Below are 70,391 nucleotides of genomic sequence, written 5' to 3'. Positions count from 1 at the left end.
AGGACGGCTCACCCCCTCCTCGCCAGCGGTCTGGCAAGGAGAAAGCCTCCGACAGCGAGACCGCTGTCGGGGAGAAGGAGCTGGGGTACCAATCCCCCGCTCGGGAGCTGAAGGGCGTTTACAGCCACGACAACTCCGACTCTGACAACGAGGACCGCCGCAAGAAGCTGTACGTAATGTACGGCGGAAGCTGGGAGCTTGTCTCCCGGCAGGACGTGAAGACCCTTCACTGAGAGGTCCTTTCGGCAAAGCCGGGGGTCCCGAAGGCGGTGCCGCACCACAGGTGGAGGAACACCACCATCTCTTTCGGGCCATCTGACTGCCCGGAGAACATGGTCGGGGCTGGTGTACTACCTCTTGTCACCGCCCCTGTCATAGCCAACATCACGCTCTATCACGTGCTGATTGACGGTGGGGCTGGCCTCAACGTCATCAGCTATGCAGCGTTCAAGTAGCTGCAGATCCCAGAGTCCAAGCTGACTCCCTCTCGCCCATTCTCCAGAGTAGGCCCACATCCGGTGTTCCCTCTGGGGAGCATCACTCTACCGGTCCAGTTCGATGTTGCGGAGGTGAACCTCCCGTTCAATGCCATCATTGGCAGGCCGGCTCTCTACCGCTTCATGGCCATTGCCCATTACGGGTATTTGGTCCTGAAGATGCCTTCCCCTGCCGGTGTCCTCACCGTGCGGGGTGACCGCACCGCTGTCGTCGCAGCAGTTGAGAAGCTGCATGCTCTGGCGGCAGAGGCTGCACGTTCCAAGGAGGTCCCATCCACCTCGCGAGCCAAGGTGCCTACTAGGGCACATAAGGTTCAACCGTCCGACCCGGACAATGTTCCCGTGAAGACCGTGCAGATCGGAGCGGACTCCTCCAGGACCACCCGCATCGCGGGAAACCTGGAGGAGAAATAGGAATACGTGCTCATCAGTTTCCTCCGGGCAAATGTGGACGTGTTCGCCTGGGAACCGACACAGATGCCCGGGATCCCCAGGGAAGTGATCGAGCACCATCTGAGGATCTACCCCGACGCCACGCCGGTACGCCAGAAACCTCGGAAGCAGTCCGTGGAGCGGCAAAACTTCATCCGTGAAGAAGTCCGCAAGCTGCTACACGCTGGCTTCATCGAGGAGATCCACCACCCCGAGTGGTTGGCCAACCCAGTCGTCGTCCCAAAGGCCAACAGGAAGCTTCGGATGTGCATCGACTACACCAGCCTCAACAAGGCATGTCCTAGAGACCCCTATCCTCTTTCACGTATCGATCAGATTGTGGACTCCACCTCCGGGTGTGACCTTTTGTCTTTCCTAGATGCATACTCTGGTTTCCACCAGATTCAGATGTCTAGAGAGGATAGGAAACATACTGCTTTTGTAACTGTGGATGAACTTTATTGCTATATTGTCATGCCATATGGTCTGCGGAATGCCTTACCCACGTTTGTGCGAGCTATGAACAAAACTTTCTGTAATCTAATTAGAGATATAGTTGAGGTGTACGTCAATGACATTGTAGTCAAGATTAAGGTAGGGTCAACACTAGTAGATGACCTATCCCTCGTCTTTGACCGACTGTGCGCCACGCGCACGAAGCTGAATCCCGAGAAGTGTGTTTTCGGCGTCTCGGCAGGGAAGCTGCTGGGTTTCCTGGTCTCACATCGAGGCATCGAGGCAAACCCAGCCAAGATCAAGGCGATCGAGACGATGAGGTCTCCGGGCCGCATCAAGGACGTCCAGAAGCTTACTGGATCTCTGGCCGCTCTTAGCCGCTTCATTTCGAGGCTAGCTGAGAGGGTCCTCCCCTTCTTCAAGCTATTGAGGAGGTTCGGTCCATTCCCTTGGACTGAAGAGGCTGAACAAGCCTTCCAGGAATTGAAGCAGCACCTCACCTCACTGCCAGTATTGGTGGCTCCAGAGCCAGGTGAGACGTTGTTTTTGTATCTTGTTGTGTCTGCAGAGGCGGTCAGCATGGTGCTGGTCATCGAGAGGAAGGAGCAAGCTCGCCAGGGGGACACCAGGGTCTCCCCGGCTAAGGATGGTGAGCCGGGCCACGGACATGGGGGTTCGGCAGCCACTCCTCTGTCTGAAGGTCCGGACCCCGCACAAGGGGGTCCGGAGGAGCCTCGACCCAGTGGGAACCCAGAACCGCTGGGGGCCCAAGGACCTGACATTGTGGACAAGGGCAAGCCGGACCCGGAGGCCAGGGTCCGGACCATCCAGAAGCCAGTCTACTACGTCGGCGAAGTCCTCCACGAGGCAAAGGCCAGGTATCTTGAGACGGATAAGTTTATCTATGCCATACTTATTGCATCCAAGAAACTGCGCTACTATTTTCAGGCACACAGAGTTGTCGTAGTGACCTTTTATCCGTTGAGAGCGATCCTACACAACTCCAACGCCACGGGCAACATCGCCAAGTGGGCAGCGGAGTTGGCTGAGTTCCAGCTGGACTTCCAGACCCGCCATGCAGTCAAAAGCCAAATCCTGGCTGATTTCATAGCAGAATGGACTCCTTCCCCAAGCAATTCTGGGGGTTCGGACCTCAACGCCGGACCCCCGGAGCCGGAAGTCAGGACACCAGTCTTCACCGAGCCCCACTAGACACTCTTCTTCGACGGGTATGTCCGCAAGCATTGGGCTGGAGCTGGTGTGGTCCTCATCGACCCAAACTGAGATCAGCTGAAGTACATGGTGCACCTTGAGTTCAAGGCTACCAACAACATGGCAGAGTATGAAGCTTTGATCTTTGGCCTGACACAAGCCCTGTCTCTGGGGGGTCCGGCAGCTCCTGGTGAAGGGAGATTCTCAGCTAATCATCAAGCAGGTCCGGGGGAATTGCAGCTGCAACAATCCCCAGCTCGCGGCATACCTCATTCACGTGAGGAAGATCGAGAAGGACTTCGATGCCTTGGAACTGCAACATGTTCTCTGCGAATTCAACTCAGCAGCAGATGATCTCTCCGCGAGAGCATCTACCTGGGCACCCGTGCCCGAGGGCGTTTTTGAAAGACGGTTGCTGAAACCTACCGCCCAGCCTGCCGAACTGGGTGAAGGGGATCAAGCTAGCACCTCGAAGCTAGTGGTCCCGGCGGCATTCCATCCGTGGTGTCCGCCCAGGGTTGTGTGCGCTGTTGAGGATCCTGGAGACCTCATAGAGCCACTCCCACCAGCTCAGGTAGGTCCCGATGCATGGATCTCCGAGATCCGGGACTACCTGAAAGACAATATCCTTCCTGATGATGATGTGTCTGCTAAGCGCATAGTACGATTGGCTAAACGCTATGCGGTGGTAGAAGGGGATCTCTACCGCCGTGGCGCCAATGGTATCCTCATGCGGTGCATTTCCCAGGAACAGGGCCGCGAGTTGCTCGCGGAGATCCATGGAGGCGAGTGTGGAAGTCATTCCTCATCTCGCACGCTTGTTGGTAAGGCCTTTCGGCATGGCTTCTACTGGCCGACAGCACTCCAGGATGCAGCTGAGCTGGTAAGGTCATGCAAAGTATGGTAGTTCCATGCAAATCAAATACACACACCGGCTCAAGCTCTGCAAATGATCCCGCCCTCATGGCCATTCGCCGTATTGGGCGTGGATATCCTGGGGCCGTTCCCCCGGGCCGTCGGCGGGTACCGGTTCCTCTACGTCGCCATTGACAAATTCACAAAATAGCCGGAGGTTACCCCTGTGGTGAACCTCACCAAAAAATTAGCAGTCGCATTCCTCAAGTCCATTGTGTGCAGATTTGGCATCCCTAGCCGCATCATCGCGGATAACGGGACCCAATTCAAAAGCAGACTCTTCCAAGAGTACTGCGAGGACATCGGCATCCAGCTATGCTTTGCGTCCGTGGCACATCCCCGCAGCAATGGACAGGTCGAGAGAGAGAATGCAGAGGTCCTTAGGGGACTCAAGACCCGCACCTATAACTGCTTGAAGAAGCATGGTGCAAAATGGGTTGATGAGCTCCCGTGCGTACTATGGGGCAACCGGACCACACCCAGCCGAGCCACCGGGGAGACCCCATTCTTCCTGGTCTACGGGGCTGAAGCATGCCTTCCCCCAGAAATTCACCTGAGCTCACCACGGGTCCAGGCTTTTGACGAATCCATGCAGGAACAACTGCGGCGTGATAATGTGGACTTCGTTGACGAACGAAGGTGGCGAGCACCAATCCGAAATGCATGCTACAACCAGACGCTTAGGCGTTATCATCAACGGTTCGTGCACAGTAGGGAGCTCCGGGCTGGGGACCTCGTCCTAAGGCGGATCCTAAACCGAGCAGGGCTCCACAAACTCTCCCCCGGCTGGGAGGGTCCCTTCAAGGTTACATAAGTATGCCGGCCCGGATGCGTTCGCCTTGCCACAGAAGAAGGGGTGCCGCTACCCAACCCATGGAACATAGAGCATCTGCGTAAGTTTTACACTTAGACAGAGCAGGAAATGAATTTTTCCTCTGTAATAAGATAGAATTAGCGTGCGGTCTAGAGCGGTGGGGGTCCATCCTCGTAAACCCGACCTCTGGCATCCATCGCACCATCGGCTCACATTAACGCGCGGCCCAGAGCGGTAGAGGTCCGCCCTCATAAACCCGGCATATGGCATCCATCACGCAAGAAATGTACATCAAGTTGCAAAGGAAAGATTTGCCCCCAGTTCTATCTTTGTGTCAAAATCTTATTTCGCATTTCGATTGTCCACTCTTGTTGCTAACCCCCGCGCGGACGTCCACTCTTGTTGCTACATCTAAGATCTGTATTGAGTTGCCGGACTGCCGTACAGGTCTGGAGCCCCTTTGCTGCTGGGAGAGGGGTCTGGACCCCTAGGGACCTGCTCTGGAGAGGGGGTGCTTGTTTCCTGGGGTGGTCTGGAGTCCTGTGTAGCCGCTTAGCTGGTTCCATACCCAAAGCCTACACGCTCCACCACCCTGTAACGAGTGCTCTAGTACCCGGAGCTGGGTAATTAGGAGCCCGGACCTCGTTCTAGCTCAAGGGTTGGCTTCCTAAGTCCTACACGGCAGGTCCAGCTCCATATCTCAAAGGATCGAGTACGACAGAATGGTCTCACCCACTGCTAGGGAGGGGTCCGGAATGTCGGAGCCAGGTCCGGTAAAGTCGGGTTTGTTTCCTGGAGTGGTCCGGAGCCCTGTGTAGCGCCTTAGCCTGGTTCCGTACCCTAAGCCTACACACTCCACCACTCTGTAACAAGCATCGTGCTGCCTGGACCTGCGCATCCGGAGCTCCGGACCTCATACTAGCTTGGGGCCGGTTCAGAATAGGTCCCGCGGGCCTGCTACTAAGCTTTGACTTTGAGTGGTATGCACGTTAAGCCTTGACTGGTGGTAGCTAGTATCAAACCATTGAGCCTACCTACCAGGGGACCCAGGCATCCGCTTTAAGGTTTCATGCAGATCGAGGTCCAGTCTCGGTGGTAGACAGACTCAAACAACTGAGCCTGTCTCCCAGGGGGCCCGGAGCGTTCGCTTTGAGCCAGAGCCAGACACCAAGGATCGATTCTGCATGCGTCAAACAGCTAAGTTGCAGTATCATTACTACCATCCCAGCGAGTTTGATTTTCCTCTCTGTAGTTTTTTCTGCTATACAGGGAATAAGTCGCTCGTTCTACTTGCAATTTATGCTACATATATTCCCAAGGACACTTGCTCAACCTCATACGGGGGTCCGGAGCGTCTTCTCGGCTCGAATGGCAGATAGGTTCTAACAACTGAACCTATCTACCAGGGGTCAGGGCGCCGGGGTGCTGCATACTGCAAACCAGAGCAACTGACAAACAGCTAAGTTGAAATTTTCTTCTATTAAAATTTCAACAAGTAAAATGTTTTCTACATAACGAAAAAAACAAAAGTTCGCCTGCTGTGATGGTCCAGCTCAGGAATCTGCAGGCTCCCGCTTGAAATAAGCAGCTACGAAGTCGACGACCTCCCGCACGCTTTCCCGAGCGGAGGCCTCCGTCTCCGCCACTGGACCATCAACGACGGGGGCTAGCGAGATGGCAGGGTCGTGGCTCCGGAGGCAGGTCAAAATGTACTCCGGCACAGCCCGCGGCCCTCAGCTTCAAGGTGGCCAGCAAGTATCGGCTCCAGGCGCTGGAGTCTATCTGAAGCAGAGTTCAGCACTGGGAGGGCATCAGCAATCGAAGCTGGCGGCTCCGCCACTTGGATTGGACTCATTCCAAGTGGCACCAGAGCTGAGCTTGCTTCGCTCGCCCAGTCGATGATTCGCTGGGCCCCCATGCGCTGGTCCTCCTGCAGCTTCCAGACTGCCTCCTGGACCGCCTCCTGCACCTGGGCGTCCAGTGCCGCCTGAGCCGCCTCCAGCTGGCGGGTCTTCTCCTGGAGCGAGGCCTCCTTCCGCGCTGCTGACTCCTTCGGGGTCTTAAGACACTTGCGCTGGCGCGCAAGGGCTGGCTCCATGCTGGTGATGAGGGATTCCCGCCGTGCTAGGGACATCCTCTCCCCCTCGTGCTCCATCTCGACAACAGCCTGTTGGCTGACGGTCTCCTGCAGCGTGCATAGTCTAAAGCTGGAGGCTTCAAAGTTATGCAGAGCTAGATCACAATAGTGGCCCCACCTGCGGGTTCGTCGCCTCTCCCGAGGTGGGCCCGGGGTCCACTGTCGGTACCCTGTGGCAGGGATACCCACTTCTACTGCAGCAAGGCAGGACTCGCGTAGTCATCCATAACTACGCCCTAAGGGGGCAGAGCATCCCGGCCCCACGGGTCAGGTTCTTACCTCACCGGGCCAACGGCCCCGGACACGCTCCCCGCTCTGGGACGGATCCGGTGACGCCACGTGTCCCTGAGGAGGGGAACCTCCGTGCCAACAGCCGAGGGAGCGGACCCCCCTAGGGATCGGGGACCTCCCCACGTCCGTCCGGACCTCCCACGTCCATAGAACCAATATACCGCCGGGGCGGGGTCCGGGGGCGCCACGTGTCCCGCAGGCGCGGGCGCGAGTCTTCCGCTGGAAGACTCGCCCACCCACCGCATTTAATGCGGGTGGTTGAGGCGTGCTCTACCGCCGCTGCACGCGGGACAGTTTTTGTCAAGCCTTACTGTAGACCACATATTATCGAGGTACACAGTGCAGCCGCATGCGCCGCATCCGCGCAGAGCCTGTCTGCCGCATTAAATGGATACGACGGCACGGCACCTTTTCATCATACCGCCTACGCCACAAGTTACACGGCCCGTTCGGCTACGCAGCAAGCTACGCCGCAAGCTACGCCTTGGCGCCGTTTCGACAAGACAGGGCATGGCTATGCCGGACGGAAGATTCCCATGGATATAGCAAGGAAATCCAGGAATGAGATCTCCGTCTCCTGCAATGCCATAATATCTGTACAGTATGTTATTTTATACTACATCGTTGGGCCCACCTGTCGGGGACTCAACGGCCATGTACGCGCCTCTCTTGAGATATAAAAGGGAGGCGCTCGCTGCACACTAGAAAGGCTCTCGAAGGCCAAGGGAGGCCAGACACAACACAAGCTCGGATTCACTCCGAACGAGCTCGTTCTCAACCTCTTGAGAGCGCAAGCAATACAACACACAGTGGACGTAGGGTATTACGCTCCGGCGGTCGGAACCACTCTAAACCTGCTGTGTTCATCGTGTTCTTGCATCGAGATTGGGCTAATCCTAACTAACCCCTGAGTACTCACCCTCTGGGTTTAGGCGGGTGCACTACGTCATCCGGCTGTGGGTTTGCACACCACGACAAGCCTCAGCCAAGCGTACAAAAGTTGCCTTTGTTTTTTGTTTGTAGGGTCAGGAACCGTGCTCTTGGTAATTGTTCTATTTTTATTTCAGAATTTGGGATAACGCGCAGTAAGATTTAAGAGTTCATAATTTTGAAGCGAAATCTACGAACTGCCCAGTGCTGTGATCTGGGGCCTTGTTTGTTGCTTACGCGCCCATATGTAAATATGTTTGTCAACATCCATCATCAGATTCAGATTTATTCAGCTCTGTTGTACGCAAGTCATTTTTGTCGTTCCTCGGTGCAAATGGAGCGGGGCCGTGTGTAATCTACTGGTTTATCCGAAGCGTTATCGCTTCGATCACAACGCAACGACCAACATGCGAGCTCTTGGCGACCGAGCCAAGTGTGTTCGTTAAACTGCTAAGGCGAGTTTTGGGAGTGTCATTGATATAATTATTAAAATTGGAAACTTGATAACTGTGCCAGTGAAGTGTCATGGTGATGACATTTTTTTCACATTTCATAACACTCTTCTCTTCTCTCTCCTCGTATTATTGGTATATGTTAATAAATTTAATATTCATAATACTTTTATAACACTTTCACTAATATTGGTCTAAGTTAACCAAACTCACCAAACTCTTGCCGTTGTCAGTAACATTTCTCCTCCAACACGTTACACCCTGGAGCCAGGAATGCCACACCATACTGTTCCAGTTTAAAAAAATACTGACCGAGTTTTCAATGGAACACATCCGTTGGTTGACGAACAAAGGTTTGCGAGCTGTTACTGTTCGGGATGGTACCGACGGTGTATTTAGATCGTTTTGGCAAAAAATTTTGAAAAAGAATCTTACTAATTTGAAGTATTAAATAAAATTTATTTACAAAACATTTTGCACGGTTGTAAATCGCGAGACAAATCTAATAAATCTAGTTAATTTATGATTAATTCATAATTAGCAGACAGTTACTGTAGCACCATTGTTGCAAATTATGAATTAAGTAGATTCATTAAATTCGTATCGTGATTTACAACTCATCCATGCAAAAAGTTTTGTAAATAAATTTTATTTAGTACTAATGGCCACCAGGTGTGTTCATTAAACTGCTAACTTAACCAAACCCTTGCCGTTGTCAGTACCATTTCTCCTCCAAGACGTTACACCCCGGAGCCAGGAATGCCACACCATTAGTTTTTCAATGGAACACATCCATTGGTTGACGAACAAAGGTTTGCGAGCTGTTACTGTTCGGGGATGGTACTGAGCTCGAGAGGCACAAATCCCTGTGTATTCGTGTCCCCCGCAAGCCATCACAAAAACCCTCGTGAAAGCCAAGAGCTCTGCAGCGGCGGTCGGTCCGTCGCAGCCACGGGAAGAGAAAGCCTCGTGTGTGCCATGGCCGGACGGACCAATTCGGTGGCATGGCATGGGGCTAATGGCCACGCCGCCGACGCCGGATGGGCATCGCCGGCGGCAGCCCAGAAACGCATCAATGCAGCACGGCGGCGAGGTCAGATCGGCCATCTTGAAAACAAGGAGAGGCATGGTCTCTTCAAAAAGAGAGGAATTGCACGCCAAGTCCACTGCCGGTTTAAAGATTCTGCCATTGCCCATGCGAAGCACCGAGCAGGCCACGGTGTCAAAAGCACGGCGCGTCGGTGCGCGCCGCAGCTGCAAGGTTGGCTCGTGCCTGTGCCTGATCCGGTGGCGTCGTCCGGCGACCACCGAAGCAATGCAAACAGCGGCACGCCGCCAGCCACAGCATTTACAAAGATGAATGGAAAGAGAAGAGGGGTTAAAAATGCTAAGCTGAGGCTTATACTAGACTCTCTGTACACGTCGAATCCGCCGGCGATGCGAGTCACAGCCCAACGTCGTCCTCGTCGGCGGACGCGTGGTCGGCGTCGGATCCGTCGGGCCCGGCGCCCTCGCTGTCGGAGAGGCGCGCGAGCCAGCAGCTGCCATGGAGGTGCCCGCTGACGCAGACGAAGTACTCGAGACAGCCCTCGTTGGCGCCGAGCCGCCGCGACGCGCTGCGCGGGGCGAGCCCGGCGGCGGTCATGCTCCAGACGCGCGCGCCGCAGTAGGGGCAGCGCACGCGGGGCTCCAGCGGGGCGCGGTGGCCCACCAGCCACGCCCGCGTCCGGGAGCGCATGAACCCGCGGAACACGCCGCGGTAGGGGCCCACGTCGTCGGCGGCGCCGGCCACGGCGTGCTCGCAGGGGTCCGACACGAACAGCAGGTCCCCCGCGCACCGCCGCGACAGGAAGCTCCGGCCGGACGTCTTGGAGAAGCGCGACACCGGGGCGAAGTGGCCCGGGACCGCCGCCCCCGCCGCGCCGCAGCAGAAGAGGAGCAGCTTCCCCAGCGCCGGCCACCCGCCGCCGATGCGCCCGGCCGCCGGCGCCGACGCGGGGGCGCCGCCCGTCAGCGCCGCCACCATCCGCGGCGCCCGCGACACGCAGAGCTCCCGCCACAGCACGCGCTCCGCCACGGCGCGCAGCCGCCGGCTCACCCGCGCCACCACGCACAGAGACTGCGGGTCCCAGTTGAGCGTCCGGAACACGAGCTCCAGCACCTTCTCGTCCATGATCCCGACGTTCACGCCACGGATCCGCGCCGCATTGCCGCCCCCCTCCCACGGTCCGGCGGCGGCGCCAGAACCTCCTCCCGCCGCCTTGCCGCCGCCGCTGCCGCCGTTGGACGCGCCACTCAGCCGCCTCATGGTCGGGCCCGTCTCGCTCATCCCGCCGCGCCCATCAACCTCGCGCACACACCGGCGTGCGCCGCGAGCGACCGCCGACTAGCGAGTGTTTCCCTTGCCTAACTGCCTAGAGCCCGTTCGGTTGAACTTAAAAGCGCTGGCTGGGCTGGAGTGCTAGCTGGAATCAGTATTCTTGCTGGGAGTACCGTGCCGACTAGAACTTTTGTAGTTTCGTACCAGACGTCGGAACAAAAGCCGACGGGGCGGCTTGCCTCCAGCCGTTCAGCTGCACCTGACCGCCGAACCGCTAGGCCAGCCAGAGCAGCCCAGCCAGCGCTTATCTGCTCAGCCGAACAAGGCCAACCGGCGGTCGGCGGTCGGTGCCCGGCCGGTAGCCAATTATATCGTGCCGCAAGTTTTCCGAGGTCGGAGGCGGTTATATACGACCGGCGCGCGGGCACGGGCCCGATTCCCCGCCCGACAAGTGGAGCGCTCCCCGGCGTCAGAACGCTGCTAATAGCAAATTAGGTGCGCGTCTCGGTGCGGGTTAGAGTAGTCTCGGCGCACTTGCCCCGGCTAAATATCTGCTGCGCTACGCGCTAATCCCCGTGCGAGCCCGCGCTGACGGCGACGGCCCGCCGCTCGTGCCGTCCGCCCCACGTTTCTGGAACAGTCTCGGCCGTGCGTCCCGATCCTGAACCAACCAGCCATCGTTGCGTCTGCGAACTGACACTCGCACGGCACGCAGCACACTGGGCACGGCAAGTATCCCGGCGGCGCCTCTCGCCCTGTCCAACACCACCCATGGCTGGGCTCTCGCCGCCTCGCGCCCACTCGCCCGGTGAGTTCAACGTCGAGCTTCGGGTTGCTTCCCTCGGGGGGGCCGGGGCGCGCCGGGGCGACACGTGTCGCGCGAACGGGCACCGGGGGCGACGGAAATATCTGCGGGGTACGTGGCGCACCAGAATTGGCTGGGGGACGCGTGGCGCGACGGCCGAGCTGGCAAGGATTTCGTGGGGCGCGATGCTCCGAGGAGCCGAAACGTGAGGCGATCTTCGCCGCACACGTAGACGGCCAGCACTGGCTCGCCTTTTCTGTTCTCAGCTGATGTCTCCCCTTTTTATTTTCTTTTCTCGTGAGACATTTAGTAATACTAATTTATTCAATATCTTTCCCATATAGTTTGAGATTTGAATATCTCGTTGGTAAGCATTGCTTGGTATATATAAAACAAAAGAATAAGCCAGAATAGTCTGCCTCGGTCAAAAATGTCACATTGATTAAAAAGCATGCTAAAAATCTCCTACTTTATATATGGAAAAAATATGCTCAAAACTCATTTCTTCATATAAAAGGAACAATTGCTCTTTTCCCACGGGCCTAAATGTAAGAGCTCGACGAGATCCTGACCATGGTGGTCGGTAGCTCGGGCCTGGGCCTGACGCGGTGCCGCCGGCCCCAACAAGTGAGGTCAGCGATCGATCACGTTGATCCAGAGAGCAAATAAAGGCAATTTGTCCGGCTTGGGGGAAAAGGATGGATAATCTCTAAACTACGATTCGCGCACCAAAAGGTGCGACGTCAGCGTGCCACGTCGCCGGCCGTTCCCGGCCGTCCGATCGGCCGGGCGGACGGTCCATATCGGGCAAATCCCAATAATTTTTCAAAAAAGCCCTCGATCTCTATCGAAATTAGACCGCAGTCCCCTCGCCCTTTCCCTCATCCTCTTTCCCTTTCTCCTCCTCCACATCGCCGCCGCCGCCTCGCGAGCCCACCGTCGTACCCTCCCCCCGCCGGCCTCTGCCCTTCACCTCCCTCCTCCAGCTTCGTCCCGAGTCTCGAGCCTTCGGCTCGCCGCGACGTCCCGGCGCCTCCCGAGTCCGCCATCGCGCCATCCGCCTACCACTCCTGGTTCGCCTGCAGCTCCGACGCCCCCTCCCGCCGGTGCCCCCTCCGCGAGCTCCCCTGGGTGGAGCGGAGCTCCGGCGCGAGCTCCGCTGCGAGGAAGAGATCCAGCGCGAGCTCCTTGGGCGGGCGGAGCTCCGGTGTGAGCTCCGCTGGGCGGGCCGAGATCGCGCGACAAGGCCGAGGCCACGGCGCGGTAGCTCCCGCGAGACGGCGGAGCCCTCTGCCTGCCGGCTCCGCTGCTACGCCGCCCGACGGCAAAATCTGCTCGAGCGAGGACCTCATCCCCACCACTTACAGTATCGTTCGCCGCCCGGCGCTTGCCGTGCTGCGGTAGCCGCCTCATACCCCAGCTCTCGGGCCTCCCCTTGGCTTCTACGTCCCCCGGGGCCCCAGAGCTTCTACGGCAAAAATCTGGTTATTGCGCACAGGCAAAGCCTTGCGGCTGGCCTCTTCGACGTTGCTGCCACCTCCTTGCATGCCTATTGCACCGCTTGTGCTTGCCTATCCGGCCACCCTCTGCCTCCTCCAGCCACGCCACCTCCTCGCTCTGTTCTGCAGTGCCCCGCACTGCAGCTCTCCCCTCTGGTCCCAGACTTCCAGCCTCGAACATCCGATACAGCCACTGAAAGCATCTAGGCCCTCAAGGTATGTTTCGGTGATTAATGACAATTATTATTGTGACTAATGAGTTTGTGCAGCTTAATAAAATCTTATCGCTCATTGGATCATATATTAAAGAGGCCCCTAAATTTCATTATTCAAAAAGGCGATCTCGGTATTCAACTCAAGTATATAACAAGACTAAGGATCTTTCTAGTCCTAAGTGTCGCAAGGTTGAGAAGGACACTTAGGTTAGTATATGTTTTATAGTTTTGTAGAGGTCGCACTATTAAGAGCGGTTAAGGCCAAATAACTTGAGCATGGACATGGTCAATCAAAAATAGATGCACACATTGGTCACTCAGGTTCTTAGAAGCTCAAACAAGTGCTGTTCAGTTCATATCTCAAGATTATTTGGATTTCATTCAAGACTCAGATTAGAAAAAGCAAAATCAAGAAAAAGTCTTATCACCGGTTTAACCGACGACATCAATTTTCTATACGTCGGTTAAACGCAGTTGCTGAAGTCTGGACACAGTGTTCACCGGATTAACCGACGATGTTTAAAATTAACGTCGGTTCAGTTGTCCAGAGAGTCGGTTTTTCAGGGGTTTTTAGGCTTACACTCACCGGTTAAACCGACGAAGGATTTGAGTTAGTGTCGATGCAGTTGTCCAGAGAGTTGGTTTTTCAGTTGATCAGTGGACAACTACACTCACCGGTTAAACCGATGATACATCGGTTAAATTGCCCGAGCTGTAACGGCTAGTTTTTCAAATGGACAGTTTACATTCATCGGTTAAACCGACGATGACTTTCGAAGCCATTAGTGAGGAAGTCTTTGCTAGAGTTAATGGCATAGACTTGGCAAGTGATATTTGGAAGGAGCTCATTGAAATATCACTTGTTTAGATCTAAATATGATTCTTTTAAAATGCTAGCTCATGAAAATTGCAATGATATGTATTCTCGCTTGAATGTCATTGTCAATGACATTAATACGCTTGAAATATCTAAAATTGATAGTGGCTCCATCAACCGCAAGATACTCATGCTTCTTCCGAAACCCAAGTACAACATCATACATGCTATGCTTCAAAAGGATAATCTTGATACGATGGAAGTGGGAGAGCTTGTGGGCGAAATTCGCGCTCATGAAATGGGTATTCTTGGTATGTCCGAAGAGCCAACTTCAAGCAAATCAATCGCTCTTAAGACCAAGGTCGACAAGCACCGCAAGCTCAAGATGATCAAGCAAGAATCAAGCCCAAGCGATGAAGAAGATCATCATCAAGAAAGCACATCCGATGATGAAGATGATGATGGTGAACTTGCCCTCATGATGAGAAAGTTCACACGCTTGAGCGACAAGATCAACAAGAGGGGGTTAAAATTTTGACCCTAAAAGAAAGATGTTATGGTCAAGGGGAGATTACAAGAGCAAAACTTGCTACAATTGTGGAGAAAAGGGTCACATCTCTCCAAATTGCCCCAAGCCGGACAAAAGAAAGAAAGAAAGCAAGAACAAGTATCGCCATGATTCGAGCGATGATGAAGAAGATGAGATGAAGATCAAGAAAAATAAATATGGGAAGAAGAAGACCAAGCTCTTCCCAAAGAAGAAAGGCAACACCAAGAGAAGCTTTTTGGTGGTAAAACAAGAATGGGTGACCGATGTCTCATCAAGTGAAAAATCAAGTGATAAGAAGACATCGTCACCATTGCTCTCACAAATGAAGAACCATTGCTACCTCCACCTCCTATGTGTCTCATGGCAAAAGATAACATAAAGGTGAACTACAAAGCCGGTGGAAAACATTGGGTACTTGATAGCGGTTGCTCTCAACACATGACCGGCAATGATAGCATGTTCACCTCTCTTGAAGACCCCGGCGATCATGAACATATCACCTATGGTGATAACTCAAGGGGAAAAGTTTTAGGTTTGGATAGAATAACAATTTCTAAAGATTTATCCATTTCTAATGTCTCATTGGTAGAATCACTTAGTTTTAATCTTATTTTAATTGCTCAATTATGTGATCTTGGACTAACGTGTACCTTTGACAAGAATGGTGTTGTAGTAACCCTTGAAGAAGATAAGTCATTGCTATTCACGGGGTTTAGGCATGGCAACATTTACTTGGTAGATTTCTCTTCAAAGCAAACAAGTCCCATGACATGCCTCTTCACCAAGTCGTCTCTTGGGTGGCTTTGGCATAGAAGAATTGCTCATATTGGCATGAGCAATCTCAAGAAAGCCCACAAGGGAGGGATGATCACCGGCTTGAAGGATGTCTCCTTTGACAAAAACAAACTATGTAGTGCATGTCAAGCCGGAAAGCAAGTTACAACACATCATCCCATCAAGACGATGTTGTCTACCTCCAAGCCGCTCGAGCTACTTCACATGGATCTCTTTGGTCCAACCACATACAAGAGCGTTGGTGGTAATCTCTATTGCCTAGTAATCATTGATGATTTTTCACGTTACACTTGGGTCATGTTTCTAGGCGATAAGAGTGAAACTCCGGAAGTCTTCAAGACATTTGCAAGAAGAGCTCAAAGGGAGTACAACTCCCCAATTATGAAGATCCGGAGTGACAACGGCACCGAGTTCAAGAATATGAAGATTGAAGAATAGTGCGATGAAGAGGGTATTAAGCATGAGTTTTCCGCCACCTACACGCCTCAACAAAATGGAGTGGTGGAAAGAAAGAACAAAACACTAATCACTCTAGCAAGAGCAATGTTTGATGATTATGGCACGTCCGAGAGGTTTTGGGCGGAAGCAATCAATACGGCTTGCCATGCATCCAACCGGGTGCATCTCCACCGACTCCTCAAGAAAACGCCATATGAACTCATCACTGGGAAGAAACCAAACATCTCCTACTTTCGAGTCTTTGGTTGCAAATGCTTCATTTATAAGAAGAAAATGCTCGGTAAGTTTGAGAGTAGATGTGATGAAGGATTCTTTCTTGGTTATGCATCAAACTCCAAAGCATATAGAGTATTCAATTAAACCTCCGGGTTAGTTGAAGAAACATGTGATGTGTAGTTTGATGAATCTAACGGCTCCCAAGAGGAAGTTATTGGCTATGACAATGTAGGTGATGAGGAGATTGAAGAAGCTTTGAAGAAGATGTCCATTGGGGATATCAAGCCGGAAGAGGTGCATGAAGGCAATGATCAAGGGGGAGGACCTTCCTCGTCTACACCAAGCACCTCCATGGCACCCCAAGTGGATGAAGATAAAGAAAAAGATGATCTACAATCTCAAGAAAGTGTTCCAACATCAACACCCCAAGTGCAAGAACAAGAAGAGTAAAATGTTCCACCACAAGCACAAGTCATCCATGATTCACCTCAACAAACATCCACGCATGTACCGCTAGTGAAGCATGGTCGTATCTCCAAGGATCATCCAATTGATCAAATCATTGGTAGTCCTTCCAAGGGAGTAAGAACTCATTCTAAGTATGCTTCATTTTGTGAACATTACTCGTTTGTTTCTTGTATTGAACCCACTAGCATAGAGGAAGTGCTTGAGGACTCGGATTGGGTGATTGCCATGCAAGAAGAATTGAACAACTTCACCCGTAATGAAGTTTAGGTCCTCGAAGCTCCTTCGAAAAATAAGAACATTATCGGCACGAAGTGGGTCTTCCGAAACAAGCAAGATGAACATGGGGTGGTGGTACGCAATAAAGCAAGACTTGTGGCAAAAGGGTTTTCTCAAGTCGAAGGTTTGGATTTTGGTGAAACTTTTGCTCCGGTTGCAAGACTTGAAGCTATCCGCATCCTTCTTGCTTACTCTTCTCATCATAATATCAAATTATATCAAATGGATGTGAAAAGTGCATTCTTAAATGGCTTTATTAACGAACTTGTTTATATTGAGCAACCTCCCGGGTTTGAAGATCCGAGTAATCCTAATCATGTTTATAGGTTGCACAAGGCACTCTATGGGCTCAAACAAGCTCCAAGGGCTTGTTATGAGAGGCTTCGTGACTTCCTAATCATGCAAAGCTTCAAGATCGGGAGGGTGGACACCACATTGTTCACAAAAGACGTCAACGGGGATCTTTTCATTTGTCAAATTTATATTGACGATATTATCTTTGGCTCAACTAATGATTTACTAAGCCATGAGTTTGCTACCATGATGTCTAGGGAATTTGAGATGTCCATGATCGACGAATTGACCTTCTTCCTTGGTTTTCAGGTCAAACAATTGAAGGAAGGGACATTCATCTGTCAAGAAAAATATACTAAAGATATCTTGAAGAAGTTCAAGATGGATGAATGCAAGCCGATCAAGACACCCATGGCAACCAATGGGCATCTCGACTTGGATGTGGACGGTAAACTGGTTGATCAATCCCTCTATCGTTCTATGATAGGGTCTTTGCTTTACCTTACCGCATCTAGGCCCGATATAATGTTTAGTGTGTGCTTGTGTGCCCGCTTTCAAGCATATCCAAAGGAATCACACCTCTCGGCTGTGAATAGGATCCTTCGATATCTCAAGCACACCCCAAGCATAGGCTTGTGGTACCCCAAGGGCACTAGCTTAGATCTCTTGGGATACTCGGACTCGGATTTTGCCGGAAGCCGTGTGGATCGCAAGAGTACCTCCGGGGGTTGCCATTTGCTTAGGCGTTCTCTAGTTTCTTGGTCAAGTAAGAAGCAAAATTCCGTGGCCTTGTCCACCGCGGAAGTAGAATATATAGCGGCCGGTGCATGTTGTGCCCAAATCCTATACATGAAGCAAACCCTTTTGGACTTTGGTGTAAAACTAGATAGGATTCCACTCCTTTGTGATAATGAAAGTGCCGTAAAATTGCCAAAAATCCGGTTCAACACTCTCGCACAAAGCACATTGATATTCGCCATCACTTCTTGCGTGATCACGAAGCTAAAGGTGACATATCTCTTCAAGGTGTGAGATCTGAGGAGCAATTGGCGGATATTTTCACAAAACCTTTAGACGAGAGTACCTTTGTTAGGTTAAGAAATGAGCTAAATGTTTTAGATGCGGCAAATGTCATGTAAAGTTGCTATGCCATATAAAATGCATACATTTTTATAGGACACTTGTCTAATCATGGTAAGATAGTGATGAGCATGGGTTTAGCTAGAGGTGGTGTTTCACTTGTTTTCCTCTAGGCTTGTAGAAAGGCTCATCATGAAGAAGCTTCCCATGGGTTCAAACTTGACAAGTAGAACTTAAATTATTGTTATGCATTTCTTGTCATATAGATGTGCACTTCATGTTTACCTTTCTCTCGCATGTGGTTATAGCTTGCACCATCATTGCATGTATAAGGGTCACAAAGGAGATCACTTGATGAAAATGAGACTTGTTTCATGTGCAAGATCTCAATTCATGAGAAGTGAATAGAGCAAAGTGTTAGGTGTGTTATTACCTAGTGAGTCATGTCATGATGAGTTTGATGCTCTCTATCTTCAATATTCCTATAACATGGCTCATATATTTTATTTGGCACTTTGTCTCACTTCGCGGCTTTTCTTTGTGTTTGAAAAGAAAAACTATTAGGCTTGTATGCTATCCTAAATATTTTGAGGGATAAAGTCGCCTATGCAAGTCCATTAACTTGAGTTTAGTTGAATTTTATAAGTTTATTGGACTTAGCATAGAAGAGTGAGCTGAGTGAAGGTTTTCGGGTTCACCGGTTAAACCGACGTTTAATGGATCTTCACCATCGGTTTAATCTGCGTTACTAAGTTCCGTCTCAGCTCAGTCAAATCCAGGCATTCAACCGTCGTATGCAAATTTCACAGCATCGGATCAACCGGTGAACATAACACAGTTCTGACCTAGCAATCAACCGATGATTTCAGTGTTCAACCGGCGAGTTCAAACTTCACATCATTGGTTCAACCGGTGTTCAGATGCAGATTTGCTGGAGTCTCAGGTAAACTGAACCGACGCAATCAACCGGTGTTCAAAACCTAAGCGTCGGATCGACCGGTGTTATAGAAAATCGCGGGGGCCCATATGTCATATCTCTCTTGCCCGTGCCGCCGGCTTCACTTCCGCCCATTTCAGTCTCGTCTCCACGTACTCCAGCGCCGCCGCCGCTCCTCCAGCGCCAACCCGCGCCTACGCTGTCGCCAGTCCACGGCCGCCGCGCTCGCCTGCACCCGTCGCTCACCTGCGCCGCCTCCGGCTGCCTCCGCAGCGCGCACACTTCTGCAGTGCCGTTAGCGTGCCACCCGCGCCTTCCACGACGCCCACGCCGCTGCTTTGCGCCGCCCGTGCCGCCTGCACCTCTTCCACACCACCTGCACCTTCACTCCGCCGCTCCACTCCGCCGCTCTACGCCACATGCGCCATTCACGCATCGCGTAGCCCGCTCCACGCATCTTGCGTCACCGCCGTGCCGCGTTTCACCACTCCCACTCCGCAAACCCTGCCATGCATCGTTCGTGCTCACGCCACCGAGATGGGTCGTGAGAAGAGAAAGGGGAAGGAAGTTGTCGTTGAGCAGCCGGTCCACAAGCGGAACGTGCAGAGAGGGAGGCCGAGAGGGCCGAGATGGTGGCCAAGGCCGCCGAGGAGCAGGCTTCGGGGCGTCCTCATTTGCTCCGGATCAGGGAGCAGCCCAGCAGGAGCAGAGGTAGAGGCAGAGTAGGCAAGGCCACCAGGGCCACGGCACAGTAGACAGAGAGAGATTCGTCTGAGGGGGAGCCGTCAGCTGAGTCAGAGGGGCAGAGTTCTCTTACTCCACGACGTTCTGGCCGCACTCGGCAGACGTCAGCAGCGGCAGAAGAGTCACCAGCGACCGTGCGTCGCACCGGACCTAGGACACGAGGTGGACACCAGCCTCAGCCACCTCGGTGGTCCGCCGCAGCAGCAGCAGCACGCAGAGCCGAGGCCCTAGAGGCCGAGCGCGCAGTGTTTCATATGGACACGGTTGTGCGTCTGGAGCCAGGGGTCCTGCTCAAGAACTTGACTAGAGCCAATGCGGCTAAGGTCAAGAGGCTCAGGTGGAACGTTAAGGAGGAGGATTGGTTCCCTGTTGGCCGTGACAGCCGTGTTGACAGGAGGTTCTGGACCTTGTTGCAGGCCAGTTTTTACGAGACCTATCAGAGGAGGGGCCACCAGATCTTCCCTCGCCGTGTGCTTGACTGGGTCTCTCTGAGGACAACAGCAGGAGGGGCAGATGTCAGAGAGCACTTTTCTCACTTCAGAGGGCTGCCTAGACTGTTTGAGATGGGGCAGAACAGGTACATTAAGGACTGGATCCGAGTGTTCTATGTGAAAGTGCATCTAAGCCTCTAGTGTGTTTTGGTGGATTGATTAACACCACGATTAAAGGACTAACCATCTTGTTGAGTATATGAGCAGAAATTGATTATCATTTTTGTTATGTCTGCGATGAAATGTATCAATGTTCAAGACAAAACTCATATGACAAGATGAATGCAACGACATGATCTAGTATGAGAATGATAACAAGCAATGAGTATTGTGTGAATTGGGATATGTGTTATTGATGAAGAATTCACTCCCATATCTAAATGAAGCTTGTTGAAGTATGTGGTACTCAAAATGACAAGTCAAGGTATTGAGAATGAGATAAGGTTGTATGCTTATGCATAGTCTCATATATTAGAAAAATTGTCATAAGAATTGCAAGTGATATTTGATGATCAAGCAAGTATGAAATAAATGGTTTTCATTATAATATAAAAATCAATGTGAGTTCAAGAGGGCTCTTGAGAATAAATGGATGGGATCGAAAGGCGAGTTTCTAGAGGCTATGTAAGCAAATGTTTGGCATGAGCAAGAAAACCGATAATGATCAAGTCCAAGAATTCTAAGAGACAAGGAGAATTTCACATTGAGAAGCATTATTCATTAGAAGAAGAAAAATAGCTTGAGGATCAAAATAGATTTCATTGTAAGTTAAATGTGATACAAGCCTACATGAAGTTATATGTGATGCAAGGATGAAGAGTTGGAATTCGGGAATGGGTTTCTAGGTACTAAGCTTGGAGAAGGGCAATTGTGGTTGTACCGAGGAACCAATGCTAGGGTGACGAAACGTTCTTTGGGTTCAATTTGAAGAATCTTGGTCATGTGTGGTGTTCATGTTGGCAAGTATCAATCTTTCTAGAATCTTATTGTGAAGACGATGACTTGAACTAGAAGTGGGTTTCATTCAAAGATAAAGGTTTAAGGTCACTAGCTCAAGGAAGATGTGCTCAAAGTAAAGAAGCCAAGTTGGATGCACACCTCAGATTGTGATTGATCAACACACGGCATAGGATGAAAAAGAGAAGCTCAAGAAGTTGAAATATAATTTATCTTTGATCTTGAGTTTAGGTATGCCGTACTATCAAGAGGGATGTATAACAATGGTCTTTGGTTTAGTCTCAGTGCTCAAGTAACCCATGTGAGTTGAGAGAGACACAAAAGCCTCACGTGCACATTTTAACTTTGCTGCCAGTGCAAATCCGGAAGTTCCGGATTTGGCACACGTAGCACTAACGGCTAGTTGGTTTGAAAACTCGGAGGTTCCGGGTTGTAGAATCCGGAAGTTCTGGGTTCTAACTGTCACATAACGGCTAGTTTTGTTGGGACCGGCTATTTATACCCCTTAGCCCCCTCCTTGGTGGGCTGCTGTTCCAAGCTCTATTCTGTTGATTGCTGGTCGTCCCAAGAAACTTGGTAGCCATAGTTGAGCTCTCCCCAACCTCTCTTTGTGAGATTGTGTGATTAGTGTATATCCTTGAGTTGGGTTGAGAGAGTGAATGCTCGAGAGCACTAGAGAGCACAGCAAACCTTGAGCACTTGAGATTAGCCGTGATTTGTGTGATTCGCATTTGTTACTCTTGGAGGTGAAGCCTCCTAGACGGCTAGGCGTCGCCGGTTAGCTCCCAAGGATTGTGGTGAGCAGCGGCAAGTTTGTTGCAGCACCGATCTTGTGCCACAAGGGCGCATGGTCATATAGTGGAAGGAGGAAATAGCTTTACCTTGGGGTCGATATAAGCTTCCTCAACGGAGACTAGGATTCAAACGTGGGTGCACGGGGTGAATCTGAACTTCGGTAAAACAAATCCTTGTGTTCGTTGCATTTTCATTTGTTTTGTGGATTTATGGAGCTCTCCATTAGACACTTGTGTCTTGGAGATATTGTTGTTTCGTATGTGCAGGATCTACGTGAACCTGCTCAAGGAACTTCTCTGAGCAGACTCTACAATTGGGGTTTGAATTTACATTCATTTATTAGCACTACTTTTATTGTGTTCACTCTGTTCTGAGTGAACTCGGAAGTTCCGGATAGACAAACCCGGAAGTTCCGAGTTCACCTACTGTCTAGCACAAATCCGGAAGTTCCGGATTTGAAACCCGGAAGTTCCGGGTTTGGCAGACAGTCAATTTTATCCGCTGTGTTTGAGTGAAAATTTGTAGGTGCGCCTATTCACCCCCCCTAGGCGACATCAAGGTCCTTTCACTATGCCACAGCCTGGATTGCTCCCGAGCGCAGAGCCGTGCATTTCATGTTTGGAGGCCAGGTCTTTGGTTTGACGAGGGCGACGATTGCAGGAATCCTTGGAGTCGACTTGGTCGATGTCTCCCTGCACGAGAGAGTCTACGGGGACTCTCTTGTTCGGAATCAATTTTGGGCGAATAAGGACTTGTTGGAAAGCAAAATTCATGCACTTCGCAATGGAGCAATGTTTCAGTACAGGTTCTGTTCTGGAAATTGAAAGAAAAATTCGTGAAGATGAGGCAGCAATGGGACAACGAGGAATTGAAGGAGGCGACGACGATGAGAAGCAAGGATTGGGACCATGAGTTAGTACAAGAAGAAGTTGAAGGAAATTGAGGCAACAAAGGTGAAGACACATTGAAGATAATATTCATACACATGAGGGAAGGACTTCAAGAATTTCAAGATGGTCCATCTTCTCCTTCCATGCCTAGCATCATGCTAAGCATGGGGGAGGATTTCGTGGACAAGGAAGAAAGATCTCATGGGGTAAGATAATCACGGTTGCCACAAGATGCTCATGATTCTTCTTCCATGCTTAGCACAATGCTTAAGTATGGGGAGGCCGCGCTACACTTCATTACGAGCATCGAGAAGGACGGTAATTCTTCCTCAACTCTCTCTTTTTCTAAATGCTTGTACATATATGCCTTCAACCAAAGATGCAACCTTTGTATATCTCTCCCTATAATAACATGGCTACTAGGAGTACAACCTAGTATTTTTTTTGTTTTCAATAAGTGTAGGATCACCATCACTTTGAGCTCACCACATTGATACATTTTGGCAATGCCTTATGCTTATGGAAAAATGATGAAAGTTGCTGTTTTGTTTTACCTACGCTATGTTGTATATGACTTGACCATTTGCTCTCAATTAAATGGAATTAAAATGATTAAATACCGGCTTTTTTATTTGTGGAGGTTAAATGACTAAATTCTAAACCCACATATTCTATGTTGCTCTTTGATTTAAGTCTACCGATGACCTTACACCTTGTGATTGTTTAATTTGAAAACTTAATTCCTATGCTATCTACATTTGTGAATCTCTTGCAAAGTTCTACCTACCAAAGCCTATACACACATATTCTTTCATGATGAAACCTTTAGATTGCAAACATATATTTTGATGAGTTGGATTAAAATTGATTTCTTTGGTATGAGACTAAGAAGCTGGTCATTCCGTTCTTTTTGTGTAACCTTCTTTTGCTAGCCTATTTATCCATGCATTGTGAGTTTCTACTTCAGAAATTTTGCAAACCTCACTGGATATCCACCGTAAACCAAAAATATTTTTTTGTGATTACCTCCTTGACCACAACCAAATTTGAGTATGGATTATCATTTCGACGGAATCAAAAGAATCAAGGGCACCATATAAAGAAAAATTTTGGGAGATAAGGCTTTCCGGAGATTCAAGAGGTTCTACGAAGAAGAAGGTGAATTTGAGATACTTACCCTAGCTAGTTGTTTCTCCCACTATTCATACTCGAGGACGAGCATTCGTTCAAGCATGGGGGATGGTTGGGTAAGTATTCTATGCTATCAAAAGTTCTAAGGAGCAAAAATAAAGAAAAAAAAGAAAGAGAAAAATAGAAAAATGAAAAAAAAGAAGAATAAAATACTCCTTAGTTCTTTTTGGCTTCATTAATTTTCCAAGTCATTTTGCAGAATTATTCCATACTCAAATCTTCCAACCATGTGCAATCCGATAACGAGAACTTCATTTGTGTCTCGGGATCATCCATTTGTCACTTGCACATGTCCACCTATGTAAATGTGCGTGTTTCATCTTTCTTCCTCTCCAACATTATTTTCCAATGGCCTTTTGACTAGTCTCAGTAAATCCAATAGATCTCTCTCTTAGTTTGACAATATTTCAGATATAATATTTTGCTAGAATTGTTTTTACCTACCAAGCTCCACATAAGCCTTCCACTTTTACATATGAGTAGAATAGGTTGAAGACAATCTAATGTAGGCTTGAGCGACTTGATGAAATGAGTATTTCCATGATCTTTTGCAAGAGAACCTCACTTATGTTTGATATGCATTCTTTTGAAAACTCTTCACGATGAAACAAGGTAAATGTTTGAAGTTTGCTTAAGTCTAAGAGCATTGCATTTATTTATAATTGTGGCTTGTTCTTTAATTACTAGTCTATCTTCCATAATGAAAAAGTAGCTGGTCACAACATGAACTTAAATGCTAAATACTTGAGAGAGCAATATGTCTTGTTTTGTATGACTAAGTGCAGAGAGGACATTGAGGGGCAATGCTGATTTCTTTATAAGCAAAGCTCCTGGACTTACTCAAGGACGAGCAAGGTTTAAGCATGGGGGGAATGTTGGCGCTCCTTAAGTACCCACTTTATCCCTTGTTTATCCTTAATAATGGCATGAATTTAATATCAAAATCACTAACCGTCCTAACCCCGGCCCAATTATTGGTCGTTTTCGCACTTGCACATATATTTTGGAGGAACTTTGTTTTTGCAGGTTTTTGGCCTATTTTGGAGCATGAAATGACGAGGCCCGTGATCGAGCGCTAACACGGAGAAAGACGAAGGCCAAAGCCCAAAGGAAGGACCAAAGCCCATGTTGATTTGAAGCCCATTCACGCACATCCATCCTCCAAGAGAGACCAAAGGACCGAGCCCATGAAGATGAGATCAAGATACTTCGGGATTAAGCAAAGCAAATGAAGATTTAAGGAAGGATTTCCTATCCTATCCTTTCCTCGAAGATATCTCCAAAATAACGACGTCCAAAGTGGTGATGATCCAAACAAATCTATTATGTGAGTAATGATAATCATGTCTTCCGAATCTATTAGCGATCATGTTCTCTCTTTCGATTTCGTTCTTCTCTTTGGGTTTTCTTCATCCTAGATCTATTATCGAGATAGATCGCTTAGCATGATCTTGTAGTCATGGTGGCTAGAGGTTCATGACGGAACTACCAAAGGGGGTTCGACTTGCTTCAGGGTATTTCGTTCAAAAGGGGGGCATCGTGACAGGCCGTCTCCACAGAGTAGGCGGAGTATCGAGGGATCGGATTGGAGATTTTGAGTTTAAATATGCTTTTGATTGAGATGCATGATTTATTTGCTCATTAGCTTGAACTACAACTAGATGACGATAGGCCTAGTCATATCTTTGGTTTTGCTATGATTAAGCCTATATTCATGGATGAGATCAACCTTTACATATCACTCATATCTATTAAAGGTTTACCCTTTATATGCAATCAATGCTTCATGTTAGGATAGATCCATTAGATTAGATGGAAAACCTTAGGTAGTTCTTTGTCGATCCACGGATTGATAAATCTTGGGGGGAATACTCTAAGGGAAAAGCTACACAAACCGTGCGCTTGCGGTATACAAATCCGGGCGCTAAGGAGCGTCAACAATGGCACAGTTACCGGCAGAGATTCAGGCCCGAGTGGCCGAGGAGGATGAGGCACTACTTGAGGCAGAGGCACAGCTTCCCGGAGGAGACGGCGAGATCCACTGGTCAGACATCGAGACTGACTCCTCTGAGAACGATGAGTACTTCCCTCCTGCACCAGCTACTCACGATCACGAGGCAGGAGGATCCAGAGAGCCGGTTGAGCCAGCAGTCACTACTGTCTCCGAGTCTTAGGTGACTCAGCCGTCCGAACTCACCTCTCTACTCCAGCAGCTAGTCAGTCAGCAGAGAGAGGATCGGCTCGCGATAGAGGCCTGGCTCACTGCCATCCAGAGGGAGGCTGCTCTAGAGCGCGCTGCATCTGAGGAGCGGTTTGTTGGCCTACTTGACAGAGTTACTCAGAGGACAGACGCTCAGTTTCAGCAGATGTAGCAGGGCATGATGGCTATGTTCGGCATGATTACACAGCTATACTCTCACTCCGGACTAGCCCCGCAGCAGCCAGGTCTTCAAGGTATGGGAGCACCTACACTTACAGTCACTCCAGCTCCAGCCTCTACTGCAGCTCCAGCTTCTTCGACGACACCAGAGACCACATTCTCGTTGTCCGCACTTCTTGGGTCTACCAGTCGTCAGATCTTCTCGCCACTGCCAGCGACTACGCTTTTTTAGGACTCACCGTCAGCGGTTCAGTCAGTCGCCCTCCCCATCGTACCACAGACACTACCTTCAGAGGGGGGAGGAGAGGAGTCCCTACTTCCACAGTTGACGCAGCCAGCAGCCTCAGCAGTTACGTCTTCAGATGCTGACACCTCTTCTGCTGCCCCGATTACGACTTCTACGGATCCTCTCCCAGGCAGTGCCAGCACGAGAGCCTCCACGGCAGCCACACCTCCAGTCAGCTCGGACCCGCAGCTTCCGTCCGTCACCAAGGGTTCTCCGTCCGATGACGACGACAGCGACCTGGACCGCTTCCTTGCCATGCCGCGATAGCAGGACCCGTAGCTCGCCTTTTTGGTGCTTTGATGCCAAAGGGGGAGAGAGTTAGGGGGAGTCACAGAGGACTTGGAGTCAGGGGGAGGGTAGAGCTAGCAGAGTGCTCGTAGATGCTAGGACTTGATTGGTGTATCTTCATTGGTTTTTGGTTCATGGACATGTATATTTGACTCTTGTGCGTGTTGCTCTTTATGACATGTCTATGGATGCTTTTCTTTTTGCGCGTTAACCTTTCTTGCTTTACTCGTTTAAGTTATTATTTGTGTTGTCATCAATCACCAAAAAGGGGGAGATTGAAAGCATCTAGGCACTCAAGGTATGTTTCGGTGATTAATGACAACCATTATTGTGACTAATGAGTTTGTGCAGCTTAATTTAATCTTATCACTCATTGGATCATATGTTAAAGAGGCCCCTAAATTTCATTATTCAAAAAAGCGATCTCGGTATTCAACTCAAGTATATAACAAAACTAAGGATCTTTCTAGTCCTAAGTGTCGCAAGGTTGAGAAGGACACTTAGGTTAGTATATGTTTTATAGTTTTGTAGAGGTCGCACTATTAAGAGGGGTTAAGGCCAAGTAACTTGAGCATGAACATGGTCAATCAAAAATGGATGCACACATTGGTCACTCAGGTTCTTGGAAGCTCAAACAAGTGCTATTCAGTTCATATCTCAAGAATATTTGGATTTCATTCAAGACTCAGATTAGAAAAAGCAAAATCAAGAAAAAGTCTTATCACCGGTTTAACCGACGACATCAATTTTCTATATGTCGGTTAAACGCAGTTGATGAAGTCTGGACACAGTGTTCACCAGATTAACCGACGATGTTTAAAATTAGCATCGGTTCAGTTGTCCAGAGAGTCGGTTTTTCAGGCTTACACTCACCGGTTAAACCAACGTAGGATTTGAGTTAGCATCGGTGCAGTTGTCCAGAGAGTTGGTTTTTCAGTTGATCAGTGGACAACTACACTCACCGGTTAAACTGATGATATGTCGGTTAAATGCCCGAGCTGTAACGGCTAGTTTTTCAAATGGGCAGTTTACATTCATCGGTTAAACCGACGATGACTTTTGGAGGGCCGTCGGATTAACCGGCGTTGCGTACTTTTCTGGTAGCTTTTCTCCAACACTCTATCCACGTGAGCTGCTTATATATACCCCTCCATTGGGTCATTTTGAAGTCTCTTGACACCAGGCAACACTCATACACTCATTCTCTTGTTGAGAGCCACCTTGAGCTTCACATTCCACTCATTTGATCATTCAATCATCCAAGAAGCAAGGCTAAGGACTTGAGTAGAGAGAAGCTTGTGTGCATCCGTTCTTGGTGATCGGTTCTTACTCAAGTGAAGGGCCTAGCTTATTACACTTGGTGATTGGCATCACCTAGGCGACCTTGGTGATTGAGGTGCTTCTTGCGGAGCTTGCCAAGTTGATTGTGGGAGCCCGAAGAAGATTGTACGTGGCTTGAGCTCCACCGCGCCGGGATGGTGAACGGAGACTCTTAGTGAGCACCCTTGTCTTGGTGACATGGGAGGTGACAAGACTCTTAGTGAGTGTCACAACGTGGATTAGGGGTGTGTGCCAACACATCGACACCACGGGAAAAATCCGATCGTCCCTTGCCAACTCTTTACTTTCAAGCACTTACTTTCATGCAATTTATTCATATGCTTGACCCTAGAGATCATAACTTAGCTCTACCTTGCTTAGCTTTATTTCTTGTTGTTTCCTTTATAGCTTGCGTAGGTTGCTTAGTTAGCCGGTTGGTGAATTGAGCCTTACTAGCATTGCATATGTTAAGGTTGTTTTATTTTGTTTTAGAAATTTGAAAAAGACCCAATTCACCCCCCCTCTTGGTCCATCGATCCTTACAGCCACCCAAAAGTGAAATCGGCCCGGGGGAAGTGCCCTGTGCGTTCCGTTGCTCACCGCCTCCCTGCTCAAAATCAAGGGTGCCGAGCGCAAAGCAAGAACCGGGGCCGATGCGTGGTGTCTTATCCCCTCCACGGCTCCTCCTCGCAAGCACTAAAAGGAGCAGAGCAGCATATGACGCTCATCCTCGTCTACCCGCTCGACGCAAATAACCCAACCAGCCTCTTGCACTCTTGTCTTCGTTTGCTGTAGCGCTGTGGCCTCATTGTGCATTTGGATTTAGGAGAAAAAAACATTGGTAAGTTATGTGTGTTCGATATGAGGTGCTGCAAGATAATTCCAACAAGCAGTGCAAGGATTGTGATGGTGGCGACGAGGCAGCCAGCAGCCCGTAAGGTATTCGATGTTCTGCTCCTGCCAATCACCTCTTCCTTTTTTTCATGTTTCCTAGACTATGAGTGCTCATTACATATTTGGTAGACAGAGTTCATTCCATGTTTTATTGTTAAGAAATCATACTTCAAACCCTCTGACAGCAGTAGAATATAACATCTCTCTGAAGTTTAAATATAGATTTAAAGTGATCCTTGCCTTCTAACTTTCTTATGTATACTGCATGCACACAACACGCTTATAGCACAACATAGGGCACCCACCCAATATCACTGTGTCTTAGCCACAGGGTGCAATCTGATTACAGTGTAAAAGGCTATCGTTTTCATGCTTGAGCAGAAACTTAGACACCACATTGGATTGTATGTCAAAAACTTTAACAAGACAAGTCAAGTCTGTCTGGTAGATTTCTGGTATGTTCAATTGCATATTGCAATTGACTCGCCTTTTGTTCCATGATAATTTTTTAACAGGAAATATTAATTTTTCAGATTCGAAGTATACCATCTAACTTTGTTGAACTCATTGACAAAACATTACTCTTCTTTCTACTTGTTTAACGGCTAGAAGCTACAGTTTCCAGAGATGTTAATGGAAACCAGTGATATTATTTTAACCTCCATATGTTCGTTATAGGTAATTGATAATTGACAAGGATTATGCTGTCAAGCATCGTTCACATGAATATCAGGTCATCACACTTTGTCATCGTAGCAACATCAAGAAATGGCCGGTTTCAAGTTCAACACAGATGGTACATGCATTCTTCTATTGGCTTATCATATTTTTTTTCATGATAAAGGGTTGCAAGAAGGTGATATTTCTATATCTGAAGCATCGAAGAGGCCAGACAAGGACCACAATGATCGTTAATCTTCTTAAAAGATACCATCCATCAGGTGTTTTTTGTATACTACCAGCATGTTATACCAGATATGAGCTTTAGGTGTAGACCTATGTAGTGCAGTTCGCACTTATTCCTTATATGATACACTTTAGACATGAAACAAATTCTGCAGAAGGAATTACATCTTTTGAAATTTCTATATATGAAGATACTGAACCTTGGTATGCGGTCTGAGTGTCTGATAAAGAACCTGTCTAGACTCTAGATAATCAGCAGAAGAGGAAATAGTAAAAAAGGTCGAAGCTATTCAGTCTGAAACCCCAATTTTTGTGTTTGCCAAGGGGTGTAGTGGGGATTACAAGATGGTGAGTTAAATAACTTGTTTTTCAACAGTTACTAAAGAATGCTGCTACACTAACAACACATTTGTACAACTGTGTTACACCAGAAGATTTGAACTTTCTAATCACTCCCGGACCATGCTGCCACCACAAAGATTTCTAGAATATTTCCCCTCAATGGTCAACGGTTATTAATATTCTTTATAATTTTCATTAAAAATTATGTAAATTCTGATTGTTATTAAGAATTGGTAAACTCATTTCTTGATGTGGTTGAAAAAAAATTCTGCAGCATAAGCATCTTTTATTTCTCTTATTCAAGAATTAAACAAAGTTCTCACTTCTATGATTAACAGAGGCGGGCTGCCGGCCTACCCATCTCAGGGCCCATTTTAAAAGTTCGTTGTCAATGGAATTTTGTAGTAGTGAACTTTCCCTATATAATTCTACCTAGCCATTAAGTGAATAAGATGTTTATGTTCTTCTTGCACCATATATTCGTTATGTTGCCTCCATCTTCTCCTCCCTCGATCAACATACAATGAAAAATATAGCCCACACAGGCCATACGCGGCGTTCATTTCTAGTGCTATGCTATTGCTCGGCCCCGCGGCAAGGTTCAGTTTGACAGACCAGCATGGTCAGTCGGTTGGGGGAAGGGGATGGATTTGGCTCTGCCTCTTCGTCAATTCTGAACCTCCGAGCAGATCTTTCACGCAAGAGGAGCGTCTTGGGAAGCAGCACGAAATTGAAGCTACGTCTGTCAGTTTCCTACACATCTCACCATCGCACAATCAGGAAGCAAGCAAGAAGCAAAACCAATCGATTACAACAAGATCGAAGATTAACACGACTTCATCTCGATTTGATTCACAACAAGATTGAGCAGGCCCACCCAGCCACGCGCCGCCGGCCACCACCACGGGCGCGCGGCTGTGGCCCGGGCCGCGGCGGCCGCGGCTCGGGTGCGCGGGCCGAGGCGAGCAGGAGCAAGGGAAGAAGGAGGAGCAGGGGCGGCGGTTGGGGTGCGCGCCGGATCTCACAGGCCGGGTCGAGCGGGGCGCTGCGGCCAAAGCCTGCGGCGCGCTGGTGGTGACGTCGGTGAGGAGCCGATGAGGCAACATTGAGGTGGCTGCTGACTGCTGCGATTGTGCGTCGGGCAAGAAGGGGGTGGTGGGCGCAGCGGTGTTTGCCTTTCTTTTTTTTTTCTCTGCGGGACGGGGCAGCGGGTAGGCGCAGGGCGGGTGAGAGAAGTAATTCGTTTTTGGCAGAAATATTCTGTAACTCGCAGTTTTTATGGGTCTCCACTTTCTTCTATTTTTTTGGACTCTAATAGGTAGGTTTATCGTGAGGAGTAAGGTGGACTCGATTTATTTGAAAAAGATTTTCAAATATTTTCGATCTTTATAATATAGAGAGATAGATTTTGAGATTATACGGAGATCTCATGAAAAGGGCTTTAGCATTTGCGAATGATGTCTGTTTTGTCGTGACAGGGTACTAGTAAAGTTAGTGCCTGTCAATCCTGGCTTGTCCGGTGGTTCCGTAAAAAAGGTGATGGATTGGATCGGAAAGTGCCCGAAGCAACAGCCGGCAGGAAGCTTCCGGCGACGGATCGGTGGGCTCAACTGAAGCCAGTACGCTCACATCGGGGGCGCTGGAATTGAAATTCTCGCACGGAAGGGTAAATGTGAACTAGTACAAGCACAGGCAGCAGAACTTCTTGTGGGATAGCAATCGTTGGTTCCGCCTCAGCAATGGTATGCTTTTGGGCTTAAGTTCAGAAACACAATTTGAGTTGCCGGAACATTAGCTACAAGTTAGGAACGAATATGATGATCTAGTAGAGTTGCAGAGTTCCATTGGGACGACTGCAGTAGCAGAAAGTGCAAGAAGCTGAAGAATTGGCCCAGATCAATCCTAGTTTAACACCAAATCAGCTGCCACGCAGGCGTTTTTTTTAATTTCTATATTAAAAAATAAAAAAATCAAAAATATATGTTGTTTTTGTAAAATTTCAAATATGGGGCCTGTCGCCCGTGTAGTAGGTGACAAGAACTATCTGTAAAAAAAAATTTACAGATAGGTTCCTGTGCAGAAACGTTGGGCTGTGGGGGGACCGGTCGCCCCCCTGCGGGCGACACGTGGGGCCGGTCGGCCCCCGCAACGGCGACAGGAGCTTCGGGGGACGGTCGCCCCCCACAACGGCTACAGGAGCTTTGGGGGTGCCGGCCGCCCCCTCCCCCCACCAGGCGACAGGGTGGCCGGCCCCCCCCCCACCGGGCGACCGCCTCCCGCTCCTCTATATAAGCCGTGAGGCCCCCTTCTCCCCTCATTTGAGCCCAAAAAATCCACCAAAAATCCAGAAAAAAAGAGAGGGGTGAGGAGAAGTGAAGCAACGAAGCCCTGCCGGATTGCGGCCTTTTCATCTTCCGGTGAGTAAATTTGAGTTATGTTTTGTTCGATTTAGCTTATGTATTGTTCCATTGCTATTGTAGAGTAATATGATTTAATTAGTGCTATACTAGGACCATTTAATTATGAAATATAATTTAAAAACTATTAGAGATGAATTAGATTTGGAATCTAATTGCACATGTTTATTATTATAATTTAAGTACTATTAGCGAAGTATTTCTAAAGTAGTTATGAAATAGAGTAGAAATATTTTTTGATCGCATACCTCGTATATTTTTCTATACGGAGCGGTCGATAAATTGAATCTTAGTTTCGACGAATTAGATTTTGAATCTAATTGCACACGTTTATTATTATAATTTAAGTACTATTCGAGACGTATTTGTAAAGTAGTTATGAATTAGAATAGAAGTATTTTAGGATCGCGTATCTCGTATATTTTTCTATACGAAGCGGTGCATAAATTGAATCTTGGTTTCGACGAATTTGAGTGTCATCACTTAGTTATGAATATTTATATATTGTAGCTAAAATCCGTACTTAGTTTGTACAAATGAGTGGACAATGTAGTGAAATAAAGGATATGACTCGATAAGTATTCGGTGATGTACAGATATGTCGAGCAAGATGTAGTTTCAAGTGTTTTTTGGTGACTACAATGTTTTGTATGGATAAAATGGAGTAGATCTTTCTGCCTTTAAGTCCACATCTAGCGGCATAGATAAACCTATAGAGAGGAGTTTTGGTTCTATATATAAGTGGCTGCAGCGTGGTTTCCGTGTTGATCCAGAGTCACATGTGATGACCGTCCAGGCTCCTGTGAACTGGGAGGTCGAAGGTGAATTATGGGAATTGATGATGATAAACAGCACACATGACTGGCGGAAGTATATGGAAGCAGTTTTAGAGCGTGGGTGGCCTCTGACCCTTTTGGTTCAGACTCAAGAGAAAGCACAACATCAAACCCAATATGGTGAAGATGAAGCAACTCCGAGTACATAACGAGAGGCAGTTTATGTTGATGAACATACGTCAGAAGACTTAGTGAATCATAACATCAGACCACAGGGTTTGGGGGGCATGAAATCATCTAGGTCGTCATCCCAGTTAACAGAAGTAGGTGCTGGAGGTGGTGCTGAATGACTCGACGAACCTTCAATTCTCTGTTTATGCGGACACCAAGTACTATAACCCGAAGATCTTCTCGACCTCCTTCGTCTAGTTTGCGGCATAACTCCACCAAAGATACATACCAATTTACGAAAATTTGGTATTGATATGTTAATCACTTCCGTATCGTCAGGGTAATCCTTGCATATAATTACACAACAATTTGAGAGTTTGCTATATATATTTTCCAAATAACTATAAAGATTAGACATGAATGAGAGTTACCTTGATGTGCATATCATACACCTCGGACTGCATCCATATCTTCGAATCACTTTGTATGAACCCGATAACATTAGGATGATTCGCAAGTTCACATACCCTCATGTATATCTTACGGCGTTTTAGCATGTGTCCCTTCACATCTTGCGTTGTTATACCTCGAAATAATGTCAAATCTTTAAAATCTAGTACTTTGGACACTACTAAATCTATCGTACCATCCGCTAATGGATCAAACTTCTTCTTCAGTACAAGATGTGTCATAATTTCAAGTATTATACTAGATTTTTCTTCGGTCCATAAAAATCCTCCAGAATTGGAGGCATCCATTGGCTTATGCTGCAATATCAATAAAGGAGTGAAATTCAGAATTTACAATTCTATATTTAACTACTCAAAAAATTATACTTACCTGCAGGGCTTCGCCGCTTCACTTCTCCTCACCCCTCTCTTTTTTTTCTGGATTTTTGGTGGATTTTTTGGGCTCAAATGAGAGGAGAAGGGGGCTCACGGATTATATAGAAAAGTGGGAGGTGGTCGCCCAGTTGGAGGGCGACCGGCCTCCCTGTCACCCGGGGGGCGATCGGCCCCAAGCTCCTGTCGCCGTTGTGGGGGGCGACCGGCCCGCGCCCGCAGGGGGGCCCCTGTCGCCCGGGGGGGAGGGGCGACCGGTCCCCCCCACAGCACAACGTTTCTGCACAGAGACCTATCTATAAATTTTTTTTACAGATAGGTCATGTCGCCTATTACACGGGCGACATGCCCCCATTTTTGAAATTTTACAAAAAAAACAACATATATTTTTGAATTTTTTTATTTTTTAATATAGAAATGAAAAAAAACGCGCCATGCAGTACTGCAGAAATCGGGCCCAGTAGTCCATTACCAAAATGCAACCTGGGTTTTTTTCCTGGGCCGATTCGAAATTCAATTCCCATGGCCCACTAGCTTGACCAGGCCTTCCCCGGTTGCTCGGCCGACCAGCCCAGCCGCTGCTGGTTCTCTCACAGAACCAGCGTCGGACAGATATTCCAGCCGGAGACATATCCTGTGCAATCAAGCTTAGGGTGCAATCATCATGCAATTCAATTAAAAAAAGTCTCAAAAAATTCTGAAAAAAATCTTGAATGTGCATCTCAACCTACTTCATCTATATATACAATTTCAGGGTCAAATTCGTCCTCCTCTAGAAATTAAAAAAAAGACAAATTTTCTGACAAAAGTAATAGTTCAAATGCAACCTAAATTTGTCTTTTTTGTAACTTTCAGAGGATGACGAATTTGACCCTGAAATTGTATATATAGATGAAGTAGGTTGAGATGCACATTCAAGATTTTTTTCAGAATTTTTTGAGACTTTTTTTAGTTGGATTGCACAGTGATTGCACCCTAAACTTGATTGCACAGGATATATCTCCCTTCCAGCCAACCAACCAGAGGGTTCATCATCATCGAACCTCCCGATTTGGAAACTTGCAACTGCCGCCTACTATTCCAAGGGAGACATATCCTGTGCAATCAAGCTTAGGGTGCAATCACCGTGCAATCCAACTAAAAAAAGTCTCAAAAAATTCTGAAAAAAATCTTGAATGTGCATCTCAACCTACTTCATCTATATATACAATTTCAGGGTCAAATTCGTCCTCCTCTAGAAATTAAAAAAAAAGACAAATTTTCTGACAAAAGTAATAGTTCAAATGCAACTTAAATTTGTCTTTTTTGTAACTTCCAGAGGAGGACGAATTTGACCCTGAAATTATATATATAAATGAAGTAGGTTGAGATGCACATTCAAGATTTTTTTTTCAGAATTTTTTTAGTTGTATTACACGGTGATTACACCCTAAACTTGATTGCACAGGATATGTCTCCTATTCCAAGCAGCAGATCAACATGTTCGGGTTCGGCGGACCAACCTGTGCCCTGTCGACCTCAGGTTTGTCTTCATCACGATTCACTACCATAGTCAACCGGAACACCGCCAGCAAAACTTGTGGAAGAGGAAGACCACCTCGATCAGACTGAGCGCGCTTCGCAACGTTTCACAAATCACAACCTCTAAACTTTGGCAGACCGAATGAGACAGTGACCCCCTCCCCCTGCGTAGCAGACTTTGACTTGCAGCAGCAGGCCGGCCCCTCTGGTTCGAGCTCGCATCCTTCCCGGCGAGGCCGTGCGGCCTGGACGGCGCACGCGCGGCGCGTCAGCGCGGGCGGGCTCGGTTGCTCGCTTGTGCGCGCGTGCCGCCAGCCAGAGCCCGCCCCCCGCCCCCCGCCCCCCGCCCCGATCGAGAGGCCATGTGAGTGTGTCACCCATCTGACCGGCCCCCACTCGCCACCCACGCGAGCGAGCCAGCGACGCCGAGGGGCGCAGCAGATCGGAGTCCCCCCGTCCCGTCCCACCCCTTCCACCGGGCGGGTCCCGGAAATCCCCGATCCGAGAGCTGGTCGGGGTGAGCTCGGGAATGGCGGCGGAGGCAGCGGACGGGCCCTCGCCCCCGCCGCCGCGGACCGGGGAGGCGGAGGCTGCCGCGGCGCCCGAGAAGCGCGCACCGGCGGGCCGCGACGAGGAGGAGCAGGGCGGGGAGGGGCGGCCGGAGCCCAAGCGGCGGCGGGCGCGGGCGCGCATCACGGCGCTCGAGAGCGTGCCCCGCGCGGCGGAAGTCGCGGCCGCGGCGGCCGCCGCTGCTGCGGCGGCGGCGGCGGAGGCCGCGAGCAGGGAGGACGAGCCCGAGCCCGCGGGCGGCTGCGACGGGGGAGAGTCCTTCTCGTTCCACGCGCGGGGCTTCTCCAGCGCGCAGACCACGCCCAAGTTCGGGTCCTTCAACCACCCCGGCGCCGCCGCGGAGCTCGTGGCCTTCCACCTGATGAAGGCCTCTCGGCGCCGCGTGGATCCTGAGGAGGCCGGGGATCGCAGGACGGCTGCCGGCGGCGACGAGGAGGAGGCGGCGACGGCCGAGGGCAGCGATGGGAATTCACGCTAGCGGGGGTAGGCAGTAGTGGACGAGTGTGTGACTCGGTTTTGACTTCGGCGTCCCATGTTCATTTTGTTGGACAGTTCAATTTCTTCTTCCTTTTGCTTTCGTTGTTGCGTGCATCTGTGTAATGTGTTGTGATTTTAATGTAGTGGGGTCGGTGTTTTTTTGTTGTACAATTAGTGATTTGTAATGGAAAGAAATAGATCCCTTTTTCATAGTGATGATGTTAGTATCAAGTTGGTCCATGCCAAACTCATCAGCATAACATCTTCCGGGCCTGTTTGGCCGGCTCCATCGACGGCTTCTACTGGAGCCCCACCAAACACTCTAAAAGTGGAGCATGTGAGAAGGTGGAGCTGCAGTTTTGCCTACGAGAAGGTGGAGCCAAAAAACCAGCTCCACCTGCTCCAGCTCTGGTTCCACCCTTTTTACAAGGAGCCGGGGCCCTTCCAAACAGACCCTCAGACCATCGAGCTGCCTTCTGCAGCAACTTTCCAGGCTTTGTGAGACTCCACTTGAAGCGAATTACGCTTATTACGCAAGTGCTTAAGTGTCTATTATGGATAATTATGACCGATGAGTATGCGCGCTGCTCATCATGTAAGGGTCTATTTGGCAAGGTTTATTTTAGCTTCAACATTATTTGTTTTACGCTCATCATGAATCCATGTTTTTTTATTTCACTCGCATTGGCTTTAATCCATGTTTTTTAGTATTTCACTGATTTTGGCTTTAATGTAAAGCCATTTTGACATAAACTATACCAAACGATCCCTAAGTATGGTTGCGCACTAGCTTGATAATTTGATATTGGTAGTCAAGACTCAGTTTGCCAACTGCCAAACACGAGGTCACGGAGGAATTAGTTAAGAATGCTAAAAAAGATAGAAAACCATCCATTCAAATATAAAAGTATTCTCAAAACCAAACATCGAAATGATAATAATAAAAGGAGATACAAGCATAAAAATAATGTGAGCCAAATAATATCTTGCTCAACCTATCATCCATACGATATAAATATACTCTGCAAACCGAATAATCTATATTCACCTTTTGCTAATTATTTATCTTTATAAATATATTTATCGTGTTACAAATTTTACTGAGACATCGAAATATTTGGATGGCGCAGCATGTTGCGTTTCTGGAGCAAGTACACTAAGTTTGATCCAATCATGTAAATGTTAAATGAGATCAGGTCAGCCTGCGTTGGTGCGAGGCTAGCAACCAGAGTTCGATTCCCGCGGGTTCGTCTCCGATAGAGTGCGGGATAGACTGGCCGGGATTTAAATATCCACATTTCTCATGGTGGTTGGAGGTTCATCTATCCCTAACCTTAGATCAGGCAGAATACTTGGGGTACTCAGGTGCTCCATCTTCTGAAGACTTTGAGTTTGAATCCTGCCTATATGTACTTTCGTTAGAGTTGGAGCGTGAGCTCTGAGATCCATTGGTGCGTTTGATGCAGGGGTTAGCCTTTGATCTCTGTTAGTTTAGTTGTTTAAACTTCATTTTGTGACTTTGTTGATCTAGATTGGATCTTTATCACGAGAAGTGTACCTACATGATCGTTGGATACATAGTTTTCGGTGTTCAACAATTTTGTGCCGATCGAGTGGATCCAAGTTTTCTAAAGAGTGGAACGGAGCTTGGTTCAACATTGTTCGTAAAAGGGCGGACGGTTTAGCTGAACCGGTCTACGAAAAACCGTAGATGGCGGTTGCGAATTCCGTGGACCAGGGGGCAAAAACGGAAACCTGTAAAGTTGAGCCGACTCGAGGGTTTCTTCTCTCTCCCTCTCCCCTTCTTCACCTTGGTATTCTACCGCTGTTCCGCCGCAACCCATTGATGTGCCTCAACGTCGTGGGCCGGGACGCAGCAAGCGAGGCCTCCTTCCGCCGAGAGCTCTTCTCTCGCCGAGAAGCGTCGCCCTCTCCCGGTATCTGACCGGCGTGGTGTGGAGATCCGCCCGCGCTTGGATCGATTTCTTCGTTCGTCGGTGAGTAACCCTAACTTGATTGGACGGATCTGTTTAGGTTTTCTCTATGTTATCGGGGAGTATTTTCCTCGCCGTGATTGAGGAATCACGACGTTTTCTCCATTCTGCCGCGGACTTTGTTTGCTGCTTGGTACCCCGCGAACTTAACCTAATTCATCTGTCGGTGGTTCGCTTAGGTTGGAATCCCTCGGGAACAATGGGGCGCACGGTGCTCTCCGATGACGAAGGTACGCGATTTTATTCGCTGATTTCAGCAGTTTCGATGTGGTTTGTGCGCGTTTGCTGATGGAAAAAATCGGTGCTTTCTTGGAACCCTAGAAGACGACATCGAGGAGGTCGACGAGGAGGAACCGCGGTCCTCGCGGAGGGATAGGGACGATGATGACGACGACGAGGAGGATGACGAAGGTCAGATTCTTCTCGCGATTTCTCTGCGGGTGTTTGGGCGGTGGAACTTTCTTCTCAATCGGGAGTAAATTTTTGTTTATTTGTCATTCCAATTATTCAGTTCCTTTGCTATTGGGTGGGGATTGCAGCTGTCTTTTTTTTCCTATTTGAAACAATTATGATTTTTTTTCTGAGGCAGTAAAGTAACAACTCGATAAATATGTTCATGAGCAGAAGGGCAGGATGAATTTGAGAAGGATGGATTCATAGTTGATGATGAAGATGAGGAGGATGAGGAGGGAGAGGAAGAGGAACATAAGAGTGATGATGAGAAAAGGAAGAAGAAAAGGAAGAAGAAAAGGTACTTGCTTTCCATCTTACTCGAAATAGATGCGGTCTATTATGTTGCATTGTCATGAGATGCAAGAGTTGTGACCAGGGAATCAGAAGACTTCATGCTTGATGAGGATGACTACATGTTGCTGCAGGATAATAACATCACTGGCATCAGTCGGCCAAAGCCCGTATGTTTGCATAGTCAAAATTTGAGCTTGCCTCTTTGAGTTTTTTGGGTTGTTTCTGAAGAATGCTCATTCTGACCAAAGCCTGGAGTTTTCTTGTAGGGAAATAAGTTTAAACGCTTGAAGAAAGCTGGAAGGGAATCTGAAATGGATGAGCACGGTTTGTCAGATGATGATGGAACTGGGAAAAAACGTACTGGCGAGGAGAGAGTTGAGTACAGTTTATTTGGTGATGCTCAAGGTAGTTGTACCACAATCGATGGCCGTCTGTCTTTTTTCCCCTATCGTTCCACGAAATACCTTAAGCTATTTTCATATCAACTGCAATTCTATTTCCTCAGATGCTGTGTCCTATGAGGAAGACATCATTGAGGACGATCAGCAGGTAGATGAAACTGAGGAACCTGATGATGAGGAGGATGAAATGGCAGATTTCATTGTGGAGGAAGATGAAATTGATGGGAACGGCCAAGTTGTAAGGTGCGGGTCTTTGTGTTCCTAACTTTTACCAACCAGTTGTTGTCTATATGACTCTGTCAACTCCCAAGTAATCTACAATGTCATATTTTCTAGAAGGAAGAAATTTAAAAAGAAGGTACCACGTCAAGCTGCTGGTGTATCATCATCTGCCCTGCAAGAGGCCCAAGACATATTTGGTGATGTTGATGACTTGCTAGCACGAAGAAAGCAAGAAATGGAGAGGGAGGCTATTAACTCTGGTGAGTTGAGGGGCAAGAGGCTTGAAGATGAGTTTGAGCCATTTATTCTTGCAGAGAAGTATATGACAACAAAAGATGAGCAAATAAAAGAAAATGATGTGCCTGAGAGGATACAGGTATGTGCCATTTGACTTAATTTTGGACTCAAATCTTGAAGTTTGCAACATAAATCTAATTCGTTGCTCTTTTGGCAGCTGTCTGAAGAATTGACTGGCTATCCTCCAACGGATACCACAATGGTTGAGGAAGAAAGTGTATGGATTCACAGCCAACTAACTGGGGATGGGTTTCTGTCCCTTTTTGGTAATGAGCACGTGAACAAGGATATTGACCAGAAGGATATTGTTAACGTCCTGAACATGTTGCATGTCAACAAATTTGAAGTATGGAAAATTACGCTAGTTCGCTTCCCAATCTGTTATGTTGCTTTCTTGATATAGTTTTTGTTATCTGTCAGATTCCATTCATTGCAATGTATAGAAAAGAGATGTGCCCAAGCCTGTTAAGAGATCCTGATTCCAATGACGAGGATAATAAAAATCCGGATTCCAATGACCAGGTTAATAAAAATCCAGATTCCGATGACCAGGATAAAAAAAAGGGTGCACCCAAAATGAGGTGGCATAAAGTAAGTATTATTCACCAAATATTAGCTCCTCACCATGAATTTACTATCTGCAATTGTTAACACAATTCTTATGTTCTATACATATAGCTACTCTGGGCAGTTCAGACCTTAGACAGAAAGTGGCTACTTCTTCAGAAGCGCAAGGTCGCTTTAGAGTTGTATTATGAAAAGAGATTTGATGATGAGAAACGGAGGATAGATGATGTCACAAGGCAGGAACTAAACCGGCAACTATATAATTCCATCATTGAAGCGCTGAAGGATGCTAAATCTGAGAAAGAGGTGGAAGATGTTGATGCAAAATTCAATTTACACTTTCCTCCAGGTGAAGTTGAAGAAGAAGGACAATTTAAACGGCCAAAAAGGAAATCCTTGTACAGTATCTGTCACAAGGCAGGGTTATGGGAGGTTGCCAGCCAATTTGGACGTAGTGCTGAGCAATTAGGTCACCATCTGACATTAACAAAAATACCTGTATGTGACCTTACTGACATTTTATTTTGGGACAATACCCTACTCAACCTATCCCTTGCTTGCATACATTTTATGTTCTATAAAAATGATTTCGTGTTTTAACACCATATGTGTACGTTTTTCTTTCAGGAAGCAGGCGAGCTTGATAGTGGGAAACGTTCGCCTGAAGAGGTTGCTGCAAATTTCACTTGTGCAATGTTTGAAACAGCACAAGATGTTCTTCGTGGTGCGAGACACATGGTATCCAATAGATCCCACAATCTTGACCATTCTTTATAGCCTGTAAAACTTTATTTAGGTTCATTTGAGCTGAAAACAATATTCCATTTCCCTTGGCTTGTCTTTATTATCAGGCAGCAGTCGAGATAGGTTGTGAACCAATTATAAGAAAGCATATTCGAGGCATCTTCATGAATAAAGCAGTTGTGTCAACGAGTCCCACACATGAGGGCAATACGATCATAGATCCATATCATCAACTATCTGGTGTAAAGTGGCTGAGAGAGAAACCACTGTGCAAGTTTGTAGATGCACAGTGGCTACTTATTCAGAAAGCGGAGGAAGAAAAGCTCCTCAAGGTTACCGTAAAACTGCCTGAAAATGCAAAGAAAGAACTCATGTCTGATGCACGCGAGAATTACCTAAGTGACTGTGTCAGTAAGTCTGCACAATTGTGGGATGAGCAACGGAAGATGATACTGGATGATGCCTTCTTTAATTTCCTCCTTCCATCAATGGAAAAGGAGGCTCGATCTCTTTTGACAGCAAAAGCCAAACATTGGCTCCATATGGAATATGGGAAACAGTTGTGGAACAAGGTTACTGTTGCTCCTTGGAAGAAGAAGGATGCAGACAAGAAGGATACTGACATTGATTTGGATGATGAATCGGAGTTGAGAGTTATGGCCTGCTGCTGGGGTCCTGGGAAGCCAGCAACCACCTTTGTAATGCTAGACTCGTCAGGAGAATTGGTTGATGTTCTATATGCAGGTTCTATCAGTAACAGGTCTCAAGGAGTTGCTGAAACGCAGCGGAAGAAGAATGACCAGCAGCGAGTTTTAAAGTTCATGACTGATCATCAACCAAATGTTGTATGCGTAGGAGCGTCAAACTACAATTGCAGACAACTCAAGGATGATATTTATGAGGTATCAATTGGTCTTTGTTTTGCGTGTGTAAATAAATTTCTAGTCATGTTAGAACAAGTACAATGTTTATTTTTGGATACAGTTGCACCATCACAGTATGGGATATTTGTTTTAGCTGTGGCAGATCTGGGATTAGAGTTTATCCAAGTGGCATATCACATATTTACCATTATATGGAGATGGTGTTACTAGCAGCATTTGCAGACATTTTGTTGCAACTGGTTTTGTAGTTACAATATCCTCTGTTCACCTTGCCTTCCAGAGCTCCATATATGTTCAGTTATTGTCTTTGTTCCATGCAGCATTTTTCTTCCTTTGGTTTTGTAGTCATTGTCTCCTGGAGTCTTGGGTTTCTCCTTGTAGGCTTGTCCCAATATTGTTCCTTCTTAGATGCAGCATGCCAACCTATTAGGTCTGATGAAATGTATTGGGTTCAACTGGTGGGTACACACTTTTCATTGGAAGTTTACTGTAGGTTGTCCTTTGTTGACTTTTTATCTTTCCCATTTCATATTTCTCTATTCTTTTTTGCTTGTAATGGTGGGAGTTCAACCTATATTCATCTATCTATTGCATGCTTTGCACAGATAATTAGAAATTCTAATTGCATATTTCCTGACATGACTGTTGCTGTTTAGTTTGCTTATATCCCTTGTTCTTATACTATGTAGAATACCAAATATTGCTAGATATTATGGTAGATAGTATGGCTCTACGTGGTTGTCTGCATGGTTATGAGGCTTTGCATTTGTAGCGCCGACTACAGTTGCTATAAATGTGAACATATTTGGGTACAGTTGCCATTTCCCATTGTGGGTAAACTGGTTGGTGAAATTTTCGTTTATGCTCTAAATAGCTGTTGTGCAAGTTTGTTTTAAATTTCATTTGTCCTTGTGTTAGGTTATTTTTAGAATTGTAGAAGATCATCCAAGAGATGTTAACCCACAAATGGAAAATTTAGCCATCGTCTATGGTGACGAGTCTGTGCCTCGCTTGTATGAGAACTCACGAATATCTTCGGATCAACTTCCTGGACAATCAGGTATAGTAGAAACATGGTAGTTTACTGTTCTCTTCTGATATGTACTTTATTAACAGCTGTTCTATCTTTATGTCTCAACCATGGTACAGGTATTGTGAAGCGTGCTGTGGCGCTTGGACGTTATCTTCAGAATCCATTGGCAATGATTGCAACACTGTGTGGACCTGGAAAAGAGATACTCTCTTGGAAACTGCAAGCTCTTGAACAATTTCTTACTCCTGATGAGAAGTATGAGATTGTTGAGCAAGTAATGGTTGATGCAACAAATCAGACAGGTTTTGATGTTAATCTTGCTGCTAGCCATGAGTGGCATTTCTCGACTTTACAATTTATTGCTGGTCTGGGCCCGCGCAAAGCTTCAGCTTTGCAGAAAGATCTGGTAAGAGAGGGATCAATTTTTAGCCGCAAGGAGCTTGTAAAGCCTCTAGGCAGGAAAGTATTCATGAATGCTTCTGGGTTCTTACGTGTACGGCGGAGTGGTGCGGCTGCAGCCAGTGCTCAGATCATTGATCTGCTTGAGGATACAAGGATCCATCCTGAATCATATGTATTGGCAAAAAATTTGGCTAAGGATGTCTATTCTGAGGATGCACCACATGAAGTGAATGAGATGGACGACGATGAACAAGAGATGGCGATTGAGTATGTTAGAGAACACCCACGTTTTCTTAAGCATCTTGTCATTGACGAATATATAAAGAGTATTCCAGAGGAATTTCGTAAAAAGGAAACACTGGAGGACATAAGGAAGGAACTGCTGTGTGGTTTCTCTGACTGGAGGACCCTGTATACCGAGCCTAGCCCAGATGAAGAATTCTGGATGCTTTCTGGTGAAACTGAGGATACCATATCTGAGGGAAGGATTGTTCAAGTAACTGTTCGTAATATACAAGAGAGCAAAATTATATGCACCTTTGATTCTGGTTTGAAGGCCATAGTTATGGCAGACAACTATTCTGACGAGGGATTTGATCCAGCATCATCGCAGTTACATGAAGGTGATGTGTTAACTGGCAAAATTAGGAATGTTAATAAAAATAGGTTCATGGTTTACCTAACATGCAAGGCTAGTGAAATGAGGAGAAGACCATTCTCCAGAGGTGATCAAGACCCTTACTATCATGAACAAGACATGACCTCACAGACTGTAGAGGATAAGGCTCGGAAGCAAAAGGAACTTGCAAAGAAACATTTCAAGCCCCGGATGATTGTCCACCCTCACTTTCAGAACCTGACAGCTGAAGAAGCCATGCAGGTTTGTGGCCTTGTTAAACTGAATCTGTTATGTACGCTGTACTTCTTCTCTTCTGGTATGCTGTGCGTATCTAATCAGAACTCTCTTCTAATGAAACAGTTCTTGTCAGATAAAGAGCCTGGTGAGAAGGTCATCCGGCCAAGTTCTCGGGGACCATCATTTTTGACTCTTACCTTGAAAATTTCTGATGGTGTTTTTGCACACAAGGAGATAACTGAAGGTGGGAAGGATCACAAAGATATAACAAGTTTGCTTCGCCTAGGAAAAACACTAACAATTGACAATGAAACTTTTGAAGACCTTGATGAGGTTGGTGCACTCGACAATCCTCTCTCACTCGCTTGCCTCCTCATTTAACTTATGTCAGATCCAGCTGTTCACATTCATGTTTTGTGACAATTTTACTGCAGTTACATTGGTGTTTGTTCATTGTTTAGCTGAATAACCCCTTTTTATATGAATCTACAGGTTATAGACAGATATGTGGACCCGTTGGTAGGGCACCTCAAAAGCATGCTCTCCTACCGTAAATTCAGGAAAGGGTTAAAAAATGATGTTGATGAGTTGTTAAGAGCAGAGAAGGCAGAGAACCCTATGAGAATAGTATATAGCTTTGGCATATCTCACGAACATCCTGGCACCTTTATACTGTCGTATATTAGGAGTACAAATCCACATCATGAGTATGTTGGGTTATACCCAAAGGGCTTCAGATTCCGGAAGAGAGACTTTGACAACATTGATCGCCTTGTGTCATATTTCCAGAAGAATATTGATAAACCACCACCAGATGCCGGACCATCCATGCGAAATGTTGCTGCTATGGTGCCTATGAAAAATTCAGCTTGGGGTTCCGGTGGTGGTGTAGCTGGTGCAAATGATGGATGGAAGGGAGATGGCAATAGTGATAGGGATAGATCATTTTCTGGAAGATCAGGTCAGTGATTATTTGCTCACTAATGTTCACCAAGTTCATATGCATCAATTTCTTAGCCATCTTACTCTTCAAGTTGCCTCGCATAGGTTACGATTTATACTCATCAAGTACTTGGTACTATTGTTCTTATGGTTTGCTGGAGTCCATTAAAGCTAGCAGTGACATTTTTTATTGTTAGTTCCCATGCCACTTCTGTTGTGCAAGTCTGATTTTTTAGATTTTTTAGAAACCTTTTCTGAAGAACATGGTACTCATCTGGTTGCCTGGGAAAATAACCATCTTTATCCGAAATATATTTTCTGACAGTTGCATTTGATTTGACCAACATTTATTGAAATGTTATCTGGGAAAATAATGATATTTATCTGAAATATATTTTCTGACAGTTACATTTGATTTGACCAACATTTATTAAAATGTTAGTGGATCCTCAGTTGCGTTTGATTTGACCAACATTTATTAAAATTTTATCTGGGAAAATAACCATCTTTATCTGAAATATATTTTGACAGTTGCATTTGATTCGACCAACATTTATAAAAATGTTAGTAGATCCTCAGAAATTTATGAGCACTCTATATCTCTTGTTTTTTCCTGCTAAAATAGGAGGGAGGTTTGATTCAAGGAACAATTCTGGTGGTCGTGGACGAGGACGTGGGCGTGGGCGTGGCAACTTTGGCAATGATGACAATGGTGGAGGCTGGAGCGGTGGTGGCGGTGGCAACAGTGGAGGCTGGACAGATAACATTGGCAGTGGTGGCTCCTCCTGGGGTGTTGGTGGTAATGGCGGAGGCTCTGGGGGTGGGGATGCTGCTGGATGGGGTGGAGCTGGCGGTGATAACAACAGCGGCGGAGGCGGTTGGGGAACAGTGGTTGGTGGTACTGATGGTGCTGGTGGTGGAAGTGGAGGGGGCTGGGGAGCAACTGCTGGTGGCTCTAACGACTCAGGGTGGGGCAGCGCTAAAAAAGCCGTTTCAGCACAGGATGGTGGGAGCGGCTGGGGCTCTGGTGGCGGCGGTGGCTGGTGATGAGTTTGTCCTGCACACCTGCGTACTAGTGCATCGGACAAGAAGTACAAGATGAAAACGTTTGCCTCCTTTTTGTTTTGAACTTCTATCCGATCTACATTCAACTGCTGTTGATGGAGCGAACTGTTGATTTGCTAGTGGTTTCTCAAGCTCCTGCAAATGCAGTAGCATTTGTCCAGCCCTAGCGTGTCTGGTCACTGTCTTGTTACTCTTGAATTTGATGATAGTATGCCACATTACCGAGCTACTGCCTCAGGTTTTGGCGCTATTTTACTCGGATATGTCTTTGTCCAAAAATGCGAAGCACGTTTAGCTGGACGTGTTTATTTCCTAGTCTGAAAATTCTGAGCGTGTACTGAGGCCTTGGGGCAAGTTTCCTAGCCTTCATGTTGAGTAGCATTTTTGTGCAGTGTATGACAAGTGTGGATGAACGTTAGGACTGACTTCGCAGCGTAACAAAAAAATTGTAGCATCACGTGAGCGTTGTCACTTTACACAGTTACCATGTGATGGCGAAAATTGACCATTTCTTGTTGCTAACAATCAGTAATATTTTATGCTGAGTAAAACGATCTTGTTCAAGTGCCTCTATCGACAACTAAGTCCATCTGTCACGAGGTAGCAGCAGCAGAAGACGAACGAAATCCCTACCTGCCTACGGCTCCGGTATTTTTCGAAAAGCTGCCTGGTTCTGAAAAATGGTGCCAATTACAACTGGCATCAGGAGGATAATTATCAGATTTACATCTTGCTCTTCCACACAACAGTAATGGCATCTCAGCCAGACCATTACATGTCTACCAATGAAGCCAACTACATGGATTTGGCACCGTAATTCCTGCCACAAGGGAGAAACCTCATCATACCGCCGGCTGCTCCTGCCACATCCTCGCCAAATTTCTCTGCATCAACATTCCTTCTGTGCACACAAAAAGAATAGAGTTAGGAACTGCAAGTCATACCACGCCTGTTTAAATGTGTTTTAATTTTACCCTGTCCAGCAAGTTTTGCTTGATTTCTAACTTACTGCGCATGGAACCCTTTGCACACCAACCAGGAATATAGTAAAACTGAATCCGCTACCCAAGTGGAAAATTCTCTAGAAGACATGATACCAAAGATTGGTATGAAATTCTGTACGGAGCAAGAGGCGTATGACTTTTACAATGCTTATGCTCGAGAAAAGGGTTTCAACATTCGAACGAGTTCACACAATGTCAAAAATACAACAACAATAAAGAACAGAACATTTTGTTATCCTCGTGCAGGTATTAAATTACATTTATCTTTTATTAGTTTCTTCATGGTTAAGGATACAATGTTATTATGATCAATTATAAAAAAGACAGTAAGATATCGTCGACACCCTATGACGGTGTGCGATTACCGCTAGCAGGGATTACTGGGAATCTCCGTTTAAAGATTCGGCCATGGGTATAAACCGCTCAAGAATCTCCTCTAAGGAAGCGGGTTGAGATGGTGGATTTAGACAGGTTCAGGCCGTCCGGAGGCGTAACACCCTATGTCATGTGTGTGTGGTGATTGGTTCTTTGATGATCCCGAGTTGGAAAGTCCAAGCCCAGAACCAGTGTATCAGTTAGGTGCCGAAAGGATCGGTCCCTTTACATGCCTTGGGGCCTTTCTATTTATAGGCTACATCTTCCTTCTCTGATGCTTCTCAAACTGGTGTGAACACACCCTTTGCATGGTGGGCGCCGTCTTCCAGGCTGCCCTGCCCCTGTCAGGAGGGCAGGTGTCTTGTCTGTACGCTATCCATCAAATCTTATGTACTCCCTCTGTCCCTAAATAACTGTCGCTTTCGCTTTCCGAGAAATAACTTTGATCAAATATATATAAAAATATATTAATATTTATTGTACAAATTAAATATCATTGGATATATATTTGAATCTAGTTTTTTATAAAATTTATTTAGAGATTTAATTATTACACATAATTTCTACAAATCTAGTCAAACTTGTGGCACGAAAACCAAAAGCGACTTTTATTTAGGGACAGAGGGAGTATGCAGCAATTTACCTTAGCAAGAAACTATATTCTCAATTCTTTTAAATTATTCAGAAAGTTGGGTTTCAACCACACTGGAATTTTCCAGTGAAGGTCTCTATTTTTTCTAGTTTGGTGCAAATTGTATAGATATAAAAAAAAAATCCAATTTTATTTCTTCTTATGATCACACAATCGATTGGAAGTGCATATTTTTGAAAAAGGGGAAAAGCACAAGACAACTAACGAGTCTAAATTTGGCATGGAACAAAAATCTCTTGCTATGAGAGGATCTTGAAGAATACACTGTCGTCTTCATGTTGTCACCAAGCTCATGCATCTATCTACGCATCCTATCTCGATGTTCCATCATGTGGACCTTGACTCGACACAACCAATGAGGAACATAGAAAATCGAACTCCTCACTGCTCAAATCCAGATCATGCATCATGCATTGAGGTTATGACCACCCGAACGAAATCTCGCAGCCAAAATCAAGGTTGTGGCCACCCAAATCGAAATCCACTGGAATTGAAATTCCACCTATACAATTCAGCTACTCGCCACCGAGAGTTACCTTGCTGCTGCCCAAATCAATCCTGTTGCTGCGGAGTGTAAGGTTTCGCACAGTTAAATCGAGCTCTTCGATTTGTGCAGAAGTGAGCTGACGAGCGCTTTTTCATTTGGGCGACAAGCGTTTAGCAGGAAGAAAGGATAGAATCTCGAGCAGTTAACACACGGTGTGGCGACTCCGATTTGCTGGTGGAGTGAGATATGGATAGAAAATTAGTAGGCCCAGCTTCTGGAGGGGAGATGAACGGGTGGCCTTCACGTGTATGGAGACACGTAAAGGAGACAGAGAAGGTGCAGCCGGGGCTGCTTTTCGTCCCAAAAGCCAAAACTCCAACTAAAATGAGTTCCTTTTAGAGATTGCTTTTTATATTACATTTTTGCAAGCATCTTGGACCTTGCTTTTGGCTTTTGGCTTTCTGCTTTTCAAAATGTATGGAATAAAGAACTCTTTTAAAGTTGTTTTAAAGGATAAAGATAGAAGATATAATTTATACTTGTTTCAACTAAACGGTTTTCAGCTTTTCATACCACCTTTCTCCCACAGCTGCACCTCAGCAAAACAGAGGCTTTGTTTAAATCCAAACTTCAAAATTTCAATTTTTTTTGTAAATCGCATGCATGGTGTATTAAATGTAATTGAAAAAAAATCAAATTACACAAATAGACTGTAAATCGCGAGACGAATCTGATGAACCTAATTAGGGCGTGATTGGACACTAAACTGCTACAATAAAACTACAGTAAACATATGCTAATGACGAATTAATTAGGTTCATTAGATTCGTCTCGTAGTTTACAGACGAGTTCTGTAATTAGTTTTATGATTAATTTATATTTAATATTTCAAATGTGAAAAAAATTATTTTCAAAATTTCTAAACGGGGAACTAAACACACCCAGACATGCTTTTCCAAACGCACGCATCACGCGTCACTTCGACTTGGAGAGAGAGCTTGTGTGTACTGGGCCGAAGAATCCGCCAAAATCACAGGCCTCCCAAACCAACGCGCGCGCAACAAGGCCCTGCTGGCTGATTCAGCCCAACAACCACCGGGTCGAGCAGACGCCGTCTCCGTCCTGTTCCTTCCTCCCTTCCCGTTTCTCCCCGAGTCCCCCCGACAGCTCCCGTTTCTCCAGAACCGCGCCACCAGCTGCCGTATCCCGCCGCGGGCGAGGGCGAAATCCTTCCTGTTCCAGAGGACGGCCTTGCCCTGCATGGATCAGAGGAAGGCCATCTTCCGCGCGAAGCTCCGCGAGACAAAGGAGAAGCAGCAGCGACGCATCGACCCCTCCCTCGTCAGGTTCCGCTCCGACTCTCTATCTTGATCCGTGTCTTCGGTTTGGTTCCGGGTTGGGCTTCGGAATCCTACCGCTATGTTGGTTCCGTGGTCGGGACTCGTGGGGATGGTTGGGTTGGCTGCCGTACTGATAGGTGGTGTAAACCCTAGGGCATTCTGACGAACAGCCGGCGCGAATTGTGAGGGTCCAGGTAGTGGTGCTTAAACCTCTAACCAGTAGATTTGTTGATTCGCTCTAACAGTAGACAATAGTTCCGGATGCTGTATAGCTCCCTGAATCAATATGTTACACTCTCATGGTATGGTATGTATGCTAATGCATTCCATATTTCCATAGCCGAAATGTCATCAGAAAAATTAGTTTTAGAGTGCACAGTGGATTCCAGCATCTTTCATCATTCATTGATTCTACAGAGGTTGTCATAGACCTTGACAGTACATGTAAAATCAGAACTTGTTTTAAGTTATAGCTACACATTGAAAATGCTTCTCACATTGTACCCCGGATTATAATTAAATAATGCAAGTATGAGCTAACGAATTGACATCTATAAGTTGTATAACCTTGTGCAGGTATAATGAATTCGATCAGCCCATATGCAGAGTCTGCAATATTACTTTAAAGTCTGAAGCACTTTGGCCTGCACACCAAGTGTCACGGAAGCATCATGAGGTAAAATTGTTGCCCACTGAGCAATCGATTTGGGCAACTATTATTGATTATTCAATTCTACTCTCAGGTCCATATACTGACCAGGCCCTGTATACTAAGTATGTCATATATAAGTGTATATAATAGGTAATACACTAGTATGACAATTGAACATCGACTAATCGTGGATAAGCCGCTACTTGGATGACTCGAGAACATTGGTTGACTTGTAGTGTGAGTGCTGGCCATGTTCAGAGGATAGCTCGAGTGGTTGTTTAAAGGCAGTGACACACAATCCATTATACTACGCTGTGATATCTTAAAACTTAGTCTTGTCCATCACTTCATTAGTTCATTTAGAGGAAAGAAGTGTTATCTAATATAAGAAGAAAATGTGGTTTTCTCTGCTTGTATCGCTAGTTCCATATGAAAACTAAACAGTGCCAGTACAAGTACATATTTGACACCTATGTTGTTTTGTTTCTTTTGCTAGCCATTTAATTTGAACCCCTTTGAGCACACCTCTGAACTTCCACAGACTATGGAAGAAGTTTCATGCCTATTTATTCATGTGTTCATGGCAGTCCAATGGTTTACCCTCTGTCTACTACTCTACTGGCTTATTCTAAGGATTGGTTTGATGTGGTTTTCTTTTCTATAAAAAAATTCTAGTTATCCATTCAGAGTTTTGGTGGTAATATTTTATATGTATTAACCATAGTCAACAGCATGTAATCTTTGGTGAAAACCACTATTTTCCCTTATCTATGTTGTCTGTAGTTATTGCTTACTATCAAATAGCATACATGTCTTTCCACAAGAGCTGCCAGAACATGATTTCTGTGTTGAGATAGATACTAAGTATAATTAATCGCTCCAAGAATGAGCTGATAGTTTGTAAAATTGTATTCATACACTGCATTGTGCATTCAAAGTGTATTTGCTATTGAAGGTGCCTGTCCTTACTGCTTCTGAACTGAGCTTGTATTTTGATAATAGGCAAAAGCTGCAGCAACTGCTAAGGCTGCAGCAGGTGCAGGATCTCGAGGCAATAATACCAAGCAGGAACAACCAGTGGAGTCTCACAAGCAAAAATCTACCACACTACCTACCAATTTTTTTGATAATCAGGGAACAAAAAGGCGAAATGATGGTGAGAATACCAAACAACCTCCCTTTCTCCAAATAGCGTAAACTTAACTGGCTCTATAGTAATACTGTGTGGACATTTTGCTTCTATTGTTTTACATGCCATGTTTCTGTGGTTGTAAGTCAGATGCATTATCATTATCATGGAAATAAATTTTCTTCTTTTGCCTTAGCTACTTCTGATTGACTGATTATTCCTTTTGTCCTGCCACTGGTTTATTATGCAATGTAATCTATTCGGATTTTATTTTCTCAGAAAACATCTGTGTTGACATATCATTTTAATCTCTGTATGCCAACCGTTACCTTATTTACGTCTACCAAAAAATTGCAATTACATTCCTAACTGTATCTGATAAATCATTAAATATATAAGTGTGTTACTAACTATGTTAAGTAAAACATGGTGTAGGGTTCGATACATTGTGAAGTTGTTTTAGATATTTTACAAATATCTGAATAAAGCACAATAATCTTAAATTGATACTTATAAGGGGTTTTGAACATTTTGTTTTATGGAACATATAAAACAAATGTATTCTCAGTATAGCTTCCTACTCGTACTATTATGCTAAAGCATAATATGATGCTTATCTGTTAGCAGTCCTAGTAAACTTAAAGGTTTTGCACAGATCATTGTCTCCGCTAATTCAACAACTTTGATACTAGATACTGGTCCTGAAGGAAGGTCTGTGCGCCGTGAAGTTTCTGTTATTCAACCGAAGGCCAAAGAAGCAAGCACAGATAAACCATCTGTTAGGCCAGATCAAATGGCAAAGAAAGGGAGTCATACCAGCACGAATGCCAAAGGAATCCTTCCAGGGAATTTTTTCGACTATGCAGATGCAGATGAAGATGAAGCTCCACCTCCAGCCCCAGCTGCTAACGAACTTAGTACATCTGGAGACATCGCCAATTCCAATCACATGCAGGTGAAAGGTATCCCTGATGGCTTCTTTGATAACAACAAAACTGGCAATGGCATGCAATCCAGTGAACCTGGTTCATTGTCTAAAGAGGCAAAGAGTTCAGGAACTGCTCAAGTAAAGGCATCATTGCCTGAAGGTTTCTTTGATAACAAAGATGCTGATCTCCGGGCACGTGGTATCCAACCTCAAAAAGTTGACATGAAGTAAGTTTTCATGTTCACCTCTTGCATTTGCATTGCATCTGAAATACGTGGCCATTTTCACCAGAACCACCCTTAATTAATCATGCATTTCTCTCTTCCTTTGACAATTTTAAATTCGATAAATAACCAGGATTGACTGGTTATATTTTGAATAGCATTTGATGATGTTGGTGCTTTGCAGTGGCTGATTAGCATAATTTAACAGCATGAGGATGATTTTGTAAGCCAAGTCATGCATTGTTATTTCCACATGTATTTTGCATTTTGCATCAGTCAAGATCAAAATCTGCAGCGGTAATGCAGTATAGACTTAGTAAATTATTATTATATGTGGTTCTTGTTATGTACACTACATTATCTTGCTAATTGCCTAAGGTCGCTAGCTCGGTTGGTCGAGGGCGTCCAGTGGCACCCCCGCGGCCGGGGTTCGATTCCCGTGTGGAGCGAATTTCCGGTCCGTGGGGTAAAAAAATCCCCTCGCCTGTTCCCATTTCCAAAGCATGGTTTGAGGTCCGGCCTAACTCACAAGGCGACGGACCCCCGTGTACGGGTGGGGCAGGGGTTCGGGGGTTTTCTTGGCCTGTTGTGAGAATGTCATTCTACCTCTCAAACAATGCTGTGGGGGCGGTCTTACCCCCCGCAGGTCAAGTTTTTTTTATCTTGCTAATTCATAAAAACTCTTGTACAGTGATGCATACAAAGAATTTGAGAAGGAAATTCAAGAGGACCTGCAGGAAGTTGATGATCGCCTTGAAGAAGAGGAGGTTAGGCTAACTTGTATTCTACTTCCTATGCTAATGGTGAAAAAGAATACGTGCCTATAATTGCACATGTTAACTCCACACTGCTGATATGAGCAAACTTTGCATTTATGCTGCAGATTGATGCTGCTGCTGAGAGGGAGGAGTACTTGACTCTAGAGCAACAGTAAGATACTTATTCACATCCAGTTACATTGGGTAAAAAAAAAGGGACCACATTCTTAGCAAAGTGAAAAGGTTTTTATTGTGACCATCTTTTCATTTGTACACAGGGAGTACAGGCAGCAAGTAGATATGTTGAAGAAACAACTCGTTGAGTCAAAAGCTGCCCGTACTGCTAAAGTAAATAGCAAGCCTGTAGGTATGGACACGGAGTCCAGCAGCGATTCATCAAGTGATGAAGAGGATGACAGCACAGATTTTGCAGTTGACTGGAGAGCGCAGCATTTAAAATGATGGAAAGATTTTGTAACTGGCACCAACCTACCGTGGAAATAGAGAACTTTAAGAACCCACCATCATCGAGAATTGTAGCCCAGTACTTCAGTTTTTTTCTACATGAAGAATACTTTTGACTTCTACATCTTTCCTTCCCTCCCTCAGTAGCACCATGGGCAACTTTGTATAGACCGGAGTTCCGACCACCATGACTTGACTGCGAATCGCATGTGATGACTGATTGAACTTCTTTGTCTGAAGCAAATTTTGTAGCAAATTTTGAGCGATGATTAACTTGTTCCAAAATGGACCGTACATTGAATATTTTACATGTTTCTCTTAATTGTATACTCCCGCTGTCCCAAAATAAGTGTAGTTTTAGGATTCAAAATTTGTCCAAAATAAATGTAGTTCTCACTTTTCAATACAACTCTCTCTCTCTTCTTCTCTGCCCTTTTTTGTTTCATGTGCACTCTCTATTTTTTTTATTCCTTCTCAATTCTCGTGCCCAATTTCTAAAACTATATTTATTTTGGGACGGAGTACATTTTAGGCAAATTGCCTCAGCATCACCATCTTGGCAGACGGGTTGCCTGTGCATGTAGATATCTTTGGTCCTCGACACGAGGACATCGCTGCTGCTTGATGGTTGGTCGGAGCTCCTCTGGAAGTTGAGATCTGAAAGGGACGCCTGTACCTGTGCAGATTGACTGGCTTGTGCATGCTCAACGCCTGCGACCTCCTACAGGGTTCTTGTCTGTCCAATGCTCCTATCGGTGACGGTGATAGGCGGTGTCAATCAGTGTTTCTTCATCCCGGGTGCGCATTCTTTTGCAACAGTTTGCTGACGCCGGCCTGTTTGCTTCTCTTCGCAAAAAAATTTCGTCAGGCTGGTTCCATTCGTGCCGAGCCTGTGTCAAGAAGCCAACTTTTGGCAGCTCCACCATCCTATACATTTAAAATATGTGTTTGAACACGCATCTGCAACATATGATAATTGATGTGCATATGAAAAAATGTGTTTGAACATCGCATGACGTAGGCAAACTTAGTTGAAACTGTTCATCTTCCTAGCCAGATTTGACACCTGCTTATTCTATCTCAACAGCTGTTGGTTGCAAAGTCATGTATGGCAAGGTTTGATGGACATACATGAAGTAAAGAAACATACTAATAATCTGGTCAACTGATTGGATACGTGCACCCGTGTACAATCACGTCATGAGCCGCCAACTGCCTAAACAACCCGTAGAGTTTTTCTAGAAAGCAAAACAAATAATCCACTGATGGTGCTGGAAAAGGTATCAGCTTATTTCTAAAGTCATGTAATTGCAAGTGAAGATGAATGGTCTCAAAGATAAGTAAATTAATAGATGGTGACATGTTTTATTGTTTTTGGTGTGATTTTGCAGTCAAAGAGGAGTGGTTAGCCATCAATAATCGGACTATATTTTCTAGAACTGTCAATGATGGAGATGACAATCCATAGTGTTTGTGGCACACACGAATCAAAGATACACAGAATGACAGAACTATAAAAACGACGTCAATTCAAACTCCTATTTCAAGAACAAGATTGTTCTTCTTTGAACGCTTACATCTCGCGAGTCACCCAACTGGTGCTGAGGCACATGGATTTATGATTAGAGACATAGTTAGATTTTGTTCCAAAATCTATCTGTATTATAGCCTGTAGATCCTCTAGTGCATCGAGTATATGTTTGATTAATTGACAGTTTCTTTTGCCTTCCTTCTTCCTATTTCCCCATCTAAGATGCAACACTCTGCAAAGTCCTTACCCCCTTGTAAATTGTTCTCTTGGTAACAAAAGTTCAGGCAGCCAAAATGGCAGCCCGAGTTTTCTTACATAATGAATAAGCATTTTTTTAAAAAAATATCTCAAGATGATATGATTTGTGGTGACTGGTGACCCCATTTCCTTTTGTGTTTCCATTTTCGTAAAATCACAAAAATTATACTGCTGAAAAATGCAACCGATGCAGTGACAACAACAGCAATGCATGTTTAAATTTCTGTTTCACAGAAGCACTTGAAGGCGTGATACATAATGCGTGAGCAGAAATTGTGTCAAGATGATAGCCATGGTCCCGTGATTATTTTGCAGCAACAGTTGATATGAGTATATGACTTCCAAGTTCGTACAGACATTTTGGTGTATGAACCAATATCAGTTGACATGATTATTGTGCGAACCGATATCATATCAGTTGATACGATCACTCGCTGATATCGGTTCGAACAATATCATTCTTTTTTGTTTCACTGCTACTCAGGACTTACGTATTATACGATCCTGACTTCACATGATACATTCTGAGCATGCTGAAATCCAGAGGAACAAGGCTGAAGGTAAGTATGAATCTCAGACTAGTGAGATCAGATAGTTGTCCGAAAAAACCCAAGTAGCAGTAATGCCAGTGAGGTGTTATAGTGCATTTGTGCAGAACCAATATATTCATTGGTTCAACGATTAGCAATAGTAGTTCTATCAAAGCACGATTCCAAAAGAAAAAAGATCTTTCAAAGCAGATGAGAGCAGACAGCAGTATAACACCGAACTCCGTTGATGGAGCCTGAGATCATATCTTGCTCTTTGCTGCAGAATCTTGACACCTGCTCAATTCAAATTTGACTCAAGAAATTCCTGAATTGCTCCAAACAGTTGAACACCACAACATTGCCCTATTTTCACCCACAAGGTAAGCAAATTCATTGTGCCCAGTGAATTCAGTGCTCTAATTGTATGCAGAGCATTTTATCAGTAGTCTCATAGAATTTCAGATGGGTACAAACAAATTCCAAATCAGAAATCAATTACACTTATTTGACAATTTGACATGCCGGCAAAGAATTTTGTAGAATGTCTTAGATATTGGCAGTTTTTAAATTTCCAGTGCTACTATACAACAAGTCTGTACACTGTCCACACTGAACATCAACATAAGAAACATATAGTACATCTAAAGATAGTTCTACACTTCTATTCTATAGTCAGTTCCTCATTCTTTATTCCATGAGAATTGATCTCTGAAGTAAGATCAAAGAAGCTGGCAGAGGTTAAAAAAAAAACTGCCAATCAGGCAAGCGCTCATTCAGCTAGAGAATCAGAACCCACAAAGTTTGCAACAACATCCATGGAATGATGCAAACCTTCTGGAACATCAATTTCTCGTGACACACCACCGCCTTCATCTATCCTGCAATCTGCAGCCGATGGTATGGAGCTCTCCTCCCAGGCTCCTGCTACCTCAGAGTTGCCATTGAAGCACGGAGCAGGATCAGCAGAGACCACAGAGCCAACACTGCACGGCTTCTGGAAAGGGGACGCGCTGACCTCGGCGTCAATCTTACCACGGACATCGAGCAGGAGGCTCCTGAGCCTCATCACCTCTGCCTCCAGTGCGGCATGGTCCTGCAGCCTCCCCAGCAGCTGCTGGTTGGCGGCTCGGAGCTTCTTGACCTCCTCCTCCAAGAAAGCCGCGTGCGCCTTCTTCTTCTCCCGGTACTTGCGCACGGCCTCCCTGTTCCCCAACGGTCTCCGTGGCTTGGCCGGGTCCTCTCTGGCGTCGTCGCCCTCGGCGCCTCCGGCGAGGACCTGGGTGTGCGTGTGCAGGCACGTGTGGGTGTGCATGGGGCCCGACGGGCCGGGAGGGTTGCAGCTGTGCGTGTGGGTGCAGGTCGTTGTGGCGCTGTTGAAGAGCTCGTCGAAACTGCCAGGCACCTCCGGGTGGGAGAAGAGCAATTGGCAGGGGAGGTCAGCTCCATCGTCCATTGTGACAGAGAATGAGCCAAAGAACAATTTCCTCCTCCTATGGTCAATGGACAAGTTGCACGGGGGAGATACCCAAAAAGAAAGAGAAGCAGGATGAAAGAATCAAAGAACTTGGTTCTGCAAGGATGCTGCTAGAGGCTGTAACAATTGAATTGCCGATCAGAGATTGAGATCAAACTAACTTGCAGGGCAGCAGCAGACCTCACCACCGAACACAGCAGTAGACCTCCGCAGCATCCAAGAAAGGGCAGCGATCTCCTGCAAGCAACAGCGAGCTGCCCAAATTGGACGAAAAGCAATTCAGCGAGATGGTAGAGCGAAGCTTTGAGCGTCTGACTGGAAGCCGTGGAGACAGAATTCAGGGAGTGGGGACTTGAAACCACGCCGCATCAACGTGAAACCCCCAGGCGGTAAAATAGCCGGAAAAGCAGGATTCCGGCATCAGAACCTCATCTCGAGACGGAGAAGGACATGGAAGTATGGAACCGACGGTAGTCGGTAGAGCAGGCCGCAGGCCGCAGGCGGAAGGCCTCTCTCCGTTGCCGCCGAGCTGCCTCTCCCGGGGAGAAACTTTCACCCGACTACTCTGCTTTCCCAGTTCCTCCCCCTTTTCGCCTTTCACGTCCCCTTTCTCTCTCGTCTCCCCACCGATCTTTTTGGTGACGTCCGATCCACTGCTTTCCGTTTTATCGGCGATCGGGGGGAGGCGGAAGAGGAGAATCCTGGAAAGGGGGGCGTTCTGTGGAGGAGGAAATGGACGTCGACGTGATCGGACGGGTGGTGAGGGTAGGGGTTGTGGGGCGGAGATGGACGGAGGGGAGGACTGGGACGATCGCCTCTGTTTTTTTTTTTGAGACAGGGTGTTTCATTCATTACTCACGAACATTGTTACAATAAGACATCAGGTGTCCCAGAACAAAATGGTGGGGCTATAGACCGCCACTCACCCATCATATTCGCACTAAAACACCTATATGGCCAGCTCGTGAGCCACAATTACGCCTAGTTACACCCATCGACACAGCAGAAAAATAGAAAAAACTTCAAACTCAACCCCAACCTATACGAAGATTCGAATAGGAGGTCGCAAAGGCAAACGCTGAGCAAGCATGCCGAGAGACTGTGCCCATAGAACAATGACCAACATTCCTGCAGGCGGGATCGAGCCGAAACTTCCACATCCTTCCTGCTCCATGCCGAAGCCGGCCAAGTTCCACCTCCCCACTCCATGAGCTGCTTGGACGATGAACGAGCACCGGCCCACAGCTCGCAAAGTAGAAGAGGGGAAGGGGTTCTGCCGCCACCGGCCCAAAAGCCGGCGATCGGAAACAAGAGCCGCCATTGCTGAGCAAGTCAGCAATCCGGCAAATCAGCCCCACAACGGGGAAGACAATCCTCACGACGCCGTAATCCGCGAAACTTGAAATGCCCAAGACAGCAGAGCACCTTGCACCGCTACTGAGCACCAAGCGAACGGAGAGGAGAAAGAGGAACAAAAGCTTCACGCCGCCGTCCATTCCGCCAGCGGGGAAGAGTCCAGACTTATTCGGCACGCCACCGGATAGACACCAACCCGCCTCACAGAGAAAATCCAAGCAAAGGAACTCACACGTATGTTCTTGGAGGATCAAAATCCACATTGCCGCGCCGCCGTCGCCGGCAACCAACAGAAGGAACAAGATCCACCCCGCCACGCCGCTGTTGCCAGCCACGAGCAGGAGGAAACCCGGCCAACGAGGAGGAAGCACCGCCGCCATCCGCATGCGAACAGGAGCGACCGCTCCGCTCCTCCGGCAAAACCTCGACCTAAACATAACTATCTCTAGTCTATATACATCCGAACCACGATTCCGCGGCCCACCCCCCTCTCCGACGCCGGACCAGCCGCCGCAGAGGAGAGGGGCCGACGGAATCACCGCCGGAAGCCCTCTTCGCCTCGGTGTCGCCCTTTTCTCCCCTTTCTACTGTAGCCGAGCGGATAAGAACGAGCCGAGCGGAATCAGTTCTTGCCTCTGTTGGGAGGCTTTTGTTCACGCACCATGATTGGACCTTCATCTTCTCTTCTTGCTTGTTGTGGTGGCCTACCACTTGGCCTGGTCTTGTCTTTCAGCTGGACTTTTTTGCCCCTTGAGAAGTTAAGATATTGTTGCCTAGTTGACTATGGACATCATGTTCATATGGCATCAAGGTCTGGAAAGTAAGATGGCCGCATTAGCACAAAGTAGTACTCACTCCATCCCACTATAGTTGGGCAAATGGGCCACTCCGTATAATTCAGTCCGGCCCTATGCCTGATCATTTGGTTGGGCCGTGCCGAGCCACCTAGCGTGCTGACTCATGGCCAGACGCGATCGTAAACCCTCATAATAGGGTCAGGTGGGGCCGCTCGGCACGCTAGGCTCTTGGTGCCCGTGCCGGCACAGGGCAAAATACCACTTGTTCAACTCATGATCTATGTACCAATTTCGAAATATGAATCATTCACACAGTTTCACAATAACATATCAAATGAACTTAAATTTTAGATGAAAAAGAAACAAAGACAATAAAAAAACTGGCATAGAGATAAAAGATGATACAAATACTAATTGATATTGAGCTTTTGGTTCCTCACGGTCAAGACTTCACAGATCTGTGAGACTGGAGCACCAGAGCATCATTGTGACCGCTGAATCAACGAGAGGATGAGTGAGCTCCAGATTTAGAACACGAGCGAGCTCGAGGTCCAGTGTCAGGAGCCGAGTGGAGAGAGTGAGGTGAGAGCCGGAGGCTAGGAGCGGTCAGGAGGGTGCGGAGGAAAGGCCGGTGGTGGCCGCGGCCGGCCATCGGAGAGCTAGAGAAGATAGGCTAGGGTTTTGGGATGGCCGGAGAGAGCGAGACGAGGAGGCGGCGTCAAGGAGGCGGGTGGGCGAGCTAGGGTTTGGGGTGGAGTGGACGGCCAGCAACTCCAGCCCCCAACAACTAGTGGGCCGGGCTGGCCAACCACTAATTGGCTGGGGCCAACAGCCGTGGGCTTTTGTTGGTACCGAGCTGCTACTGGGCTGGTGTTGTCGGTCGAAACCCACCGGCGAGCAGCGACAGGCAACACGAAGAGCCAGGAGGTCGCCGGGGCGCTGGCAGGCACTGCTCCCTCGTCGACGGCCCGCAATTCCAGCAACGCGCCGCGGCTTGTGAAGACGCAGGGCATGCCACCTGATCTATACCCGATCAGGAAGGTGCGGACGTGCTTGCGAAGATTGACCTGCACACACAAACATGTGGAAACGTAAGTTCGAGCCGTGGTCGGCTCCCCGGGACGACTCTTGCATCGGCTTTAAAGAGCCGATCGAGTCCCGGTGTCAGATCGGATCTGCATCTATCCGGATATTAATGAATAAAGCAAATAACTATAAAGCTGCTTCAAATAAATCTAGTTGATCTAATCCACAACGGTAAAGACTTCACTGCTAGATCGGAACATCCTACACGTGACTAGGCCTAATAAACATAACAGATAACTAAACCATACCCAAAATAGAGGCCTAAGAACTAGCAAGAGCCGATTCTCGGATCAATTCCCTGTTAAGACTAAAGCAAAGCATCTAATACGCCACCGGATCGTCCAACCCGTTTGCAAGGCCTAACCTAGCAGATATTACGCCAACTCTTAAGAACAAGAGCAAACCGTAACAGATCAGATCTACTAAACTTAAAAGAAGCAGGGTGTTGCCTCTGTACAACTAATTCTATGCAACAAGAACTAGTATAAGATTGAAACGTGATAGCACAGAGGCAACATGATATTCGTAGATGATAAGCAACGAAGCACAACGGATCTACTAAAAGCCATGCTACGAACATCAGAATAACTAGTACTACTCGCCATAAAAAATGCTTCAGTACGAGTAATACTAAGGTAAAAGCAAGAACAATACTGCCCTGATCGCAAGAAGCGATCAGGGCAGCATGGCATTTACTTGGATGAAACCCTAGGATTAGGGGTGGCGATGCGCCGAGAGTTGTTGTTTGCGAGACGTGATGACGCTCTCCTTTACGAATAACAAAGGATACATATTTATAGTCCGGAGACTTGGGAAACAATTTAAACTAATCTTGTCCCGATCGGACTCTATCTCTAATCTTAAACTAAATCTAAGGATACATGGCCCATGTGGCCCAGATGCTCACGCAGGAGCCGATTTACAAGTCTTCTTAGTCTTCGGCTTTAAGCCCATCTTGCTTTCTGCCCATAAATTAATCCTGTTAATTTATGGCGATAACAGCTGGTTACTTAGTCCGGTCGTGCCTGGGCTGACACTATGGGCCAATGTGGTGGCCCAAGCACAGCCTGCTACATCAGGCTGGGCCGGCTCGAGCACTATTCAATCACGCCGGATCGGACTCGAGTCGGCCTTTTCCAGGTCAGGCTTCGGGCTGCCCGTTAGGCTCGACCCATATGGCCATCTATACGTCCCACAGATTATTTATTTCGAAAATTTCAAACATAGTAGAAAATGACGCTGTTACCTTTAATCAACTATAGTAGTTGTGATTGAAAATTGTGCTAGTTATTTGATTTCCTAGGATCCTCAATAAATGTAAGTGTATTGGAACTTGAAAGTAACATCTACTAAAATATTTGATTAGCTCTATGCCCTTTTCTCTGCAATTATTTCTTAGTATTTGATATTTCTTTAATTAGATGGGCTTTACCACAATCTAAACAAACAAAATTAAAAGCTAAATGAACAATTTTTTACCTTTGGCTCGTCGCTCTTGCAATAAAATTTCAGAATCCAGATTACGTTAAAACAGGCTAAGATCATCGATCCAAGGTCCCGTTCAATGTGCCCAAAATCATCATGAGTGCTCATGTTCTCTCTTTCTCTATCACGTTCCAGTTTGTTTTCTTTTAAGAAAAAAATCGTTTCCATGTGCAGGAAAGCTCAACATGGATGAAAAGACAAGGTTCTTACTTCCTTGAATCTCAGCATCAGCAGTATTGCAAAAAAAAAAAAAATAATGCTCTTGTCCTTAATCTAGTTGGGCCTCCAACCGCGCGCGCTCTGCAAATCTGCAGCCTGCTCCCCTACACCTCTTGCTTCCTTCCTTCCCAGTTCCCACGTCATCTCTTGATCTCTTCCGACCGAGCCGCCCCGCTCCAGTCCCCCGATGCCGTCCGCGCTGTCGGCTGCGGGCAGCCTCGCCGGCGGCGCCCCGTCATCACAGCCACGCGTCTATATCACCCACAATTTTTTGGATGGACTACGTAACCCTTAATCTATGAAACGGTCTATATCACCCTCTAAACTTTCCAAAATCGGTCAAATTATCCCCTAAATCAATTTTGAAAAATCATAGTAAATCACAATAAAATCATAAAATAAAAAATCCAATTGTGTTGGACTCCAAATGAGTAGAGCTACACAGTAAATATATAATATGTTATGCTTTAGTACATTTTTTTACAGCTATGAAGAAAAACATAGATCCAAAGCTACAGCAAAAAAAATACTAAAACATACCATATTATATGTTCATTGTGTAGATCTACTCATTTGGAGTCCAACACAATTAGATTTTTCATTTTATGATTTTTTGTGATTTATTATAATTTTTCAAAACTGCTTTAGGGGATAATTTAACCGGTTTTAGAAAATTCAGGGGTGATATAGACTATTTTATAGATTGAGGAGTTATGTAGTCCACACTTTATAGTTGAGGGGGTGATATAGACTTTTTGTATGGCGCGAAAGTCCCCAGCGCTTTGGCCTTTGGGGGCATGTGCGTGGAGAGCGGATTTTGTGCCGCCCGGCGTATTTACGCCGGATATCTGGACGACGCAGCCGTTTTTGAGATCCGCACGGTCACCTCCAACATAGCGTATTTCGTAACAGTATGTGACTTAGGCTATCCACACTTTCCTTTAAAATCTTTCTCTAAAAAGAATATTTCATCCCAATCATCAATATTCTTTACTCTATATCCAATTCTTCCACACTCATTTATATTTTATATTTATCCTCAATACCAACTACCACCGCACGAGTCCACATGCCCTACACATCACCCCACCCACCCGTCGCCCTCCCCTCCCATTCTTCTCTCTCCCGCCTTCTCCCCTGCTCTCCGTCGGCGCCGGCGCGGGGGCGGGCTCCTAGTGCCAGATCGACCCAGCGTTCGCCACCATGGCCGCGGACCCGGCGACCCGCGCGGCGTTCGTCGCCGCGGCCGTCACGCTCGCCTGCGACAGCGGCTTCGACGGGCTCGACGTCGCCTGGCGGTTCCCGGCGTCCGCGGTCAAGATGGTCGACTTCGGTCGGCGCGGTGCCTGCGGGGACAGGCCGAGCCGCGCTGGAGGGCCGCAGCAGGGGTAGCAGGAAGCTCCGGGGCTCACGGCGGACGGCAAGTTCGGCGACGCGCGGCGGACGGCGAGCTCGTCGCGGGCGGGGGCGTCGAGGCATTCGTGCTCGCACGCACGCGAGCTGGAGGGAGCGGCGCGCGCGGGGCGTGGCCGCGGCGGCGGCCGGCGCAGCCGTGGGCGGAGCGAGGGTGGGGCGGACCCGCCGTCGCCGTTCACATCGGCCCTGGCGCAAGCGCATGAGGCCACCGGCCAGTAGCTCCAGAGGCACGCCCAACAAGCCGCTCGAGGCCTCTCGGGGAAGCAGTGGCCGGAAACCTCGCGTTCGCACTCTCGCGCGTCCCTGACGAGAGCGTGTCCCCGGCGAACCGCGCGACTAGCTCCTCCGGCGCGTGCGCGCGCTGGGCTCGCGCGTGGTGGCGCTGGCGGAGCAGGAGCTGAACACGAGCATGGCGTCGCTGGCGGCGCGGTTCGCCGACGCGTGCGCGCACTACGGCGGTGCTCGCGGGGCGGCGCGAGGTCGGCCGCGGCAGGACGGCGCACGCGAGGCCGGCCCTCCTCCTCCGCGCGCCATCCCTCTCCCCGATGGCCGGCGGCGCTCCGAGCTCCGCGCGCCGAGATCCTCCCCTCCTCTCTCTCTCTCTCTCTCTCTCTCTCTCTCTCTCTCTCTGGGCCGGCGGCTATGCCCGTTCTTGCATGGCCATGGTGGCTGCGGCCATGGCGGGTCGGGTCCGTGGCGCCGACATGCGGGAGCAACAGCGGGCGGTGGCCGCCGCGAGCTGCTCCTCGAGCTCAGACGCGGCCGGTCGGGTGGAAGAGCAGGGACTGCGCGGCTCGGCGCGGATGGCTGGGCTCGTGCTTCGACGGGATGGTTGACGATGGCGGACAGGGGCAGGATCCGGTACCCTCTAGATATAGAGAAAACGGGAGGATACTGGAAGCTAGCGTAAGAGCATCTCCGATAGTTTTTAATATATTTTTCTCAAATCTTGTTGTTTGACAATTCTCCAAATAAATATAGAGAGACAAAATAAACTTCATCTCCAATAGTTTCCGATTTGTATTCCCTAAAAACAGAAATCGTCGCGCCGCCCCTCCCTGCCTCGCTCCCTGCCTCGCGCCAGGACGTGACGCCGCCCTTCCCTGTGACGCTGCCCCTCGCTGATTATCGTGACGCAAGCTGCAGCCGCCGGCCCTCTGATCAGTGCGAGAACTGGCCTGCTGCTGCCGCCCCTGCCTCGCGAGCACCTCCTGCCGCCGCCCCTGTCTGGAGGAACACGTCAGGCAAGGAACAGGACAGGCCACCCCACGTGCAGTTCAGGCAAGGAAAAGGGCAGGCCATCAATGGCCCAGCACGCCGGCAGGGCGGCCATACGCAGGCCTACGGCGGCGGCGGCGACCACAGAACGCGTCTGCCTATACCCAACGCGAAGGCGACGAACACATGCTACCGTAGGCCTATACCCAACACTGGAGAAAATGGAAAAAAACGAATGGATTTCTATACCGGAATGGCGGCGCGGCTTGTTCTCGACGGCGATGGCGCGAAGGAGTGGCCGCGTGGGAGAAGCCCGCGCGAGAAAAAAACGCGCAAGCGAGGAGGATAGGGAGTTTGGAAGGCTGCGTATTTTTACGCACAATAGAGATTAATTTGGCAATTGTTAGAAGATGGGGAATTAGAATGGAAAATTATTGAAGACTATTTTTTTAATTTTTCCTAAAAAATCAAAGATGAGCAAAAAAAAAAAAACTATTGGAGATGCTATAAGGTTTAGATTGTGCCGCTGTAGGCGTTTTTACTCACCCGCGTGGTTCTGCCCGGCGGAACCATGACCCTACCGCCACCTTCCCACCCCGCACCGTCCAATCAACATGCGCCGTTCAAAATTCAAATCTCTTCCGGCCAGATCCTCTCAACCAGCGCTGCCACTATTCACTTTCCCCTCCCCTCCCACCCCACCCCCAACACCCTTGCGTTCATCGCCTGTGCAGCCATCATCCCACGGGGACTACCTCCACCGTACGGAGACGAGGACCTCCGCCACACGGATGGGTAGGGGTGGGTAGTTAGGGTTTTGGCTTGGGCTAAAATGGGCCTTTGCGGACCAGGCTGATGGGAGTAGGTTACTTGGGCCGACTGACTTTGTTGTTTAGAGAGTAGATATTTTTTTCATTTTATTTCCATTCATCATTTTTTTTATCTGGAGTCCATTACTTGCTGTTAACTGTCTCCTGCAATTTAATTCGTCCTTTTTCCACAAATCAGGTTGACTATCCCAACTGGATACGTTTGAAATGAGTGCTGATCGCACTCCATTAGATCTGAAAATAGCAATAGTGGTTGTCAACTCATTGACCCTAAAGAATGTAAACGAGCAAAGGATCGAGCACGATATGCGTCAATGTCTGTTGACCAGAGGAATGAAAAAAATAAAAATGTCGTGAAGCCCGGCAAAGAAAGAAAGGTGATCCATCCAATCATTTTTTAGCGTTGAATCCTGGCAATGATATGTTGCTGATTGAAGCCATCCTCATATATATGTTGCTTGTTTTCATATAATACATATATGTCCACAACACATTGTGTAGACAGTGAGGGTATTAAGGAATCACATGATAAGTTCCAGCAACAAAACCAAGATGCTAATGAACGTAAACGGGATAGAGAAAGAGCCCGATACGCGTCAATGTCAAACGAGAAAATGATGGAAATAAGTAAGAAACGTCGTGAAGCCCGTAAAAGAAAGAAAGGTGATGTGTAAAGTTTTTTGAGTTACCCTTTCATAGCACTTTGTTTCTTATACTTTGTTTTTTTTTGAAGGAATGACACTCGACGAGTGCGTTTCTATTGATATAGCAGAAAAATACAAGACTACGGCCCTGGGAGGCCATAGCCAGGAAACAAAAAGAAAAAAAACAACAAACTCGTCCGGTTAGATTGGGACGTCAACACGGGTTACCGCTCAACTATACTCACTGGCCGGTTGGATTGTGACATCAACACGGCCAAACTCTATTCACAACGACGACAGAGGAGAAAAGACACAACCACAGCTTCCACCTACCATTGCACTCTTGCGGCTATCGAAACAACTGAAGTGTTCTAGTGTTGATAGAGGAGCAGAAGGGGCAAATACCACCACACCAGGAGGCCACTGCAGTGCAGGACCCACGACGGCCCGTGCGCCTCCAAGACGGTGCAGCCGGGCAGGTGGATGGCGCGGCAGAAGCACCTCGAGGTCGCGGAGGCCGCCGCCGCCACCACCGGGGATCCACCGGAGCACGTCTGCGGCGACGCTGGCAGACACCACCACCAGTAATGCCGCCAGCAAGTTCATCACCATGGCCGAGGTGCGCGAGCACGCGTCGCTGGACTCGGCGTGGATCGTCGTCCACGGCCACGTCTGCAATTGCAGCGCGTACCTCAAGGACCACCCCGGCGGCGCTGACAGCGTCCTCATCAACGCCGGTGCCGACTGCACTGAGGAATTCGATGTCATCCACTCCGATATGGCCAAGGCGCTCCTCGCCGCCTACCGCATCGGCGAGCTCATCGCTGCCGGGGATGGCAGCGACAGCCCGGACACAGCCGTGATCTGCAGGTCCCCGCCGCCGGCGCCTGTCGCGCTCTCCAACCCGCGCGAGAAGGTCCCCTGCCGCCTCGTCGGCAAGAAGGAGCTGTCCCGCAACGTCCGCCTGCTCCGCTTCGCGCTGCCGGCGCCGGGCCAGGTGCATCTCCGATGGGGGTCTGAACGAATTGGTGCAGGCTTGTGTTGGGGGGGGGATTTGCAAAAACTGGGATTATGGTGGGATGAGTGGGGGGTTAAGTGCTAAAATAACCCACCTTTGCCCATATCCTTTAGATGAGGATCATGTGGTCTTGATTGAGGTTTCCAAAGTTTGCACAAGAGTGTTGGTTTTCATAGGATATGGTGCCTACTATAAATTGTATGATAGAAGTAATAACTATAGCAATTTCTTATATTTCTTCTTGAATAGTAGCAAGATGTAGTAGCTTCATAGTCGGTCGGTGGAGCAAATCTTCACAGAGAGCTTTGACCTTGTTGCAGTGACACTATATCCTGCTTTAATATTTGTCATTTTAGCTTTTCTAGATACATTAATTTTGCTATGCACTTAAATATAGCAAAAACATGTATCTTGAAAAGCTAAAAACGACTAATAATTTGGAACAGAGTGAGTATTAATCAAAAGAGCAAGCTAGTGATGTGTTTAAGATCTATTTAAACCAACATAATTATTTTAATAGATTATTTTCCCTATGCATTAAAGAGCAAGTTAGCGATGTGAAAACTTATCTAAAGTAATGAATTTGTTGCAATGGTTTTTTTCTCTTTTCAAAAGCATCACTGATCATGGTGGCGGCTAGCTTTTGGGCCAACAGCTGTTGGGCAAAATCTTTGCAGGACACGGACGGTGGACACAGCAGGCCAAGCCCATGAGGACGTCGGAATGGACGGGCCCGAAATTGATGGTCTGCAACAACGTAGCAACCCAGGCCAGCAACAGTTAAAAAGTTTCTTTAAAAAACAACAAAAAAGTAAAACACGGGTACATAGCTACACGTGTCATTCAACGATAGAATGAAACGGGAGAAGCACTGCCGTCGCGCGGGTTTCTTCGGAGATAAGAAGGTATACATATTCCCATCCGATGTTCACATATTATATTGTCACGCCATGGCATTCATATAATAGGGACACTGGGACAGAACTATCGTTTCATATTTATGGCCTTGTTTAGATGCATAAAAAATGCACTTGCAAAGTACTGTAGCACTCTCATTTGTATTTGATCATTATTGTCCCACCATGAATTAACTAGACTTAAAAGATTTGTCTCGCAAATTATAGACAAACTGTATAATTAGTTATTTTGTTTAGCTACATTTAATACTTCATGTATGAGTTTAAAAATTCGATGTGATAGGAAATCTTATAAAGTTTTGGAATTTTGAAGGGAACT

General features: G+C 47.2%; 5 protein-coding genes and 1 pseudogene across 8 annotated transcripts; 4 read left to right on the top strand and 2 right to left on the bottom strand.

Annotated features, from left to right (window-relative positions):
- Positions 1-8,830: 8,830 nt before the first annotated feature.
- On the bottom strand, positions 8,831-10,822 carry LOC120665063 (EID1-like F-box protein 3). The gene has a single exon (XM_039944490.1). The coding sequence runs from the start codon at positions 10,463-10,465 to the stop codon at positions 9,581-9,583; it is 885 nt and encodes a 294-aa protein (XP_039800424.1). The 5' UTR covers positions 10,466-10,822; the 3' UTR covers positions 8,831-9,580.
- Positions 10,823-36,112: 25,290 nt separating this feature from the next.
- LOC120665062 (CLK4-associating serine/arginine rich protein-like) lies at positions 36,113-37,349 on the top strand. The gene has a single exon (XM_039944489.1). It carries the CDS (start codon positions 36,608-36,610, stop codon positions 37,124-37,126), a length of 519 nt encoding a protein of 172 aa, XP_039800423.1. The 5' UTR covers positions 36,113-36,607; the 3' UTR covers positions 37,127-37,349.
- Positions 37,350-38,900: 1,551 nt separating this feature from the next.
- Positions 38,901-47,591, top strand: LOC120665060 (transcription elongation factor SPT6 homolog). Of its 4 annotated transcripts, none has more exons than XM_039944486.1 (18): positions 38,901-39,122; positions 39,299-39,349; positions 39,441-39,530; positions 39,744-39,870; positions 39,949-40,033; positions 40,133-40,271; positions 40,372-40,510; positions 40,604-40,865; positions 40,944-41,132; positions 41,207-41,377; positions 41,465-41,851; positions 41,981-42,091; positions 42,205-42,999; positions 43,900-44,041; positions 44,131-45,296; positions 45,396-45,605; positions 45,765-46,233; positions 46,840-47,579. In XM_039944486.1, exons 2-18 carry the CDS (start codon positions 39,319-39,321, stop codon positions 47,259-47,261), a joined length of 4,935 nt encoding a protein of 1,644 aa, XP_039800420.1. In that variant the 5' UTR covers positions 38,901-39,122; positions 39,299-39,318; the 3' UTR covers positions 47,262-47,579. The 4 variants fall into 4 exon arrangements, with proteins under 4 accessions (XP_039800420.1, XP_039800419.1, XP_039800421.1 ...); XM_039944485.1 differs by having other exon boundaries at positions 38,903-39,122; positions 40,133-40,274; positions 46,840-47,591; XM_039944487.1 differs by having other exon boundaries at positions 38,903-39,122; positions 39,444-39,530; positions 40,133-40,274.
- A 3,310-nt stretch (positions 47,592-50,901) lies between these two features.
- On the top strand, positions 50,902-55,596 carry LOC120665059 (zinc finger protein 830-like). Its single transcript, XM_039944484.1, has 7 exons — positions 50,902-51,143; positions 51,714-51,813; positions 52,792-52,945; positions 53,611-54,073; positions 54,762-54,837; positions 54,954-55,000; positions 55,107-55,596. The coding sequence occupies exons 1-7, from the start codon at positions 51,058-51,060 to the stop codon at positions 55,288-55,290; spliced, it is 1,110 nt and encodes a 369-aa protein (XP_039800418.1). The 5' UTR covers positions 50,902-51,057; the 3' UTR covers positions 55,291-55,596.
- Positions 55,597-58,089: 2,493 nt separating this feature from the next.
- On the bottom strand, positions 58,090-59,835 carry LOC120665058 (basic leucine zipper 23-like). Its single transcript, XM_039944483.1, has 2 exons — positions 59,248-59,835; positions 58,090-59,102 (listed from the first exon to the last, which is right to left on the bottom strand). Exon 2 carries the CDS (start codon positions 59,063-59,065, stop codon positions 58,382-58,384), a length of 684 nt encoding a protein of 227 aa, XP_039800417.1. The 5' UTR covers positions 59,066-59,102; positions 59,248-59,835; the 3' UTR covers positions 58,090-58,381.
- An 8,785-nt stretch (positions 59,836-68,620) lies between these two features.
- LOC120667655 lies at positions 68,621-69,289 on the top strand (annotated as a pseudogene).
- The last annotated feature ends 1,102 nt before the right edge of the window (positions 69,290-70,391 follow it).

This window comes from Panicum virgatum, chromosome 3N (genome assembly GCF_016808335.1).
Source record: "Panicum virgatum strain AP13 chromosome 3N, P.virgatum_v5, whole genome shotgun sequence".
Lineage (NCBI taxonomy): Eukaryota > Viridiplantae > Streptophyta > Magnoliopsida > Poales > Poaceae > Panicum > Panicum virgatum.
The sequence above is the reverse complement of the archived record's forward strand: the minus strand, read 5'-3'. Positions and strand labels throughout refer to the sequence as shown.

Bases quoted from the DNA above. Each gene is read 5' to 3' on its own strand.
- LOC120665063 (XM_039944490.1), bottom strand. From the start codon at position 10,465: ATGAGCGAGACGGGCCCGACCATGAGGCGGCTGAGTGGCGCGTCCAAC.
- LOC120665062 (XM_039944489.1), top strand. From the start codon at position 36,608: ATGGCGGCGGAGGCAGCGGACGGGCCCTCGCCCCCGCCGCCGCGGACC.
- LOC120665060 (XM_039944485.1), top strand. From the start codon at position 39,319: ATGGGGCGCACGGTGCTCTCCGATGACGAAG. The intron at 39,350-39,440 runs GTACGCGATTTT...TTGGAACCCTAG, and splicing joins GGTGCTCTCCGATGACGAAG to AAGACGACATCGAGGAGGTC. The intron at 40,034-40,132 runs GTATGTTTGCAT...GTTTTCTTGTAG, and splicing joins GCATCAGTCGGCCAAAGCCC to GGAAATAAGTTTAAACGCTT.
- LOC120665059 (XM_039944484.1), top strand. From the start codon at position 51,058: ATGGATCAGAGGAAGGCCATCTTCCGCGCGAAGCTCCGCGAGACAAAG. The intron at 54,074-54,761 runs GTAAGTTTTCAT...ACTCTTGTACAG, and splicing joins CCTCAAAAAGTTGACATGAA to TGATGCATACAAAGAATTTG. The intron at 55,001-55,106 runs GTAAGATACTTA...ATTTGTACACAG, and splicing joins TACTTGACTCTAGAGCAACA to GGAGTACAGGCAGCAAGTAG.
- LOC120665058 (XM_039944483.1), bottom strand. From the start codon at position 59,065: ATGGACGATGGAGCTGACCTCCCCTGCCAATTGCTCTTCTCCCACCCG.